Below are 72,089 nucleotides of genomic sequence, written 5' to 3'. Positions count from 1 at the left end.
TGGGCACCAAAAGACTCATCTATAATACTCAGGGAATAAAGAACAAAAAATAAACACATTTGTATTAGACCTATATTACATTCTGATTGAATTACTTGTCTTTGGTTTGGATGCATGACTCCAAATTGCAACTACAGAATTTCCCCAAATACCTATAGATACAATATTCCAAATTGTTTAAGACAACAACAACAACAACAACAACAACAACAACAACAACAACAACAACAACAACAACAACAATAATAATAATAATAATAATGTCAAAAAAATTGTTTTAAATTGTTGAAAAAAAAGTTTGCACATGTGTAAATCAAGTGAAATGGTTTCCAAATCAGCCTTTGTTATATAATATAATCTGTTATGCGAAAAACAACATTGTAAACAACAAGCCAGCATGTACGAACAACGTTACATATGCTGTTGAAGGGGTTCGCTAGTACACCTCAATGACTGGGCTCCATGGCACTGCCCAGCTCAGCTGTTATTTTACTTTAGAAATGTACAGAATACCCTCAGTGTTCCTGTAGGCACTTTGAATAAGAGTGTCCATCAGAAGGCTGACACTCGGAGGAGTAGTTAAGCTCACACATGTGGAGAGGAGTTGGACTGTGCTGTCTCTACTTGGCAAGATGTCACAGTTCTGTTCTGTACATTTGTCGTGACCCCAGTTTTGGCTGCTGCTGTCCTCTCCATGCATCCTCTGCTGCTGCCGCTCTCTCCAGCTGGCAGCTGGGCGGGACAGACACCAAGCTGAGGTCTGACCCCTGCTGACAGAAATGAGCTTTGTATTTAAGACCTGTTGCTGGGGTATTGTATTTAACATTAGCATCTGGGCTACCTCCAGACAGTTAGATACAGTTTGTCTGATCTGGCATGAAGTGCTAAATTGGTTATTGCTTTAAAAAAATGTTGCTACGACGTGAGGGATTAGAAAAATCACCCTGCTGAGACAGCAACTGTGAGCATGTTTGTATGAGTGTGTGTGTGGGCCAAGTTTGCTGCCATGTGCACACGGGTACCCAAGCTTATATCCACGTTCGTGGTCCTTTTTCTGGCATGCAAGTGTACATTTGCCAGTGTTCATGTTCACATTAGTTTGTGCACAAGCATGCAAATGTTGTTTTCAGTGCCTGTTGCCATGGTGTCAAACAGTTAAAGAAGCCTCCGCTGACTGACCGGCCACCTGCTGGAGAGAGAAGCCCCACAGAGACCGAGAGGAGGGGAAGAAATAACGTGGAGATGAGAAAAGAGAGGATAGAGGAAAGGATGCAGAGAAAAGAAGCACATCCACAAGTCAAAAGGTCCAGTAACGTATCAGACCCTGACATATCAGGTAAAATGTTGTAAATGGGACCAATAGGACTCACACTGTTTGCTCCACTTCTACATGTAGCCATCAAATGGTGGTGAGGGTCTTCTTGGTTAGTGTTAGGATCAGGAAAAAAGTCGAGTTTTGGCTTCAAGGTTCTTGGATTTGCTGCCACAAATGCATCCTGACTTTTGCTCAAAAAATGTCATACTTGCGGGATCGAGCTTTAATGAATGTCCCCTGCACTGTGGTGACATTTAAAGAGTGAAAACTACAAGATAACTAAACCAAACAGCATTTTAATGCCAGATAACTCTAAAACAATCCCTGTATTGCAAACTTGCATAAATCTGTGGCAGCCATCCATTCACGTTTGAGCCCTTCAGGCCGCTGACTTTGTTAGCCAGCCTCTCAATGGGGACTGCAGCAGGGCAACCCCTGTGATCAACACAAAAATCAACGTTACAGATTTTACAGCCTCCTCCTTAAAAACTTTCTCCAGGGTGTCTGTGCATCTCTAACTCACTGAGGAGGACAAGGCACCACAGCACAGCCGGCAACACACCGTACAGGGCCAGAAACAGGTTACCATACAAGTAAAAAGGAGAAAAGTTGTCATAAATCGGAAGATATTTGCGAGAACTGTGACCCTGGGAGGAAACCAGGAGGGTTGAAATGTACGGCCCCATTTTCCTTTAAAGTATGCCATGGTGTCACCTTTACAAATGTTAAACTCAGTTTTGAAATGCAGTCGCTTGTTGCCTACATCACCACCCTCCCTCCCGACATTCGGGTCATAAAAAAAGAGCGATGTGAACGTGATAGGACACGCTGTGTCGGTAATATGGTACGTACAACTACGCCACATACAAATGTGAATTTGTCAGCGTCAGAAAACATGTTAACCTGGCAACACGAACTGGTGCACTCCTGCACAGTGACTATTTCTCACCATCTCACAAGAAACGTTTTAATTCATTGCTCATTTCAAAAGTACATTCTGATAGAAAAATAATCAGATTCAGTCCCTGCTGTCACCGCTTCATCAGTATTATATGCACTAGCTAACACTTATCTTTAACTAATCACACATACGAGGTCCAGATGTTATGAACTGAACCATATTCAAAAGTGCTACTACAATTCAAATAATATAAATGTGCTGACAGCCAACCCTAACTCATCAAAGAGTATTTAAAATGGGCTCATTTATGAGGAAGATTCGGGTCAATATTTGCATTAGTTCTGGTGCCGGGATAATATTTCAGTTTTGCACCTGTGCACCTGAAGAATGAAACTATGTCACACTTGTCTTTACAAATAGACGTGAGCAGTGGCTGAAGAATGATTTGTCCTTTCAAGCTCTGCCAGTGTGAGAGCTATTAAATACACGTCCTTTTGATCTGTGTAGAACTATGACATGAATTACAACCATGCACACAACTACAGAATGAGCTTAGCAGAAAGCTCAGTCACATTTCACCATGTACCATGACTATGTTGTACTGCATAGTGGAATCAATTACAGTCATTGCATGAATATTTCAATCCTATTTTGTTACTTTTAAAAAGGACAGTTCACCCAAAAAGTCAGTAATACTTTTGGCTCTCACCTGTAGTGCTATTTATACATCTCGATTGTTTTGGTGTGAGTTGCAGAGTTTTAGGGATATCAGGTGTGAAGATGTCTGCTTTTCCTAAATATGATGAAAGTACTGCTGAAAGCACTTGAACAGATGCATTTAAAAAAAAAAAAAAAAACCTTACAGAAATCCTGAGCCAGTCACTTAGAATAATGCACAGCTCTTGTTGTCAGCATCAACATTTTCTTGCTGCCAACTCTGAAATATGGCAGCCTGGTCTGTGACCATCTTCTCCTCCAGCTTCAGGTTTGCCCGTGAAGTAATCAGACTGTCAAAATGAAACTTGGTCAAACATTTTGCATATGAGATGTCATGACTTTTGGATTAATATTATCAAACGGTCGTGATGGAGGGCTAGCTAACTTAGCTAATCAAGCTAGCTAATTTTAGAGCTCAGCGAGGAGGATGTCACGAATCCCATGCTACCAAGAGCGTGAGTCTCGTCTGAGTCTTGCGTCCCGCGTGGTGATAGGGTGTGGGTCAGTAGAAAGAAAATAGTTCCTACATGAAACTGTTCACAACAAGGTTGTGGATTATTCAGTAATGATTTGGGGTAAGACATGACTGTTCTCCATTCCAGTGCTGTTTACTTCCATGATCTTGAAGGAGGTGGACATCTCTACAGACGACACCTCCAAAACTAATTGGATAAAAAGCACCAAAGGAAAAAGGAAACATTTTTCTTCTGGGATGAATTGAAGTCTCTCAGTTTGTGAATATGAACATTAGATTTTTGTTCATCACACCTCTGTGGTCTCAGCCTTCAGCTGATAATTGGTTTCTGAAAGGTCTCAACATTTTCATGAAAATACTAACATGACAAACCAACATTCAAGCTTGAGATGTGCGTGAGGAAAAATGGCTGAAGCTAATTTTGTTACTGTGAGGCTCAGTTATGGTTTGATCCAATGCCATCTGTCGACAGCTTTCAGCAGAGGTTGGCATTAGTCCACAACCTGTCTTCCTTCGCGCCGGTGATGCTTACCGTCTATTTATACTGTGCGAGCAAATGGCTGCAGCAGCTTTTGTAGCATGGTATTAACAAGCAGAGATGGCTGAACAAAGGAACCAATGGATATGAAGTGTTACATGTTGTCGGTTAAGGCAGCTCAGAGGGATGTTTGAGATGACTTCCTCATTGTTGAAAAGCATCCACTTCCTCATATTCGAGGCAGGGGATCATTTTCTAAGGTGGGGTCATGTGCATGGCCACAACTGGGGCAGTCACCACACTCCATCTCCCCCTTGCCAGACTCACCCATTGTTGGCCCTCCCGGGGTTTAAACACAAGCCGGGCCACCTTCGGCCTTCGTCACGCATTGTTCACCACTGTATTGCGACAGACCCTGTTTTACCATGGCTGCACTGGGACATCTGGTCGTACAGCGGCTGCCACCTGTTTCCGAGGGGGGATCGTTCACAAAACTGGGATCCATGATATGCCCATTTGTTGGCCGCATTAGTTGCAGTGCATCATGTGATGTGACAGACTAAGCTCTGTATTCACTACTATCTCAAATTTCCCATTAAAGATGAACAGAAAGAGTGGACGAGGGGGAGAGTGATGATTAGGTTTTTCCATTTCTTTAAATATGTGTCACATACTAGGACTGCTATGGGAACATAGTGTCAGCTCTGTCCAGGTTTTCACTGAATGCTGCCAATCTGAGGTGTGCTCATATCTAACAAGGTCATCGTGAGCTGAATGAAAGAATGACAGGTGTTTCCCGACTCTACCATGGAATCAGCAACCTTGTCACCAGAATAAACGATATATTGAAAAGGAATGTGTCTTTTTGTTGCAACTTTCAAAACAGCTTGGTTAGGAAAACATCATGGTTTGTCTTAAAATATCTGTCTTGGTTGTCACCAGCATGGATGGAGAAAGTCCCACTTCCAATGAAAAATGGTTGCTGCAAAAACGGTAGGAAATGTCTGTGGGTCTCATTAAAAAAAAAAAAAAAAGAAAAAAAAAACAGTTGCAAATATCCCTAGTTCTCTTGAAAAACACGCCCAGTTTTGTCACATGCAAAATTTCTGGGAGTCCTCAAAGAAATCCAGAAGTGTGACTCGGACTTCAGGCGGCTATTTGGCTGCCTTGCTGATTTGAAAGAACATCTTCACCATCCGCTTCACCTCCGGATGTGAAAGGTGGCTCATAAGCATACACAGTGAATGTTTTTGGTAAGAAGGTCTGTGTCTTTTGTAGAAACATTAACTGCTAACATTATATCCCTGTGACCGGGCTGAGAATCAGACACAACAGCACCAATACAGCTGGTGCAGATTGGCTGTGGCTGAAGGACACCTGCTGTCATGGAGTCTTGCAATGGGACTTATTGTGCCACCATGCTGCCTTTAAAGCCAACCACTGGATCAAATATTTCTCATGAACCATAATGCTTTCCTTAAAACAAAAAAGAAAGTGGCCTGAACAGAGTTTATAATGCTGTAAAGAAGTTCACTATTACTGAGATATGGAAATTAAGAGCCTGTTTCATCCATATGGAAGGGAAAAAGGATAAATTCATAGATTAAAAAGAGGCATAAAATTCCAAAGAGGCATAAAAAGCAGTTCAAGAGGACAATTTATAGATCAAACCTACAGTGTTATTAATAGCCTTAAAAATACAAGGATTATATATGGAGCACTTAGCAAAAGTCATGGCTACCCGCCCACTGCTGCGAGAATCTCCGTCCAGATGTACTCCTTAAAAACAGCCGTGATGCTAATAAGGTGCCAAGAGAAACAGGAGGACAGCACATGAACAAAATAATATCTCACAGGAGAAGGGGAGAGGGAGACAGAGATGGAGGCAGGCTGAGGTGTGGGCCACTTTCACATTAACTCAGGAGAAGCTGAGTGAGAGGACGAGTCAGTGTTCATTCTTGGAAATGTTACATATTTAAGTTATTTGCAGGTGTAGTTTCAAAACAAAAGTCTTCTAGGAATAACCTGCAGGAGATGTGACTTATAAACTCTAGTGTTCTTTGACTTATCATTTAAATACCACAAGGAGGCCACAGTTGGACTCTTGCCTTAATGATAGCTCCTATACATCAACCTTAATGAATCACCAGGCACAGATCAGCGACTTCTTCCAGTAACGTTACCTGTTTGTCCCGCTTTCTACAAAGACGACACAGCTGGCTCACCAGCAGGCCGCCTGTCGTCGCTTTCACCTCCGACCGATGCAACCGTACTTGTGGGTGCAGTTACACGAGCTACGTTGCATCTGTAATAAAAGTGATGTCATAGTGCACTAACCCACCGTGGAGTGCAATTCGAAATCACCTCAGGGAGTTTAAATGTGAAACCACTGGAGGTCAGTATAAACCGGCATTCAGTCGGGCAGTTAAGGAAAACACATCCAACTTCCTTTCTGTAGGTAAAAAGCACAGTCTGAGGTAGAACGATTGACTGAGCGGTGTTTCCCATCAGGGGGTAAAAACAACCACGAGCAGGAGTTTCTTCACACCTGCCTTGTTAATTAGCTTCTCAGTGGTGCTTGGAAAGTTAGCGCCTCAACTCCCTCAGCAGGGAGGACGAGAGGAAATGTCTTTCAACTTCTCAGGAAGGAAGCACTGAACCAGGAAAGTTACTGCAGATGAGGGTTGTACCAACCATTGCACTGTAAACTATTGATATTCAAAACTAACACACACTTATTCACACATTCATTTTATCTTTTTTTTCCCCTCAGTAATTGACATATACATACACACCACAAGGAGGCCACTATCTATCTATGCATCTATCTCCCTCTCTCTCCCCTCTCTCTCTATATATATCTATCTCTCTATCTATCTCTCTCTATCTATATCTCTCTCTATCTATCTCTCTCCATCTATATCTCTCTCTATATCTCTATCTCTCTATCCATCTCTCTATCTATCTATATCTATATCTCTATCTATCTATCTCTCTATCTATCTATCTCTCTATCTCTATCTATATCTATCTCTATCTATATCTCTATCTATATCTATCTCTATCTATCTAAAAACAAAACAGTACAACAGAACTCTACAGAACAGTATGTGTTCAAGTCCCTGTCCTCCCCATGGGCCTTGTGAAAGTCTCTGGAGTGTCCCAACATGTCTCCGACTGCTCCTGATCCCCTTTCCTCTTGACTCTCCTCATTGTTTTTGGCACAGCAGCTGCTCTGAGATTTAGATATCATCATTCAGGCAGGCAGATAGGACATCAAGACATTTCCTCCGGGGAGTCTGGAGAGCACGGAGAGGCAGAATGTGAGATGTGTTTGTCGGACACAATTTGATAAAGAGTCTGTGTGTAAGTGACAGTGAAATGCCTCCCAAATGAATCCTCGTGCTGCTCTCTTTGGCTCCCCGGCCTCTGGAATACAGTTTGGGAGCCTGATACGCTCCAAGCAATTTTTTAAAATCAGTGGAAGACTTGGCTGGACGCGGTCACATGGCGACAAACTACGAAGTAGACCGACATATATGAATCATCATTTAAACTCCTTTTTGCATAATTCATGTATCACTGATTAGCACAATGCATATTTGTAATTTCAGAGTAATAAATGCAAAAACTAAAGAGAATATTTGCCCATAGTCATCTTAAGCAGCATTGTGTGTGTTTATACCGGCTGGGTGCTCGGTGGCTGTTTGCACAGTGATTACTGTGAGTACAGATGCATGTGTATGAATATCAGTATGAAGTGATTCATACAGCTGCAGTGTGTTTGTGCTGCACGCTCCCTCGAAGTTCAATCACATATTTATAAAATGTTTGTTTTTTTAACACTGCGGCAAAATTGGATCATCTGTCCCTTTGAATCAGACAGTTCACATTCAATTTTCTGTTCATTGTCTATTGATCAAAGGCTTGTCTGGAACATTATTGCATCTCTGCTTATTGCATTTCTTCATTTCATTTCTTTCCGTGACAACGTTTGGCTCCATGTACAGAGGGACTGTTTCATGGACGGACTCATCAGATGGGAATCCAAATCAATTTGTCAGGTCGTGTTTGACTGACTCATTACTGGCGGTTCGATTAAAAAACGCAGTGGGCTCAGGTGACTGACACGGCAGCTGAAGCCATTATGCAGAGATTTGGGATCACATCCCAGCGCTGGACGGCCGTTCCCATTCAGAGGCCTCCTAAAGTCATCCATCATGAGGAATTTCATTTTGCTCCTTAATGTGGGCTACGTGTTGTTTTGGAAGCCGCAGAAATGATCAGAATTTGGCCAGACTGGACCGTGGAGCGAGCGTGCTCAGTCATTGTTATCATCAACAATTATTGTCTTTCATTGATTTGGCAGGAAGAGAGTGACTGGCCATGTTTAAAATGGAGGCGTGTTCCACAGAACGGTGCCAACACTGGGCAAGATCAAATACTCAAGTATGTTTCCTTTGCCAAGGCCGGCAATTAAAGCACATTCCACTCCAGACTAGATCCTGGTTTTAAATGTCTCCAATATTTCCTTTTAAACAATTGTGGAAACAGTTTGGATTATTAACATGTGTGTCCACTCAGTCCAGCTCACAGAAGAAATGGATTGTTCAGCTTTGATGAGAGCTCTAATAAATTATGGTATTTGTCAAGAAACACATTCCTTTGAAAACCAGGATTCTGTTCCATTTTGGTTCAGTCCAGACAAAAACCGAAGCAGTCGTGTATTGTGCTTGGTTAAGTTATTTAGTATTTTTCATACAATCATGTATCACTGGCTTATTCCTCACCATTAAGTCACTGAGTGCAAAACTGTGAAACTGTCTTCACATGCACAGTTTCACACAGCGGGCCTGGATGTGAAGGAGGCAGCAGAGTCTTCGGCCTGATGTTATCTTCTCAGTGAAACATTACCAGGAAACCCCCAAGATTAATAACTGCCTGAATGATTAATTAAACTTACAGATGGTAACTCTCAAAAACAGATCTGCTCATTTCTAATGGAGCAGCTCCTCGGGCTTCACTGCAATGGCTGCCACGCACAGAGACGGCCTCAGTCAACACCTTCAAGACAGCTGAGTGTGTTACATAAGTGTGAGAGCCGATTCTGAATCTGAATCGTCTTGTTCAGACTTTATGGGTTTATATGTCTATTTACACACACAAACACACACACACACGTAGTAAAGTAAGTAAAAAGGACAATATTTGCCTCCAGTGGAAGTATAAAGTAACATAATAACAGAAATATTCAACTAAAGTAAACGTACTCCTTCCATCACTGTTAACAGCTCTGTTCAGGTCTAATGGGAGATTTTTTAAAATAGTTTTGTTGGAAAAACTCACTGAAATAAAAGTTTGACACCAGCGACATGAGTTGGGATCCGAGCCCAGGTCGTTCAGGCTCAAGCAGGATGAAAGTATTTCTCACTTGTCATGACGGAGGCACTTCTTTACCTCAGAATACATTCAAGTTATATTCACATACCTACATGTCTTCAGTTTTCTGTCATTTTTGGTCTCATTTCCTGATCGTTTACATTTTATCATTCAACTGCAAAATATTATTTGGCTTCTTCCAGTTTTGCATCAAGTCCACATTTTGTTTTACAATAATTTCAGTTACCTCCCTGTTAAAATGAGGTCGTTCTGACTTTATAGCTTTCCCTGCACTTCAGCTTTACTTTATGGTTTTAAGAGGCGTTTATTAAGATGACAAATGGAGCCTGGCCACAACCAGCTGTAATTATCACCATTACTATGTTTACATTTCTGCCAGCATTCTGGCCCTCTCCTCAGATCTTTGCCACGGCCCTTAAGTATTTGATACCCAACATCACGCTGTGTTTATGATGCCGCCAAAGCCTTTATAACTGTCTCGGCTATCATAACAGTTGGGGCACTTGCTGGGGGCAGAAAGGGCAGGCAGGCTTTTTAGATGGGAGCACATATGCATGGTGATGGATGTAATCCTCCTCTCCCCCTCTTGCCCTCTGTTTGCTATCCCCCCGCACAGCCCTTAATAGCGACGGATATCCCTTCAAGGCTGCGAACCCACGCGGAGCTCCAGTCTGCCGTCATGCTTGTTGACTTCAGAAGGTTCTGATGTCATAATGAAGGGGGCTGGTGCTTTGATATGGCTCCTCTGGAATTTCATGCTCCCTGTGTTTCGAACGGACTAAGACGCTCAGCTGGCAGGTACAGTAGAAATTGGAGTTTTATGGCCTCTGCCCGGGGGGATTACCAGCCACCCCAGAGCCAAGGATGGGGCAGCCGAGGCGGCAGACTCCATCACTCCCTTGAACCTTATAGATGCATTTCTCACGCCATCTAATCTAAAAGCACGACTGAAACCCTGCTAATCCCTTAAAATACAAAGGATCCCGGGTGGTATACCATTTACTCCTCCAGCAGCCCGGTCAAATAGCAAGCTAATTGGTTCATTGTGCCATGGATGAAGAAATATATTTTTCAAACAGTTTTCTGTTTGCTCCATTTGTTATGAATATCAAACGTTTATTTTCCTGTAGGCACAATAATATTTTCTGATTATGAAATACATCTTCTGATTGTAAAACAATGGCCTCTGTATTGTAAAATCAAGAAATGCAATGTAGGAAATTTAACAAAAAGAATAGATGTTTCCTAAATGCAAAAGCAGGCGATGCACAATGACAGATATGGTATCTGCACATGCCAGGAATCATTTGCAAGATGTTGAGGCTTAAGAGGAAAACAGAGCGAGGCAGGATAGGAGAGAGGATGAATGTGTGTTTGTTTTCAGTGGAGAGACACATGTTCAGTGTCTGTCTCTCAGCATACATCTTTATTACATCAAACGGGCTGTTCCATGTCAGAACAATAGCAGGAACAAAGCCTAAGTTATTTCCTCCGATACCTTTAATGATGTAATGTATTTTGCCATCAGCGAGCGGGGAGCAGCAATCAGCCGGGATATATGGCATTCCTACATGATTCCTCGAGCAAATCGTCAGCGCACAGCCGCACATGACAGGGGTACAAATTTATCATTTGCTTTACGATATCCCCCAAATCAGTTCAGAATGCCTTTAAAGGAGGCCGCAGGGAAGCAGTGCAAAGACACATGTGAGTCGTCTGCTCACCAGCGCACTCCCCGCGGAACATAAATTCTGGACTTCCACAGCAGGACGGGCCTGAAGAGGGGGCACACATACTTTATTAATAAAGAGCAGTTTTCCAGCTTTGTTAATGGCTTGAAGTGCAAAGGCTGACTTTCGTTACAGTTAAAGTAACAGTCAGACGTCATGAAAGAAAATTACCTTTTGTATTTTCCTTTAATTCAACACAAAAGTAAAAGGATTTTTGTGTGCATGCCGTTTTTCATAATGACTCTTTCCAGGGAAAAATTCTCTCATGCACAGGAAGTCAGGCATTTAACATTCTGGCAGCGTGAACAGCAGCTTGTTTGTAATAAACTGCTTACTCAGTATGAGCAGTGACTGAAAGAAACAAGAGACGGAGACAAAGAAAATGAGCAAAACAAATTAGAGAGATGAGATTAATACTGTGATAATTAACAAAGATTGGGGGAAAAGAGTTCACTGTGGGACACGTACACTTGTACAACCGCTATTGTACTTCAGTTCATGTTTGTGAACAATCAAAGTAATCAGATTAACAACACATGCAAACACTTGGGGATCGGATCCAAATTTCTTTTTAATCCTTCTATTATTAAACAACCGATCAGCACGGCGTTCTGCTTATTTACCTCCACACCAAGCTTCAACCGCAGCTGACAAGGGACATTTGCATGCTTGCCAAGACATATTTTGGAGAGAAAAGGACGATAGCTAAATGCGTTTCTCATCTTACAGGCAATAACAAGATTATGGGGCAGATAGGCCTCTGGGAAACCATTTCTATGCGGGCAATTACAGATCGTCTCCTCCCCGCACGCTGCTCAAGCAACACAGTGTCAGATGACAATTTGATTAGCCAGATTAGAGGCAGATTGTGGAAATTAAAGGACATTATTGCACTTTTATGCCTGCCGGATCAAATGTGTGGTGTTTGACAAGCTTTGGCAGATGTATCAAGAACTGGTAGACTTTGGGGAGAAGGCTAAAAGACAACAGTGTGTTTTATCTAACCATCTTGGTGGTGTTGCACATGACCTAATGAGATTTTACAGCCTTGGGAATGTTTAGTCTACAAAATACCTAATATACTGTTATAAGATACAAAGTTAACAGCATAATCTTCAGGATCCAGTTCAGTAAAGTATGCAATTTATTTATATATATATATGATATAATACCTGTGGGCTGCACCTATCTACAAAGCAAATACTGTATAACACATATTAGACAGTTCCACATAGTAACATATATGTCCAGCCCATACAGTTATGTCTGTGACATTTGAATCATGTTTGGGTGTGTCAGCACCGGCAGTAAAATGCTTGCAGACCAGCCCAACCTACAGAACAGTAGAAACAAAACACATGGAACTCTAGAGGGGAGGTCCAGTGTCAGCTACTTGGACAATAAACCAATAATCAAATGCATCTTCAGGGTATAATCAGAGTGAAAGGTGCTCCTACAAGCCCCAGTTAAATAAAATGTCAAACTGATGGTGTATAGGGGCTTCAGGTTTCAAGGGGTTCCAGAACAAACGCAGACACAAACACTAGAACCACGTGGAGCTGCCAAGAAAACAGAGCAGAGTCTCTGGCTGGCAGTCTCAGGGGCTGAGGTTCTCAGTGAGTCCAGGACAGGTTCAGACTGAGGGTGAGGGCCCCCTGGGGGCCGTCTCCCCACCTCTTTTAAGCCTTCACAGAAGAGCGTCCTCACACTGTGATTGGTTGAGAGGGGAACTTCCAAAAGCTGCTTCCACTCCCCAATCAGGAGTCAGTTTCCCCACCTGCACACAGGTGATCTGAATCACCTGCAATCAGTCCAGAGGGAATTTGAAAGTAAGCCCCAAACCAAAAAACATAGCAAGTCTCAAACAATGGGACTGCTTCATGGGTTTATATGACATGTATAATTATCAGTACACAAATATATTTGTAGAAATGAGTAACACATAAACTATGCATAGGATATTATATACATAAATATAAAACACTCATCATGTATATTATTTTGATATGTTTGTACATAATAAACCAAATGTACCCACTGGGCTCAGATGTGTTGTGAACCTATATTTCCATATATCCTGGTATGTATGTGAGTAATATTCACATATTGTCTTATAAAGCTGCATCACTCTTGATATCGGGGCATTCATGTCATATATTACATTTCTGGACCGGCCATCAAACCTCTGCTTGGTTCATTTCAGTTTGAATTTTGAAGAATTCATCAATTAAAGTGCATGTTTGCATTCCTATGTTTCTTCTCAGTGTTTCACATATGATTACAATTTATGACTGCATTTTTGAATGGTTTGCATTAATCTGCCACAGTAGATCCACTTCTTTCTCTTCTTCCTCGCTGGTTTCTTATTGCCTGGCGCAAACAGGATGGTCCAGGGTGAAAAGTCACCTGAGGTGCCGCTGCACTGTTTGATCTGCATGGCGAGGGAGAGCTAAGTAATTGATGAAAGCTTGATTGGAGTGATAACCGGTGTTGGCAGCCATCGTAGGGATGAGCTTCTTTGAAAAGAGTATCCTCATCTATGAATGAGGATCTAATGAGCGAAAATAAAAACAGATCCTACACAGATGCTCGTGGTAGGAAGGCACGGAACCACATCTATATACAATTCATTATTTTGTTCCTCTTAATACCAGGAAATGTGTATTTGACTCAGCTGTCACCAGGCGCGGAGCTGTTGATAAGGCATTTGCAGTGCGTTTAGGCTGTGTGTTTACTCAGACTCCACCAACTTTGGCGAAGGCTTGTTGTCTCATTGCAACCCCATCATTGGCTCAAAGTATTTGAAAAGCAATCATATTTTGATGTGGCTTGCTGCTTTAGATCTGAAACACTGACATCCAAAATGAAGGGTTCTGCTTGTGGTGTAATTCATCGGACCTTTTTCGCGGGGAGTGGACAGAAAATGTCTCGAGTCTGAAACCAATAGCCTCTAATCAGTGAGAGCAATGCATCAAAAGTGCAGAGGAACACGAGACCTGCAGTGCGGCGAGGAGGGAAGATGGAAAAAGAGTTAGCTCGGCTTTAAATATGAGACCAGGACATAAATTAGAAAGTGGATGAAACAGATTTCTTTTGGTAAAACATGGTTGTGATAATGTTGCTCAGTGGAAGAACTGCAGGGGGGGTGTTGGGTATCAATGCTCTGAAGCTTAAAGGACTTAGTCATTAGTCATTAGTCATTAGTTAGTCACCCTCAGGTAGATGAAAAGTCAAGTGAAGTCTACAAAATATTTTTGGAGCTTCACAGCAGAACAGTGTCAAATCATTCCCCTGGATTATTGGAGTAGATAGGGAATTATTTCAAAACTTAAAAAACAAATGAAAATAAAAATTAAATTATGTATACAGTTTGTACAGCGTAATCAAAGTCTCCAGGAGCCCTCAGATCCCACACTGATTTGAAAAACAAATGTTTTTTACACCCTCGACATGCAGCTGAAGACTTTCAGCTCAGCAGTGAACAGTAAGGATTTCATCTTAGAAAGGCTGCATATAATATCTTTTCAAATCACTTTGGGATCACAGTCCCTCCTTGGATTAGATTTAGACTTGAATTACACCAGAAGAGACACTTAATGCATTTTAGAAAATGTTTGTTACTTCTTCACATACTTCAGTTGTTTAGATGAATGTCGAAGGCTGTTTTGTTGCGACGCTTCAGAAAATGTTCTGTGAAATACGACACTTCACACAACTTTTAATTGGCCTCAGGGTGAGTCAGTGGCAGTTCTAGACCAGTTTTAATAGCGGGGCCAGGTTGGGGCCGGCTTTTTTGTTGGGGGGCAAATACAACCCAGAAAAAAAGACAAATCCCTCATTCAGATAAGGGATAAATGGGACTTAAAACAGTATTTACAATTTCATCATTTATGTTTGGGTAGTAAACTGCTGGGACACTTTATTTCCACCTTTCCCTTCAGTACAAAAACATTGCAGGAAATCTTTCATTGTATTATTGATGCAGACTCCCTGTAGGGCATATGTGTCAAACTGATCCAGTAAAGGACCATGTGGCTGCAGGTTTTCAAGCAAGAACACACCTGATTTGGATCAGTTTGACACCACTGCTGTAGGGGGACCCACAGGGGGTCCAGACTCAGAGTTACAGGGGCACTGGCCCCTGTTGGCCCCCCCTTAGAACCACCACTGGGGTGAGTAGATACTGACCTCATGTTTAGGATTAGGTGACCTTATCCTTTAAGTGTGTTTCCATCAGATACTGACGCTACAGTCAAACACCGTGCCAAGTGTTTCCCTCTGTGGGGTATACGACATGACTGACCCAATCACACTTAACATTCAGACTGCAAGCTTCACGTGTGTGTGTGGAAAGAAAAAGGGTAAATACATGTAAACCTTCATCTACTCAGAGAAGAGGTCTCAAAACACTTTAGATACAGTTAATGATGAATAGCCCTTAAAGCCTGTTTGAAAGTTTACTCCATGTAAGTTTATGATAATTTCTGTACTTTCAAATAAAATCTCTGAGGATTGCCAGAAGGTGGATGGACACGTGTAAAGAAATAAATGATCAATCAGCCAGCACACAGAACTGGCTCCTGCAAGGCCTTTTACATGTGACTGATCCCTGGCCAAATATGAAGTTCCTGATTGTGAAGCACAGGAACAACTGGGATTCATTAATATAGTGGAGAGGGAACCGTCCCTAGAAAGATAAATGAACAAGAGAGTGCTTTGCTCAGGGACCAAGTGGAGTTTGAGCGTGAGATGCGTCTTTCAGCACAGGATCTGGCTCTTTGCTGGGACACCTTGTTGGGAGTGCTCTCCATCGGACGGATGCTGCAGCTGGAAGCTGGAGAAACGACGAGCAGCAGAACGAGTGATGACGGACGGTTTGTCTTTGATCTGCTGATACATCTTTGGTCAGTCTTTCATCTGGACTGCCATATTAAGTTTAATTTAAAAAGCAATGTAAATTACCCAAACCACAGGACAAACACCATGTTGGTGTTGGATGATTATGAAAAAAAAGCTGGATTTGGTTCAACAAGTCTTCAAGCAATTTGTTTTTTTTAACTGTGAAATGCTTCACGTGTTTACCGCCACTGCTAGGAAATGATGTTGTGACGAACCCAGTCACCAGGATAAAATGTTTGCAGTTATTGTTCCTGCAAACTACAGATCTGTTCAACTTTGTGTCATGGGCTATAATCCATATTGACATGTCTACAAAACCTGCCACATCACAATCACAGTACATGTTTATTAGCTGACTTGATCTGTGATGTGATGCCAAGCCAGCGATTGCGGTTTGAGGTTCAGCCGCAGTCACTGGCTTGACTTCGAAGGTGCGATACTATTGGAGATTTTTAAGGAGAGCTCAGGATAATTTCAAATTTTGTTTGTGGCAACAAAACACTCATATTTTAATGGGAACTCAGGCGTGTTTGAGGCAAAGAAAACAGGTATTTTGAACCAAGCCGCGATATTTTCATAACCACTGGTTTGGGTACCAAAACCTGACCAGAGCATAAGCCCAGCATTGTGATAATAGAAGATAATAGAACTCAAAGTAAAGTTACAATATGAAGAAAGAAAGTTCAACATGTCTGTGTTCATTTGCAGAACAACATACTTTGCCAACAGTTATCCTAGCTTTGGGTTGTGCTGCTGATTCAAAGTATTCTGTGACAACAGACACCAAGCAGCCTAACAGAATAACGATGACCGAGTTCTGTTTAAAGATGGGCACAACACAACATATGACAACTGTACAAAAGTAAAACCAGACATCTCGATTCCCCCTGGTGGCTGGCTGCTCTCCCTCCAAATGAGCAGATGGCAGCACCATATCCTCGACATTTTGACGAACGGTTTGTACAAGTGCTGGTGGATCTATCTTCTCACAGGCTGCAAAGAAGGGAAAAAGAAGTGCCGCTCTCTCGTTTCCTTTCTAGAGAAAAAACTGAGGCATCAAATCTGGTTTGAATGTTATTAATTTCTCTTGTACCTGTGAGGAATTCTGTCTGCATGCAGACTGCACATTTTACTGAAACTGATCTCACCTTATAAAGGTGCAGGTTCTTCTGGACAAGGTTGGACTAAAAACATATTTGTAGGTGGGGTGCACCCAGATTCTGGCTTAACTGGCAGCTTGTATATATATAAAATGTAGGGATGAAGGCTTCTTGTTGAAGGGTTCCATGTTAGAGACTCCATCTGAGACGATGTTGGCAGGTGGAAGTGAACTCCCTTTCCTCGTGAGCTTCTGTTCAGAGGCCCTTGAGCAAGGTGCTTAGCTCCTATCCAGGAAGAACTGGAGAGCACAGGGCAGCTCCCAGAGTAATGTTAAAGTATGAAAGTTTAGCAGGGCATTCTTTAAAAATGATGTACATGCTCTGCAAATTCTGTCCTGCATAAATAAACCTTTAATAAATGTCTGTGTGGGAAAACTTTAGTACAGTAACAAGCAGAGTTGGAAATTTGCTGATTCGACAGTAATGGAGAGAAGGCCTGAAGTGTGGACATGCTTGAGAGAGGTTAAGTGGCCCTTCAGTCTGTGTCGTTTAGAAAGGCTTTAATGGCGAGCCCACAATAACAACAGTAACACTGTCACAGACACTCACCTCTTTTATAGTGCTCGCCTCGGCCCCGAGAAGGATTGATGCGTTGCCATAGCAACACTGACCCTTAAAGTCTCCTTGCAACCTGAGCCTGGGCCAGATTTATGGGTGTTTTCAGCTTGTTACAGCAGATTTATCTTCACAATAAAAAAGAACAACAATCTGCAGAAATCATTAAGGGGAGTCTGCTGGAAACTCTGACTTACAGGCAAAGGTGCGCCAGAAGAAAAATAATGTTGATATGATAAAGTGCAAACACTTGGAAGTTAATTTATTTTTACTTTTTAAATCCTCTTGAAAAGCACTGTTGGCTCTGTCTGTTGATGACTGAATATCCTGTGTAGTTTTAGTGTTTGCACAGAGAAAACAGGCTCAGGGGGAATGGAGGCCTCTGAACAACGTCTCTGATTGTTTTTATCACAGCATTTATGAATTACATGCTTGTTTTTCTGCAAACCCTTTGTGGACAGGACAGGACCGTTTATAGAATCTGCAAATTCAAAGGTCCAGGTTGTTAGACAAGTGGAATCTAGTGATGAGATTGTAGCTTGTTAGAAGAAAAGATCTAGATATTTGGTTTGTCCATTCTAGGCTTCTGTTGACTGTTCTGTAAGCATGGCAGTGCAAACTGGCGGATTCCATGAAAGGACTTGCTCACTTTGTTGATATTAAATGCTCATTCTAAGGGAGAGAGATCTAGTTATGCCACATTTTACACTCAGACTGTGACAGCCAATTTGGCTGCAAATTTTACAAAAAGAGAACACATATTGTTAATACCCATAAATACAGTACACTGAGACAGCCATTAAACTGAACACACACCAAGCATTTTGTCTGTTCTGTCCACCCATTAATATTGAGGCACTGTGTGTTGTGGAGCCATGAAGCTGGGCCAACTGTGCCACTGACGAGCAGAACGACTTTGCAACCAGCATTAAAAGTCTAGAAAAGGCAATGCACGCCTGAGAGAGGAGCGCACTGGACTACAGGAACATGTTTCTGACAATGTGTCTTGTCAAACATGAAAACATCTTTGGGTTTTTTGGCTGTCGTTGTCTGTGGTCTTGCTGGCCTCGGCTGCAGATTTATTATTTTTTTTTTTTTTATGTATTGTTTTTTTTTTTTAACTAAACTGGCCCAACATGTTGGACTCGTATTAACTGCTGTCAAGCCTAAGTGCAGTACTGTGTGGACTGCATGCAGCATTTGAATTTTGTGTCCATGTTTTTTTGCTTGTTTGCTTGGTTGTTTGTTTGTTTTTTTCTGGTAGAAGTCACTGGCAGAGTGCTGGGAGTGCTGGGAGTGCTGGGAGTGCTGGGAGTGCTGGGAGTGCTGGGAGTGCTGGGATGATGTGCGTGTGCAGTGAGAGAAAAAAAGGCTGCACATGATTAAATACTTCTCTCAATATCTCACCAATGGAGGCAAAACCAAACTTCACAGACACATATTTCATTTGTCATGGTAACATCTTATAGATGACACAATACTGGAATATTAAATATACTGTTACTGTATCTGGCACATTCCTCACCTGATGTCTCGGCTGTTGATATCATCATGTGTTCGACATTTGACAACTGTGCGACACCAGCAACACTTCTCAGGTGATGATACACAAATGCAAGCATAATTATCCTAATTTCAACATAATTATCAATACTATATATGTGTATGTATATATCTATATCTATATATCTATATCTATCTATCTATCTATCTATCTATCTATCTATCTATCTATCTATCTATCTATATATATATATATATGTATATATATATATATATACATATATACATATATATATATATATATATATATATATATATATATATATATATATATATATATATATATATATGGACCTTTATGTTCTATGCTGAGCAATTGATTGATTGTTTCTGTTTCATTTTGAGGGATTATTGACCACATTTTCTTTCCCTGAATCACTTTTCCAGGTCTCTTCAATGTGATGAGGTAAAAATATTCAAAACCCCAAGATGCCCTCTGGCACCTCATGATGTTACTCAAGTCTTCTCCTAGAATTTGTCAAGGAATGGTCTGTAGTCAGATGAAGTCATTAGCATGGCACACTGATAAAGACAGATGACACAAGGAGAGTGGTGACGAGGTGTTGGAAGGGTAGAAAACAGAGAGGAGCAGGACAGGCGGTGATGGCTGGACTCTGGTATTTTAAGCAGGACATCTTCATTCCTCCCTGCCGACGTGAGTGATTCCCTTCCATTGGCTACGGTAAGAGGCTGCGTGACCCTGCAGGGGCAGTCCGGCTGACTGGCCCTTCTCCAGGGCAGCCAGCAGTGCATCCCTTAAGCAGGCTTGACCGACCTGCAGTCACACACTCTGCGGTCAAGCCCTGGGCAGGGGGATTTGAGATGTGACAGCATAATCAATTTCCATGATTCATGATCACCCCAAAAGGAGGGCTGGCTGAGCGACTGGGCAGCTGAAGGAGGAGAGCAGGAGAGGAATGCTGACAACAGCAGTCTGCAGACGAGTACAGCAGTGGAGCAGTCTGCTTCTGGCTGTGCTTCTCCTGTTTGTTAGATCTTCCACAATACATAACATTCATGTGAGGCTTTATTGAACCCGATGGGAAAATTCTCCTCTCGCTGAACGATCTCCAGAGTGAAGTCAGAGCTCAGGGTCAGCCGCAGCACAGAGCAGCACCCTGCAGCTAGCAGTGATTCAGACCCAGATTCATGAGGATGATGGTGCGAGGAACCATCTGCGCCGTGTTGTACCACAGAGGTTTTCTATTAAATATGAATCAACAACTGCAGCCAGTGCCACAAAAATGGGATTATGTAACCAAACAGCAAATTCATTGCCAAGTACAAATTGAATGCTTCAGCCTGAAGGCCAAAACAAGAGAAAATACTGTTTGTGTCTTTGATTTTACATTTCTGATGTTTGTTTCCAGCAGCAGTAAGAATCTGAGGAGGCAAAATCGACTCAAGTACATTTACTTTAGTACTGTACAGAGCAATTTCTATGTATTTGTACTTTACTCGAGTATTTCCATTCTCGGCTATACTCTGAGGACAAATGTAATACCTGTCTACTCCAGTTTATCTGATAAGTGAAGTTAGCAGTAACTTTGCAGATGACACGCTGCATCAGCATCAGTGAAGCACATTTTTAAACTCACTTATTTTATCAGCAATTCGATAAAAAAAGCGAAAAACACTTATTCTAATAATCTAAAAAATGTGGAATATCAGATCCAATAAATAGATGAAAATATATTGATAATCTGCTTTTAATTGTACTTATTACATCAAACTACTTTGTGTTAATGTACAACATGGTGCTTCTGTGCTGATCCCTGTGTGCAAGATTTACAAGTATTTTGTGTTAAATTTGCAACTGATTTGACAACCAGATTTTTGCTGGCATGGATCTAACTCACAACTCTAATGGCCCAAAAACTGACGGGTTGCGGTCTGTGTTAGTGTCTGCCTCTGTGTCTGTACTTGTCAAAGCAGAGCAGACTGGTTGAATGAGTTAAGTGTCTTATGGAAGTTTAAACTCAAACAATGATTGAAGTTTTAATTTTCTTCTCTAGTGCATGTTATTTGTGAAACAGGACGGTGTAAAGCTAAAAAGGTTCAGCCAGCTTTGGCACTGAGTCAAGTCGCACCAGGTTTTTATTTCATGTGTGGTACAGAGCCAGACATCTGAGTAAAGGACATATTTGCCATGAACCGTGTTATCCTTGTAAAACCCGGGGTTTATGTTTTTCGCCTTGGGAAACTGTTAGATTTCTGTCAGGAGAAGTGAATTCTAGGAGGAGGAGGAGGAGGAGGAAAGGTCTGCTAAATCCTGATCCATCAATCCATCACGTCTCACAAGCGGGAGAAAACCTGAAGTTTACAAATCCTTCTCATTAATTTTTCCCGATGTTTTATTTCCAAAGGCCTTTCACTTATTTCTTACTGTGTTTTTTCTTTTCTTTAAATACGTGACTAAAGTTATTTACAGTTATTTGGCTGTTCTGTTGAGGTTTTGTTGCTTCAGTTGTCTGATAACTGGAGGTCGACACCGGCTCACGTCTGCAGCCTCTGTGAATGACTCTAACAGCTGAATGTGTGCAGATGTGAGACTTTGTCGCTGTGGATAATGTCACAGACTCGTAAACACCGACTTGACGCTGAGAAATTGAATCTATAGTCACTCCCTTTGCATTCTCAACAGGGTTCATCCTCTGACCTCCCCAAGCCCAAGAAATACTTCAGATATGCACCAAGCTGAAAATATGATGTCATACTACTCTCATTTCATTATTACACTTCTTTGATTGGTTTCACTTTTTGTTACTGTAAGAATGGTATTATTTGTTTCTTTCTTAAATTTCATTACAATTCAATATGTTCATGTTAAAGTTCTCATCTTGCTGTGAAATAACTGTAAAAATGCTAAACTCAAAAGAACTCTGAACAACAAAGAAATTACACTTTCCCAACAACAGTGATTTCATAACCTTTTATGAAATCACTCATTTAAAAAGCTCAACACTTACTGGCACAAAAGCACTTCTGCATACTATGTTGAGCCAACCATGTGTCCAATTTCAATATCTGACCTGCACTTTAACATCAACACTCCTCTCAGTCATAGTGCAGCCACAGAAACACAGTGGAGCTGTTACTCACAGCCACATACCAGCTTATTGAGAGCACCTTCAAAGTTTCATAAAAATCCAGTACAGCAGCCGTGCAGCACGCTGTGAAGCTGATGATCTGATGATCAGCTCTGAACAACATCAGAGACTTTGCTGATTCAGGTGTTGATTGAAAGGTCAGTGTTCATGCTCTAAATGGGGCCAACATCAAACATTAGAAAGCTCGGACAGCATGTGGTCACAGCAGCCGCGTAAGTTGTTCAGGGCAGCTATTAGCAAAAAGTAGCTGTATTATAATAAGCAGGTGCAGTTAGCAAATACTTGTGTGTACTACAGTGCTATTTTGAGATGTTAAGAAAATAGATCTCGGCTGCAGGAGCCAAGCTTCTTCTTCTGTGTCGGACTATTTTGAAAATACAGTTTGATAGAGTATTTGCTTCAAATTCCAACTGGAGGTCTAAAAAAGTCAAAAAGTAAAAACAAAGTCGTAAATAAGAGGCTGGTTAGTCGGCTACGTGTCGTGTCAAGCTCCCTCCTCGTTTGTTTGTGCAGCTCTCAAGGTCATGGTCTCTGGCCCGTTAGCACCGCGGCTGCCCCGAGTGCTATACATGGAAACGGCTGATAGTGGTGTGTGGGAGGCGGGGGGAGGTGGGGGGAGGTGGGGGGAGTTACGACTCAAGAGTTGATATGTCTGTCTTTCAAAGGCCAGCAGGAGTTTGGCCTCTCCTGCCCAGACGGCCGCTGACCCCTGTGGAGACAGTCCCGCTTCATGTTGCTGCCGGGTCCCTTTGAAAAACACCTCGGCCCTGCTTGAGTGATTGGCCATATGGGCGACACTGCCATCCAGGAGCCCCCTGCTGTGCCAGGCATGGGTGTGGGAGGCATGAGAGAGAAGCATGGCAGCTTCCCCCAACTCCTATATTCCAGTTATCTTGTTTCTCGTATCTCCTCAATGTGTCCTAACACAACTACATGCTGTAATGCCCAGTATACTGAGCCGGTGCTTCCCCTTCTCATTCACACATTCAGACACACATTCAATGTACTCACACATCAGAAACATGCGCCAAACACACATTCAGCTCATTTGTTATTTTCCTGGTCACCAATTTGTGCAATTATGTTTTATTTTTCTTAATGAACACAAAGATTGGATCTTGCAATTAATTAGCAGAGAAAATATGAGAACTGGTGAAATGCTTCAGTGGCTTCTGGTGAAGGCAGCCAAACATCCAGAGTGCAAAGTGGAGACAGATGTAAGAGGCGAGCACACACAAAGACATACACACAGCATGCATCCACATTTACAAGACTGGAGAAACACACAAACACGTGATTACATTCATCTCACCTGCTGCTCAGTATCAAATGTGGCAATGCAAGAAAAGTGAAGCTGGTTTTTCTACACGTGTGTTGGTGTTGTATCACACGACCCTGGCGGAGGCTGTCCTTGTCTATCTCTCTTGTTGTGAAATTCCACAATAAACACTTCCTTCTTTTGAATAGATGAGCGGATGATTTCAAAAAAGTTCAGCCTGTCCAAACATTTCTGCTCATTAAACCAGGAAGAGATAAAAAGATCTGGGAGCGACTGACACATTGTCGGCTCTGTGCAACACGTGGAGTCAACAGACCGTTTTTACACCATGAAATCCTTTCAACACACGTGTAACAGACAACAAGTTGAAACACTGAGCCTAACTTTGAGCACATTCACCTGTTGTTCTGACCAATAACGTGCTAAAGTCAGGGTGGAATATAAAGCACATGTCATCACTTTTCTCTCAGAATAAATGTTAGCTAAGTATGTTTCTGCACAACCGCAAGCTTTTACGTTGCTTTAGTTTCAATTTTGTATGTATCTCTCATCTCAGCGCTGCGCCTCTGCTCTGGTTAGGTGTGGGCACAAAAACCACCTGGCCATGGATCAGAAAACGTCATGGTTTGTCTGAAGATACTTGTTTTGGATCGCCACAAACACAGCTGGAAAGGCGCCGACTTCCATGAAAAAAATCTGTGTTTTTTGTCACCACAAACAAGCCTGGATATCTCCAGGTATCCTTAGAAACACCTGGTTCTGTCACCACCCACACAGCTGGAAATGAAGTGACGTTCCATGACAATGATCCAGTTTTGATGGGCACAGATCGGGCTGAGTGATATCCACTCTCCATGAAAAATATCTGGTTGTGTTGGTGATGTCATGCTTAAAGCTACGTCACCTGTCTGCCACCTTCTTGCCACCTCCAGGTGTCAAAGGCAGCTCATAAACATGTAGTATGAATGTGAAATGACACGTTTTGTACAAATGCAATACGGTACACAGTTTATGACAAGAACAGACTTGGACGTGTCTCTGGTTTACGGAAATCTTAACTGCTAACATTAAATCCTGTAAACTGGGCTAACTGGAAACATATTCAACAGTGTTGCTTAATCTGATTAGATTATTAGATTTAATTATGATGAAGCAACAGTCCAAGTAACCTGCCATTACCACAGGGGGCTGTGGAGTTATCAGTGCGCTTTATTCTCCTCAAACATCAAAACCCCACATCTGCAGCACATCAAGCTGCATATCTATACAAACCGAAGCATCGTGACTTTAAAATATGAAGCTCCAGGTGGGCCAAATGGGCTGGCATTATCAGTAACAGCTGGAGAATGAAATATGTGAGCCTCCCTTCAGTGGGCTTTTTATTGATTTATTTAGAGCTGATAACAAGAGTCGTAAAGCCATTTTGAGGCGTCCCGCCTTCCCTCGACTTGCCACCCTTCCTGTGCTGTCAGACCTTCAGTTTCAAACACTTGCTGCTGCTGCTGCTGCTGCTTCTGCTCGAGCAGCAGTGGAAACATTTCACCAGAGCTGTAAATCTCCTCGCCAGATATTTTCTTTGATTTCTTTTTCTCCTCTTCCACCTCCCTCTCTGTACGCATCAGTCTGCGTCTTCTGCGCGCGACTATGCAAAGCCTCCAAGACTTTTTTGGCAGTGTTGGAGAGACATGGGGATTAAAATGAGCAGAAATAATTTCACGTTTACGGGTACAAATTTGCTCACATTTTGTTTCAGTTAAATGCTGCGTCACGCACTTGTCTCAGTGAGAGGCGGGGGAATCCCCTCCATATGCTTTGTTTCACATGGCTTTGCTTTTTTTATTAATTTACCAGGCCATCTGGTCTCGGCCTGAGTCACTCCCAGGTCAAACAGTACTTTCACTTAACATCAACAGAGAGGGGATTTTTTTTTTCTACTTGAGGCGTGGAGTGCAGGGAACACTTCAAAATATAAAATGGTGTGATAACAGATATGTGTAAGCTAATAATCCCATATGTTATCACATTTCCAACTGGGTTAAGCCTCCTTTTCAGGCTTTTAAATGATGCAGGGATACAATTTTTAAATAATGTATGCCCCTGTTGTAAATCGTACTGTATGTTAATAGACATAACATCACATTATTCTGTAATAGATTAAGAGACACCTCCACCACAGCAGCAGTCATCCTGTACCATGCTAACTATACTGTTAACTGCAAGCGTCGTTTTGGCTCTCACTCTATACTATGAGTGATTCTGATGCTGTTTATTAGGAGGAGAGAAAAAAAAGAGGTCCATCGGGCCTCAAGTCACATGCAGCCCTTGTTTGCTCAGCCAGCTGCACCCCTACGAAGGCAACAGTGACGTGGAACACTTAACAGCAGACTGACAAAGGTCAGAAATGAAGTCAAGGTGTTAAACAGGTGCAGGAGAAGAAGAAGAGAGAGGGAGGAATAAAACTGAGCAACGGGAGGCACTGAGAAAAAGAGGGGATGAAGAGACGTTTCACCGGACAAACTTCGACCTCTCGCTCCGAGCCGGACGGTGTTGTAATAAATTGCAGGTCGTTAAGGATCTTGACACGTCTTGGCACCCACTTCAAAAGAAGCCGAGGTTTTGCCTGTTAGTTTTAGATTTGGCACGGAGGACGGGCAGGTCGTGCTGCTCCATTCTTCCACATCTGGCTGGCAGCACCTTGGCTGAAATTGAGACTTTGTGTCTCCTGAAGTTTTCTTGTGACATCTTTATGATCACTCGCCATTACCAATCGCAGCACCCACCGGCGTCCTGACCGTATCTCTTGCAGTAAACCCCCGACCGCCCCCCTCTCACCCCTGGTTCCCAAATCCAGAGCTCCAGCGATGGTGAAACCTTAATGCGAAACACTTGGAGTGTCTTCCGATTCCAGGTCTCTGTGAAAGGTGCTGCTAAGTGGAACCTTGCAAACGTTCTCGCCAGCAGAGGAGGGAACCTGCACACACTGTTTACATTACTTCAATGGACGCCTTTTATGTTGCTCTCCTATCGATGAATCTATCTCGCCTACACTGATTTATTGGCTGGCCTGGAAGTGCCCTGCAAAGTCTCCAAAACCCCTTGAATTTCTTCCTTTCTTGTACAAGTCCAAAGGAGAATAAAATAAGAGAATGGTGTGCACTTTTTTAAGCTCTGACCTGTGTTCCCACCTCCACTGTCACCATCTCTCCACAGCGGCCCTGGCCTGGAAACAGTGCTTATTGTAGGCTCTGAACAGGTGCAGAGTGGAAACCGTGAGCCAGAGAAGGTACATAAATTACATGGCAGGCCGAATCACACAGCACTGTTGCTGTGTTAATCTGTCAAGAGCTTTGAAGGCCAGGACAAGTGAATTCACCCTGGGAGGAAAAAACTTAAACCATAGCGGCTGTAACTCTGTCTGTGCTGCAAAGCTAAGACAAAACGTTGACCATAGCCATAAGCTCAGTCTCGCTTGAGACATTTGGCTGGATCTTTAGAGAATAAATCTCCAGAACCAGTTCAAGTTGGACTAAAAGTTTGACTGCTGATGACATATGAGAGAGTAGAGAGTCCCACTTAACTATCACTGGATTACTTTGTTATAATAACAGTAATACAACAGCTTCTATGTTGTTACAGTACGTGCAACATAACAGATATTCAATAAAAATACCCATAACCCTGATGTTTATATCAGCCATCTAATGTACAGTATGCAGATGTGTCAGGCTGAACATTGTGGAAAATATCTTCACTACAACAGACTGACATTCATTTGATTCATTCATTCATTCAAAACCACATGACTGAAACATTCCTCTTTCTAAATCATACACACCAGTTTATGGTCTCAGTGAGACGCTAAAACCTGGATTCTTTCTGTATCATTTCTAAAGGATTATAATGGAAATGAAAAAAACAAGGTATTCTTTTGTCCATGTTTACAAATGTCAAGGTGTGACTGGACCACTCAGAAACCGCCTCATTTTAATGTCACATTATATGACTTGAACTCTATACTCTACACTGGGTTATCCAAAGGGCACCTCCCACCACATCTGCTTGGTTGAACTATGCCTTTATGACATTAACAGCTACCACCATATCTAACAAATAAGTGAAAAGGTTGTGGATTTCCTTTCAGGATTATTATTTAAAACAAACAGTGTGATTCAGACATTTACCTCCATCATCAGACTGAATTCTTGTTTGACAAAGATTGAGCTGCTGAGCTCAGGCTTCTGTGTCCTGGAGCTCTACTGTCATCTTCAAACTGTCAGAAACAAATCAAAGAGCCTCATCTTTGATGAGCATGTCCATTGTAAGTTCCTTCTTGTCTGTTGGGAACAACATACAAATATTCCTCTGTTAACTAATTCCGACTTTTGTATTTGCAGGCTAGCATGTGAGCAACATGCTGAAAATGTATTGTACTTGCTGATTTGCAGCTTTGGCAAACCACATTTGAACTGATGTCTCTGCCCGCATGCAGCAGTATGTTTTATTGATCTGTTTTTATGATAACAGAGATTTAAGGCATGGAAGGTTATATCAGGCTGAGGCTCCTCAGACATAACTTGTTAGTAGTAGGCGGTCCTCTGGCCTTTTTCATCGCCATTTCATGGGATCCACTGATGATAATGAAGATATTCTAAGATGACATTGTTATGCATAATGAGACATGAGCAGAATTGTTTCCTTTCCCCAATATGAGGAGGTCGATACGACTGTTATGTCTGTGGAACAACAGCCAGAAATCCATTTGTTTATCTAGGCCTAGAGAGAAACAGGTAGAAACACCTGGCTCCGTCCAAAATCTGCATCAGACTACTTAGGAAGATGATGTAATTGTTTGTTTAATTCTTAATTTACAGAAATGTAAAGATGACAATACTGTGGTTTTAAAAAGGAGTTATGGGCAGTGATCATGAAACAACTTCAGGCAGCCAGCACAGACACAGCACAGGTACATCCTGTAACATCCATCATGAAGGTCAGATTGAGAACATTTTCAAGCAGACAAATCCATTTTTAGAATTAATACATGTACAAGAGTTTGTAGAGAGGTGCATGAAGCCCTTTCTTTACAAACAATATCATGATTGTGACTTCAGAGTTTACAGAATGTGTGTTTTGTTTATGTGCATGTTGGAATTCTGAGGATTAGTTCCAGCTTCTAACAAGCTCTGTGAGCCAACAGTATAACAGTATCTGTGTTTTGTCAACATCAACAGTCTTGGTAGTTGCCAGTTTGTAAGAAAAATAAAAATGTTAGAAGTTCTACAGTATGCACCCAGCACATTAGCAATGTTGACATTAGCTGGTTAGCATTAGCAGCATTAGCTATTTGCAACAAATTGTCAACCCTAATAAGGTGCAGATGATTCGAACAACAGCCGTGTTTTGACATAAATGCAATGACTGGGCAAAATGGATCGCCACATGTAGCAGCTTAACTTTATCAATAACACCTCAAAATAACAGATTAACCAGCCGTCTCTAAACTAAACTAAACTAAACTAAACTAAACTAAACTAACTGACTCCACCTCCAAACTCATCTGATGGAAAGAGAACACGACACTCTAGTCTAGACTTGTCATGCTAATATGACATTTAGCAGGGGTAGCAATAGTTAGCTAATCTATTCATTCTATCACCTTAGCACAGGAAATCAATATGCCAGTATGCAATTAGCTCTTTCTATAAAAAACAAACTTGTTTATATTGGAAATTTGCAAAGACAATCAGCCAGCTATCAGCTATAGCCAGCTTCTCAGATATCGTTACCTGCGGGCAAGGATGTCCAACATGGCTGCCAGAGGGTAAAGCTACTTGAAAGCCTTCTGCAGAACTTCTATCTATTTGTGGCCTCAACCGCAGACAGGAAGTGTCAGTAATATTAGGGGGTGGGTTGTTCTTGTCTGTAGTGTGTGGCAGGACAGCCGGAGGGAGGCGACGTGTGACAGACAGGTTCATTGTGGAGCTACGAGAGCCGGGCTTAGCTGCGCTCCCGTTGGCGTCCCTCGTGGCTCCGTCCACAGGGCCTGTCACCGAGAGACAATAGACTTTTCCCCAGCACAAGACTGATCCTCTTCCAGTGGTCTGTGAGAGTCCTTGGTGTGGTGCCATCGCCGGGGGCATGCAGCATCTGACAGACCAACACACGCCGTGTTGATAGGTTGTTGAGGCCAGAAGCTCACATGCAGGCACACTGGAGCATTTACAAGCATGCACACTCAGAGAAATGCATATCAAATGCAATTACAAAGCCACACCCTCAGATTGCAGACGGAAAGTGTCAGAGAGGAAAAAGGGGTGAAAACGGAGAGGCTGAATGCAGATGTGTGGCTGGGGGCATTCCCTTTGGCTTTGACAGGAGAAATAAATCATCACAATTATGGGCTGGCCCAAGTGAATTGGGACAGGTCATCCTTATCATTCCCAAGTTCAAGGTGTTTCCTGCTCATCGGAGCCAGCGAGGCCTTGGTGCCAACAGACCCATGGCCAATGAGGTCTAAATGTGCCCTGGATGCCTGTGAAACACTTGGCACAGGCAGGGAGCTGGTTCCTCACATCCCAGCAGGCATTTTGATGTTGACTAGTGATACATCAGCAACAAGATTCTACTTCAGATTAATTTCCAAAGCTGGTTTAATACACATTCCAAATGTATTTGTTCTCTTGATAAATGACAAATCTACCTGCAGCACCTGGCTGGATATTTAAAGATAGCTGGGTTGCTCTGATAAAAGGTAGGAATCACAGTTAAATTCAGTAATCATTAGAATACTGTAGTATTCTTTTACAATTGAGTATGTGAGTAGTATCTGAATGAGTATGTGCAACGTCAGTGTGTGTACATGTACTTAAGTGTTTTAGTGTATTTATAAGTGTGTGTGAATGTGAGCCGGTGCCTTGCCAGCCCTGTAACTGCTCCAGTGGTCAACATAGACTGAAACTTAAACAGACGACGTTCAGCTCTGAAAAAAAGAGAAAAAAAACCATCAGCTCTTTCTTTTTTCTGCCAGACTGTGTGCGACCTCAGAAACACCACTAACGTGCAGCCATCTCTTTAATCCTTTGTTTCTTCACCTCTTTCTTTCTTTCTTTCTTTCACCACCACCATCTGACTGTGTTGCTTTTATCCCCTTTCCTTCTTGTTTTTCCCCCTTTCTTCCCTCTCTTGTGGGTGCGAGTAGGGGAGCGCAGGACAGGGGGAAATTGGTGTAATGAATTTAGGGCGCTCATGCTTGCTGAGGCGAGCCTCCCTTGGCTGCTCGTAGCCATTAATCTTCCGCACTCTGTCAGAGCAAAATGTGACCACAATAGGCAAAGGGGGAGCTCAAATTGACTACCAATTACGCGCCTGTGAATAAAGGATATGGAGAGAGGAGGGAGGGCACAATATGGTTCAGCAGTAACGTTTATTTTAACCCTGCGAGCGTTGCAGGAGCGTTAAGACCTGGAGATAGAGAATGTGTGTGTGTGTGTGTGTGTGTGTGTGTGTGTGTGTGTGTGTGTGTGTGCGTGCGTGTGTGTGGACACTCTCTACAAAGTCCTCGATTATCTGAAGATGCAGTGGGTCACGCCACAATGGAGTGCAATGGGTTGCAAAGGCTTTTGCGTTATAATTCTCCATGATCATGTTAATAATCATGCTAATATTGTTATAGAAATATAGAACATAGAAAGTAGATGAAAGGGGATGAAACTTTTCTTTCATGATGAATTGCATGGGACACAGTCTGTCAGTCTTTTCTGAATGATTTTTTAATGAATCAAAGATTTGCAATGATACAAAACAGCACCTCACGTAAACATCAGTCGTAAACTAACTTCAAATGTTTGTGAATCACATGGGGAAATACTTCACTTCTTTACATTTCTGCCTGCTACAGTTAACAGAGAAATATACTTTTGACTTCGTTATACTTTTTTTTTATATTTTTTAAATTGATACATGTATTTCTATTTTGTTCTTTAACAAACTGACTGGACATGTACAGTGTATAACAGTTACTTTGCACATTAGGGCTGTGTTAACAAAACACGTGATTATTTATCAAACTGTATTTCTATGGATAAAAAACAAAAAATTTACAGAGTATGATGCAACGCTTGCTGCCTTCAGTTCATAATGCTGAGAAACTGCCACTTTTTTCTTGTTTTATATATGTTATATATTTTCATTAGATATTGTAAATTCAATATACTTTTGTGTTTTTTATTATTTTATTAGTAACATTGATCGAACAAAAATAGGTCCTTTCGTCGCAGCTTTTGACATTTTAAAGAATAGACTAAATTGCTGATGGAGGAAAATGTTGCTTAAACACTTATTGATTCTAATCCAATAATATAGTATACATATGTATGTATACTGATAGACTCTGAAAAGGTTAATCTGCATATTATTTGTTATTCTTGCCCTGATGTGAGAGAAACAATCTGACTTTGGCGACTCCTAGTGCTGCTTTGACTAAAGACGCTGATGCCAGCTGGTACAGTCAGTGGTTCTTTTAACTTGAAGGCTTCTTTCATCACTACAATATAACATGCATTACCAAACCTTAAACACTTTAATACAATTGTGATAAAGTAGTTCATAATTAAAGCTTAGCCTTTTGTTCACTGGTGACATGGTGTTTACATGTAGCAATACATTTCTACTGAGGCTATGAAAATGTTTGCACAGTGCTGAACACCTCTGGAGCCGGCTGCGTGCTGTACAGACGCAGATACTAACTCTGAATGAAGCTGAGCCAGGACACTGTGCTGTGGGCAAGCTTGTTCAGGGGAATTCAGTTGTTAGTATGATTACAGCCCTGATGGTTGTGATTATTTGAGGGCCGTGTTTATTGTATTACCCACAAGAACATGACAAGAACTAATAAGTTCCTTAATCGTATCTGATTCCATTCAAGCCTAATTTTGCTATCGGAGACACGGGCCAGTTTGCTTGGAAACCCACTCCCTCTTAATAAGACCATTACACGAAGGGTGTGCTCAACATGTGGCTGAGAGAGAGAAGTTGACTGAAAGTTGGAAGATAAATCAAATGTGCTAATGAAGTTTGACTTCCAGGATTAGGGAATCTAGGCCCGAGTTGCTCTGAAGCTATGCACAGTTTGTGATTCCAAGAAAAACTTTCACAGCTAAAATAATAGGTCTGAAAGCTGCTGGCTGGTGGAGCGTCAGCCTGCGCTGCTCTGTGAATTTCAACAGGACAAGCTGTTGGCGGAAGAAATGGCTGGAATGAAGCTCAGAGTCTGAAAAGCATGTTTGGAATGTACGTTTTTCTGTCGATATCCACCGAACACGAAGGTAGTTTTATAATATATAGATCCAGAAGACTATTGAGTTTAGCTGCCTGCACTGAAGTAGCTGCTGTCGATGTATTAAAATATATTATTTTATAGAAGTAGCTGCTGTCGATGTATTAAAATATATTATTTTATAAAAGTAACTGCTGTTAATGTATTGAAATATATTATTTTATAGAAGTAACAGCTGTTGATGTATTAAAATATATTATTTTATAGAAGTAGCTACTGTTGATGTATTAAAATATATTATTTTATAGAAGTAGCTACTGTTGATGTATTAAAATATATTATTTTATAGAAGTAGCTACTGTTGATGTATTAAAATATATTATTTTATAGAAGTAACTGCTGTCAATGTATTGAAATATGTTATTTTATAGAAGTAACTGCTGTTAATGTATTGAAATATATTATTTTATAGAAGTAACTGCTGTTAATGTATTAAAATATATTATTTTATAAAAAAGTAGCTGCTGTTAATGTATTAAGATATATTATTTTATAAAAAAAAAAGTAGCTACTGTTAATATATTATAATATATTATTTTATGAAAAGTAGCTACTGTTAATATATTAGCATTTATTATTTTATATAAGTGGTTGGTGTTAATGTATTAAAATATATTATTTTATAGAAGTAACTGCTGTTAATGTATTAAAATATATTATTTTATAAAAAAAGTAGCTGCTGTTAATGTATTAAAATATATTATTTTATAAAAAAAGTAGCTGCTGTTAATGTATTAAAATATATTATTTTATAAAAAAAGTAGCTGCTGTTAATGTATTAAAATATATTATTTTATAAAAAAAAAGTAACTGCTGTTAATGTATCATAATATATTATTTCATAAAAAGTAGCTACTGTTAATATATTATAATATATTATTTTATGAAAAGTAGCTACTGTTAATATATTAGCATTTATTATTTTATAGAAGTGGTTGGTGTTAATGTATGAAATATATTATTTTGTAGAAGTAGCTGCTCTTCATGTATTAAAATATATTCTTTTATAGAAATAGTTGTTATTATTCTATGAAAATATATTTTATAGATGTTAAAGGTGTTAATGTATGAAGATGTGTTATTGTATAAATGCAGCTGGTACTTTCTCAACATGTTTTGAATGTTTTTTTAACAGTAAGCAGAAGTACAGAAGCGTGAGGTAAAGACACGCTGGTGACGGACAGGACAGGTACATGTGAGGTAACGAGGAGGAGTTCATGAATACTTGACAATCCCTCCAATCTTCTCGGGGGACTGCAGTTTTTTTTTTTTTTTATCTCACTCTCCGGTTTCCTCCTGAGGCCACGATTCTCCCTGTTCTCCTGATTTCTTCTAACTTAGTTCTAATAAGCTGTTTGTGGCCCGTTCAGTGTGTCTGCTGCACTCACTGAGGAGGACTGAATATGGAAACACATTCAGAAAGTAATTCATGTTTTTTTACATAAAGCTTCAAAGAAAAGTGGAAAATGCTAAATATGATTTTAATACTCATCACAGATTCATACTACAAGATGAGTTATTGTGCATTGTTTCTGAGAACTAAAGGGAAAATTAAAGTTGTTTCACATAAACATTCATGTAACTAATCATGTGTTATTTTTATTTTTTCACCATAATGTAGGAAACACAATCCTTGAATCTCAAATGTTTCATGGTTGGACAACGTAACCACTGCAGGTCTGCAGGTTGACAGGTCTGAACACATGTCACAGAGTCTGGACAAAGCAATCTATATTTGGTTGTTTGGCTTTTTACACATTCCTGAACAGTGGATTCATACTTTTCCATTCACTGTCCTGCAGTTTGATTAGAACTGCAGTGTTGTTTTGTCTCTGGACTTTGCTGTTAATGTAACTTTGAGTTCTCCTGCAGACACAAGAAGACGGACAGTTTAAAAAGATTTCATGAACTCGCTTTAGGTGAAATCATATTTTGTGTCATGTCAGCATAGATGAGTTTTAGGACTTCGGGCAGATAAAAATGTTGTAACCTCCCCAGATTCTCCTCAGAAACCTTCAGGACACAGAGCCTGTGTCTCTGTGTCCCGGGCTATCTGGGGTGGGTGGAGTGGACGGGTGGGTGGGGCCAGATGGACGATGTTGTTCTGGGTGGGATGAAAGAGGCGTGAAGGAGGCGCAGCCAGCCAACTGCTCAGGGTCATGTGAGGGTTGAAAGAGAGAGAGGCAGGGCGACTGACGGCATCAACAACACACACACACACACACACACACACACACACACACACAGTCCCTAACACCAACATTATTAACTAAACAAACACTGTGAAGACACGTCGAGTGTCACTGACAAAGTGTCCTCGTTGTGTGACTGTTCGGAGGAGTTCTTTACGTTTATCTGTTGAGCACAGTGGAGCTCGTCCGTCAGTCACACTGAGGCCACTTCTGTGTCATCGTTGCTCCAGTTTAGATGTGAAAGGTGAGAACAGTTACTGTCCCACAGTGATGAACGACCGTCACGACTTTCGATTATTTTCATAATCCATTAACTGCAGTGTGTCTTCTCTAAACCAGCAGATTAATCACATTTTTGATATTCTAAGTGAAGGTGCTGATGGAAGACGTTGGGCCATTTGTTGATTTGTACCTTTTGGAATTCAAACTGTTCAAACTTGCAGCACTGAACATGTCTGACAGGTTGAATACTCACAACATTTTATCTCAGCCACGATCTGCAGACACACACCAGTTTGTGTTGATGTTTGTTGTTCAGAGCTTTGAGACATCTACGTGGATTTAAAGAAGAACGCGTACGAGAGATGGATTGACAATGAAGTCCAGGCCTTGTTGAGTGTTTAAGGCCTGCTAAAATGTCCATGTGAAATAGCCATCACTTTTTCATATGTCAGTGGAAGGCAGACCACAATAAGCTGAAGGCGCCCTTGAGTTTCTTGAAAAGTAGTTCCTGGGACTGGTTCCCAGTCATTTAGGAGTTCTGATACCAGAGCTTCGGTTCAGAAAGATGTCTGATGTATCCCTGAGTGTCTTTTAATGTTTGAGAGCACCAGATGAGCTGTGATGAGATGTCTATATTACAGTTTTTTCCAATTGCTAAAACACAATTTTGCAAACTAGGCTGGTTTTATCAAAATACTGAATACAATTAACCCCTAACCCCTAAACCAAACACCAAACTGCAAAACACCTCATATATCCTGCAAAATGATGCACTGCAACCAAAACTACATAAAGCATTATCAAAATCAAACTTTTGCACCAAATGTCACACACTGCATTCATTTTACCAGATGTGTGTCTAACCAGCTACACACTGTTGGACATAATGAAAAGCACTCTCATCTTCAGAATGCTTTGCCATAATATTAAAATAGTTCAAATTGTAGAGAATTCTTCAGATTGTTCACATGCACAGAAATATTTGCAGATACACACACATGCTGCTGAAACATTTAGTTTTTTATTCTTCACCAAACAAGTCAGTCCAACATGTGCACAGCAGATAAATTTACATTGGAGTGAACACAAAAATGCTCACAGAACCGTAAACATACGAAAAATAAAACTGCAGAAACAGAATGTGACCCTGAGAGGAAGCTCTCTCTGTCAGCCTATCAGGGTCAGCTCATGGCTGATGACATCATCAACTCAGGTCGCTCTGATTTCATCTGAAAGTTGTTCTTCTTTGGCCATGAGCTCCTCTACCAGCTCCACCTCTCACTCTTCCTCCCCCTCTCATTCTAACCCACTCTTCCTCTTCCTCTTCCTCTCTCTGCAACATCTTCCATTGTTGTAAAAAAAGGTGTTCACCTGTGGTCTGTTAGTGCTGACTTCCTGATTGAAGTGGCAACAATTACAGTAATAATTGTTTGGCCAGGTGGCACACATAGTGGCCAGTGAGCTCATGTAGTGTCATTTTTACTGACAGTGTCTGTTTTGAAATGGCAAACATGCCTGATTGTTGTGTCTGATGCAGAGAATCTTGTTCAGGGCATTTCAAAAGTGGCATGTTGAATTGCAAAATGTGTGTAAATCAGAAAATGTGTTTAAAGTGTTGGAGACTTGAGAAGAGGTTTAATCTCTGTGTGTCAGGTTAAATATTTGTGCTATGCATGTTGTGTTAGTCTGTTAGCAACTGGAAGTGATAATAGCCAAAGAACATCTCATCAGATCTGATCTGGGTGCAGTGCGACCAAATAAAATGTTGCACTGTATCTTTCTGCAGTCCACAGATACCTTAAATGTGTGCATGTCAGATTTACCATACCAACATTTCTACATGACGCGTCCTATCACTTTCACATTACATGTGTATGAGCAGACTTTCATGTCAGGAGGTGGATGATGAGTGGCTGCTGGGAGAGTTTGGCTGCCAAGCAGGTGACCACAGATCCTAAAGACACTTCAACATTTGTGAGTGTGAAACCACTGAAGAGCTTGAGGCAAAAAATAAATAAATAAAAACAACAACACAGGCTTTTTTAGCCAAGACAGAATGTTTTCTTAAATGTAACAAAAATTGTTTTAACATATCCATCATTGCAGAGACATACATTTGATTGGTTTGGTATAGATGCTTACATGTTTTCATATTATAGACAGTTAATTATTACATTGTCTGCATCCGAATCTGTATGTATGTCTGAGTACAGAGACTAATTCAGCTTGGGGCTGGAGATGGAGCCTCTTCAAATAAAGATTCTAGAGCAGCTATTTGGTCAAGTCAATCTACTAGATCGTGTTACAGATGTAGATCTACTTTTGTCAGAAAGAATCAACACTCAGAGCGTCTTTATCTGCACCTAAGTACATTTTCAACCACACCTCACACACAGATGGGCAGATGTGATAAAGACCTTCTACTTTTGGACTATTTCACCACCAAGCCTCTCAAATCTACAGCTCCTAACCTCTCCGAATGATATCACATCTGCCTGCTGAAACCTGCAGTCCTGCAGTCTGGATGGGGAACACAATACAACGGCTGCTGGGAGAAAGTCTCACCACTGTGTCGCTACGCCCTCTCACACTGACAGAGGGAGAGGGAGACATCAATCTTTCACTAATTCCTTCAAGTGTGAAAGGGTCCTTGTTGTCTCAGCCAAAGGGGGAAGATGGTCCGGGCCAGAGGCATTGAGTGAGGGGAGGGCATGGAGGAGGATGGGAGGAAAGGGCCTACCCACCACAGAGATTCTTCCTTTTGGGTCCCCCACCTCAACCCTGTGGCCGACACCCCCGGACAGCCGACCAGATGGCAGCAGCTTTACCCAACAAAGACTATCTAATTAGGGGTACAATAGAGAGAAAGGGGGGCTGGCTGTGTCCTGATGGACGGCACGCAAGACGGAGAACAGCCAGGCAGGCCGCCTGAGACCAAAGCGAGTCAATACGTACCTACAACCCCCATCCACACACACACACACACACACACACACACACACACCCTTAACACACACTCACTTACGCCCCCCTGGCAGTAATATAGGGGGCTATGACTTTATTACCCCTCATTAACACAAATTAGACCACTTGAGCCTCCCTGAATGGCGATGACAAATTGAATTAAGTGTTTGGAAACAAGTCAATCCCCACCCCTGGCCAGGCTGCGACCATATTGCATTAACATTCATTGAAGGGTGGGTGTGTGAGAGTGTGAGTGAGTGGGGCAATAAAAAAAAAAAAAAAAAAAAGCTGAGCTATTATTTAGAGGTAGGTGGAGTTTTTTATAGGACTGAATGGTTCAGTTCCTTTGTAAATGTTCTGGATCCTCCTGGCTGTGTTGAGTTAACTGAGGAGGATTCAGACTTCCAACATTTCACAATGAGATTATCCATATTTGTTAATATGATAAGTCCAGCATAATTCCTCAACTTAAGAAGTAACATGCACTTTGACATGACCACATTTAATGTTTACTGGTGGAAAATATCCTCTCACCGAGATGCTTCTGCATGGAAAGAGATATTCTGAATATGTTTTCACAGAACGTAAATTAAAACAATATTCTGATAAGAGATGTAAGGTTAGAGTTTCAGCTGAAGTAGGTTTAGATATGATGCAGTAATATCTTGTGTCCTCTCTGTGATAAGGTGTGTAAACAGTACACTTTAGTCAGTCATCTCACCAAAGATTAAAAGGAAATGAAAAGTTTCACACACATCCAGACATATCTTTGACTGCGGGAGCTGGACTTTACAATGTGAGCATGTAGAAAACATGTGTTATCTTTGGTTTCCATCTGAAGGTTGTGTGTGTGGTGTGAGCCCCAGCTCCTGGTGTCATTAACCTCTTCATCTGGCTGCTGTGGACACAAGTGAAACTAAGATACAACATATGTTTAATACTCTTTCTCTTTAGCTTCTCATTACAGGATGCATGTCTGTCATGTGATGATGGTGACATGTTTCTCTGTGGAATATTTAAATACATCAAACCTCTCCTATTTTCTACTTATTTGGTTGCAGTTATATAGTTACTGTATACTTAGTTACTGTATACAAATATACTTACTTTATACTTAGTTACTGTATACAAATATACTTACTGTATACTTAGTTACTGTATACTCAAGCTTTTGGTTGAGTCCGATGAAAACAAATGTTAAGATGTTCACATCATTTCTTTTTACAGATAGACTGAAGCAAAGGTAAGACAGCTGATCTGTGTGCAGGTCTTGCTTCAGTGCTGCAGTGATAGTTCAACACTGATCTCTGTCCTGATGTCCACAGTGTCAGTGTCAGTGTGAACACATCCACACAGTGACGCTCCCCTCTCAGCTTGTTCCTGGACTCTATTGTCTCCACTTGGACAAAGCGTTCGCTTGAGTTTCTCTCTTGAAGGTGAGAGAAGACTGACATCTAGTGGCAGCTGGTGAGATTACACTTTGCTGCTCGGTAGAAGAACAAAATCAACCTGAGAAGTCAGCAGGGAAGGACAGGAAGTGATTATCGGAGTGAACTAAAGATGGAAAAATGCTGATGAGGAGTTATCAGTGACACAGATGTGTCATTATGTGCTGCAGTCTGTAACATCTGTGTGGCTGCTTTGAGAATCTTTACAGTCCAGCAGCAGACTGAGTTTGTGACTACATCATTTACCATCATTCAGTAGCTTAATGAGCTACACACGATCTTGTTCATGGTCTTTGGCTTTGTGTTCTTTTTGTGAACATAGACCTACAGAGCGTATACACTCATGCTCTCAAACACACATCATGAATGCTGCTAAAGTTTGCATCCTGCTCCAGATCTCAGATGTTAGAAGTTGGCTGTGAAACAAAAGAAAGGCTGATTTCCTCCCTCGCTTTTATTCCCAACAGCTGGTTTATTTCAAACACTCTCTGACGTCTCTCAGAGCACAATCACACCAAATTCAGATCAGACGTGGTAATAAAGTTACTTATGTTCAGAGCGAGCCTCTTCTCCTCCAACTACACTCAGTTTACATGCTGACAGCTGGTGACATCACTTTTTTGCTCTTTTGATGGAAGAGGATGGAAATTATCACTTTATCCGTCTACATCTTTCATACACTATAACCAGCATCATCATGAGTTGACTGATATTAAAGACAAAGACATCTGTCTCTAATCCCATCAGCTGAGGTTTTATCATCTTACCTGACATGACACTGCAAAGACTGAATCAGGATTCATTCATGATTCAGCTGAAGCCACAGAGCTTGACTGGATGTAGATGCTGGAGGAGATGCAATCCAAAGAGAGATTCCTGATTCTCTGCTGGCTGAGCTAAAGGGGCTGTAGGCAGAAAACGAGCCATTACAAACCCTGGAATGGCACTAAGTAGAGTGCATACCTCCACCAAGACTTAGACTTAGACAACTTTATTAATCCTTTGGGGAGGTTCCCCGCTATGTTACACACATAGAGGATCAAGAAAGAATAAACACCAAGTACCCGGCACATATATAAAGATATAAAATGAATATATACACATAAACTGTATGTTGTGCCCAACAGTCCCCTTTAATTCAACCTAATCTAGTATTAAACTCATTGGACCTGTATCACATTTTAACCTCCCACCGAGACACCAACAACAATATGAAAGAGCACCTTATCTCACAATGTTGAAGGTACTATTTGTAAGAAAGACTGATTTGTGAGTCAGCCACCATCATCAAGTGCCAGTTTTTGATGAGTTGGGAATGAGACTAAAAATACACTTTTCTTACAAATCACCTTTAAAGAAAGTGTGAAAAAAAAATCCTGGATTCATCTTGATCCACGCTAAAAGTTATTGGGGTCTATCCCGGGCCAAGATCCATCTTCCATCCAAGTTTCCTAGAAATGTGTTTCGTAGTTTTTGAGTAATCCGGCTGACAAACCAACAAACAGACAGACCTGAGGTCATACACAGGAGGGTGGAGCAGCTGGTGGAAAAGTTAACATGTGATTATAATGTCATGAGACGATTCAAATAGATTTTGAAAAAGGTTGTGAATCCAAAATTGAGTAATTAACTCCAACAAATCATTAACTACAATTGCAACTGATAGAGTGCATACCTCCACCTAGGCCAGTGACTGATTGGGACAACAAGCTGCCCCAGTGTTTGTGGCAGACTGGCCCTATTTTCAAACCCGTCAATACAGACTCCATCCAGATGTTAACACAAAGAGGAGAAGATACAATCATAGGTGATTTTAGGCTCTTTGTAGTAGCGCTCAAGCACCTAAACACCTGCATGTACAGCTGACAAGTTCTCCAGAAAGATCTGCCCACAAGAAACCATCTCTTTATCCAGATCTGCACCAAAAGTTACTGGACTCTATCCAGGGCTGAGACACATCCTCCAAGTTTCATAGACACCCGTCAGCCTGATCTGTCCAACAGACAGACAGACAGACAGACAGACAGACAGACAGACAAACAGACAAACAGACAGAGCCTCCTTGGCAGAGGTAACAAACACAAAGGTGTAGCTGTTACTGGAAATGTTACATTTGATCAGTACCTAAAGACGTGATTGAATTGATTGAACTACAGCTGAATTATGAGGTCACACTGATAGATAGATAGATAGATAGATAGATAGATAGATAGATAGATAGATAGATAGATAGATAGATAGATAGATAGATAGATAGATAGATAGATAGATAGATAGATAGATAGATAGATAGTTAGTTCAGGTAAGTGTCTTCCTTGAGAAGTGGTATCAACAATCAAACACTAGATGGTGCTATTGGTAATAGATACACAACACTGTTCATCACAGATCATATGAATCATTGTCATGAGCTCAACTGACTGTACTGTCAGTCACATCAGTGTCTGACCTACAGTATGTTTGTATTGTTTTGAGTGAAGTTTAGCAGCATTAACATCCACACGTGAGGAACTATTCATATATTTGAAGCTGGAACTGTTTTAAAGTCACTTGCTGAAAGTTTAAATTAGGTTCCAAAGCTGGCAGCTCACTCACATCGAACACTGTGTCATCAAATCAAACATGTAAGTCAAACTTCACATCACAATGTTATGAACTGCAAATGATGTGCAAAGAAAACATCCTGTAATGTGAGTAGAGAGGTGGCTTTAAAATGCTAACTCTTGTTTCTGATCATTATCCTGATCAAAACATGAACTCACAAATCTTATCTTAACTTATCTTCATCCTGAGCCTGTTAGGTAATTTATTAGGTGACGGAAAAGGAAACAGAATCCACAAGAAGCGGTGCTGAAGAACTGGATGCTGCTGTGGCTACAGGACACATCCCACAGATCATGCTCCTGATCAGTCACAGAAACTAAAGGGAGAGCAGAGTGAACCAAGAAAAGCACAATAAAAAGATAGGGTAGATTTATATTCATTTCACAGAAGTTCAGTATTTTGTAATGAGGCTCATTTACAGCTTCATCAGCAGTGTTACACCCGCAAACGTAATAACTGCCCACAAACGTAATAAACCACAAACGTAATACAAATCTGCAGCTTTGAATGTAATAATCCCGCAAATGTAATAAATTTCCCACAAACGTAACAAAATTTGCCTACTGCAAACGTAATACTGAATTTCCTGCAAATGTAATAACTATTACATTTGCAGGAAATTATTACATATGTGGGAAAGTGAAAATCTGTAAATGTAATAACTTCCCACAAATGTAATATGAGACAAAATAATGATCTTTGTGGTTGTTGTTGTTTATTTGTTTACTTATAAACCTGCCAATAGTGACTGAATGTTGACAAGCAACCCGCAGGTCAGGTGGGGCAGGTCAGAAAGTGACAGAGCAGTGTTCTAAGTTATTAATAACACACACACACACACACACACACACACACACACACACACACAGGTCATGCTCATAATTTTAAGGGCTATGGCTACAAGCCTATGCTGGTGGCTTATGAGAGCCAATGTTTGAACCATTTAATGTCTGCATATCAAAGGCCGGGGCTGCACAGTGGCCCAGTGGTTAGCACTGCTGCCTCACAGCTAGAAGATCCGCGGTTTGCGTCCCGGTTGGGACGCCTGGGATCTTTCTGTGTGGAGTTTGCATGTTCTCCCTGTGCAGCGTAGGTTTTCACCGGGTACTCCGGCTTCCTCCCACAGTCCAAAAACATACTGAGGTTAATTGATTATTCTAAATTGTCCGTAGGTGTGAATGAGAGTGTGCCTGGTTGTTTGTCTCTATGTGTAGCCCTGTGATAGACTGGCGACCTGTCCAGGGTGTCCCTGCCTTCGCCCTAAGTCAGCTGGGATAGGCTCCAGCGCCCCCGCGACCCTGCAGAGGATTAAGCGGCGTACACATAATGTACAGATAATGGATGGATGGATGGATATCAAAAGCCAAAAACTTGAATAGATAGTCCATTCTTTGAAGTAGGCCTAATGAAAACATTTGTCAAGATTTAAGACTGGTCCATGTTCTTTTTGATAGTAACATGGACCAAGACTGTCTGAACACTGACAATTAAAGACTTGCAAATAAATAATGACTGTAACTTAAATTAATCTACCATTGTGAATGCAGGAAAGTGAGCAGGCTCTAGGGGTGATTGCACTGTTCTTTTAAGGAGAAGTACTTTTGGTCAAGCAACTTTTTCCTATCGAGCGGCAAATTCTTGGAACTCCACACCAAGTGCCTGATCTACCCACTATTGCTTCATTTTCCAAGCATCTTAAACTCAGGTTTATAAGTAAACAAATAAACAACAACAACCACAAAGATCATTATTTTGTCTCATATTACATTTGTGGGAAGTTATTACATTTACAGATTTTCACTTTCCCACATATGTAATAATTTCCTGCAAATGTAATAGTTATTACATTTGCAGGAAATTCAGTATTACGTTTGCAGTAGGCAAATTTTATTACGTTTGTGGGAAATTTATTACATTTGCGGGATTATTACATTCAAAGCTGCAGATTTGTATTACGTTTGTGGTTTATTACGTTTGTGGGCAGTTATTACGTTTGCGGGTGTAACAAGCAGCACTCAGTTGTCCAGTGTCACCTAACCTAAACTCTAAAACCCACCGGATCTCACTCAGAATCATTCTGCTGCTGCACCACTGAGGCTCTTTGTGTGTGTCACATCTGGGAGTGTAGTTGCATGAATTCCTGTCTACAGGGAAGCTGAAGGGTTTCGTCCTCCCAGATGAAGTTGCTCTTGCAGCCTTTGGGTTGTGCTGTTGCACCACCACCCTGCACCTCTGTACAGTACAAGCTGTCGAGGTCTTGTTTGTGTTCTGACTGGCCCGGTATCCACCTGGAAGTGGTACAAAAGCACAGTTGTGCAGGAAGCTTTTGCAATTTCCTCCCTCTTGCGTCACAAACGCATTACTGTGCCTCTCACCCAAACCACAACCACATGAGACCCGGTGCAGCGCTGGAATTTTCCCACTGACAAAAACACATTAACTGTGCCGAGCTTCCAACTGACTGGATGGTTGGGCCGAGCTGTGGCTGTGATCCTTCAGTGAATGAGCCTCTTCTTAGCAGCACCTGTCGTGTTTATTGGAACAGATTGAGAACAGTGTGTGTCTCTTATACTTTTTTACCTGAATCACATTTGGGTGTCTGTAAAGCATTTTTTATTTCCAGGGATGTTCTGGACTTTGTCCTCCACTCACCTCTCAGATATTCAGTGTCAGCCTGCCGTGTTGTGCATCGTTCCATCTCTTCTATGTTTCTTCTGTTCGTTCATGCTCTATTCCTACGTTTTTAATACTACGATTGCTTGTTGGCTTATTTTTGTGGATTATATGAGTTTTGTAAGACCATAGAGGTTTTCTTAATCTCACCTGAACCATTTGCTTCTTTTCTTTTGTGCTAAATAAATGAAATGATATAAAAAGAATGATGTACTGTGGTAGTGATTGTTCAAATTCAAAGAAAGAAACATTCAAGAAAATGTAAAAAATTAAAAAGTGACAGACTATTAATGGAATATGTCTTATTTCTCCTCACAATCAAGATTAGTCAGCTTTAACCTCAACCGCTGAGAAAATACTGCAAAAATTGGGTGATGAAAAATGTCAGAAGCATGAACATCATTTCCCTCACTGTCCCCTGCAATCACATGTAAATAAAATAAAAGCTCTGGCAGTGACTCACAACAGGTTTCATGAATCCTGATACTTCAGTAGTGCTGATACACTGCAGAGCTCTGCCTCTGAGCATTAGAGAACAACAGTGTATGTCATTTAAATAAAGCAGCTGGTATTGCAGGATAGCGTTCACTGAACAGTTTGGTTGAACCGTGAGCAGAGACGCTATCGATTTACTCGCACCTACAGAGAAATAAATCTTGTAAGCTCCTCTGACACCTATAGCAGTGCTTTCATTGGTCTCCCCCAGAAACAATCTGGAGTGAATGGGAAAAGACCACCCTCTGGCACTTTTAATCCTCTGCATTATTAAATAAGAAAAGATAGAAAACAGATCAATTTACCACTTGGACATTGATCAATGCAGCAACATGCTCACAAAAAGAAAAGAAACAACCCTGGGCCATTTTACTGAACATTTTGTCTACTAGAATTAACAAATTGTGGCTCATGAACAAGTCAGTAGGTGAAAAGAAACTGAGTGGTGACGAACACCTGTCGCTGATCTACACCCATCGGAAACTGACACAGGTGTCACAGGTGGAGTTATTCTGTGCTCAGGTGTTTGCTGGAGGCATTCTGGGAAGTCAAGGAGCTCGAGAGACTCCAAACAATCAAGTGTGTCCTTCTCCCACTTACAGTCATGTACTAATGAACAGTATGCCTCTGGAACACATACTCTTTTATAGAGCATAGCAATACAGCATTGTAATACAGCATAGTAATACAGTATAATAATACAGTATAGTAATACAATATTATAATACAGCATTGTAATACAGCATGGTAATACAGTATAATAATACAGTATAATAATACAGCATAGTAATACAGTATAGTAATACAGTATAATAATATAGTATAGTAATACAGTATAATAATACTGCATAGTAATACAGTATAGTAATACAGTATAGTAATACAGCATAATAATACAGTATAATAATACAGCATAGTAATACAGTATAATAATACAGTATAGTAATACAGCATAATAATACAGCATAGTAATACAGTATAATAATACAGTATAGTAATACAGTATTATAATACAGCATGGTAATACAGTATACTAATACAGTATAGTAATACAGTATAGTAATACAGTATTATAATACAGCATGGTAATACAGTATACTAATACAGTATAGTAATACAGTATTATAATACAGTATTATAGTACAGCATAGTAATACAGTATAGTAATACAGTATAATAATACAGCATAGTAATACAGTATAATAATACAGCATAGTAATACACCATAGTAATACAGTATAATAATACAGCATAGTAATACAGTATAATAATACAGTATAGTAATACAGTATAATAATACAGCATAGTAATACAGTATAATAATACAGTATAGTAATACAGTATAGTAATACAGCATAATAATACAGCATAGTAATACAGTATAATGATACAGTATAGTAATACAGCATAGTAATACAGCATAATAATACAGTATAATAATACAGTATAGTAATACAGTATTATAATACAGCATGGTAATACAGTATACTAATACAGTATAGTAATACAGTATTATAGTACAGCATTATAATACACCATAGTAATACAGTATAATAATACAGCATAGTAATACAGTATAGTAATACAGTATAGTAATACAGTATAATAATACAGTATAATAATACAGTATAGTAATACAGTATAATAATACAGTATAGTAATACAGTATAATAATACAGCATAGTAATACAGTATAGTAATACAGTATAATAATACAGCATAGTAATACAGTATAGTAATACAGTATAGTAATACAGTATAATAATACAGTATAATAATACAGTATAGTAATACAGTATAATAATACAGTATAGTAATACAGTATAATAATACAGCATAGTAATACAGTATAGTAATACAGTATAATAATACAGTATAGCAATACAGCATAGTAATACAGTATAGTAATACAGTATAGTAATACAGTATAATAATACAGTATAGTAATACAGTATTATAATACAGTATAATAATACAGTATAGTAATACAGCATAGTAATACAGCATAGTAATACAGTATAATAATACAGTATAGTAATACAGTATAGTAATACAGTATAATAATACAGTATAGTAATACAGTATTATAATACAGTATAATAATACAGTATAATAATACAGCATAGTAATACAGCATAATAATACAGTATAATAATACAGTATAATAATACAGTATAGTAATACAGTATAGTAATACAGTGTAATAATACAGTTTAATAATACAGTATAGTAATACAGTATAATAATACAGTATAGTAATACAGTATAGTAATACAGTATAATAATACAGTATAGTAATACAGTATAATAATACAGTATAGTAATACAGTATAATAATACAGTATAATAATACAGTATAGTAATACAGTATAGTATGAAGAAATCATTCATGACAGGAAATGATCTACTTACCTGTGATCAGTGTCTGCAGCCATCAGTTGCTCCTCTGTCTCTGTAGTGCACTTTATCTTCAGACAGCTCACAGATTCATCACGTTGATTTCATGAGCTGCATTCTGACATATTAAAGTAATCTTTTCCCATCTGACTAAACTACATACTTACAAACTGCTCAGAATGAGTTTGCTGTGCAGAATTCAGACACAGTCCCCGTCTTTACAGTTAGTCAGAGAAGAAAGCGTATTGTAGTAGTGTACTTTCATTTTGTAATAGGAAATGACAAAGCTACAGAAACATCCTGCTGCTGCACCAGGAACTGAAGCATCATCAGGATCATATCATTGTGTGGAATGTTTATGTGATGTTTGTGTGTTATTACACCATACAAACATACGTGATATAATAAGAAGCAGCACGTGGCTGGGTGGTTAGCACAGCTTCCTCACAGCAGGTCTGGTGGGTTGAGTAACACTGGGGCAGGCCTTTCTGTGCACATGGGTTTAAGTACCATGTATTCTCATATGTGATCTTCTTCCTTTTGTCTTGTTTTGAATAACTATCTTATCAAATCAAATATCAAATACACCTGATATCATAATGTGATAATATAACATGAGTATATTTTGTTATAACATGAGAAACATCTTATTATAACAATAAGCTTTTCACAGTGTAAAGTGATTCTGAGGATGTTTTCTGCAGGAGAAGACTTCTGTACAAACACTCGGTTGTTTTAATGTGCAGATGGACCTTTTTTACACTCAAAATCCAACCAGACCTGCTTTAACTGGCAGCAGACAGCTGAAGAGCATTGGCACAGTCTTAAGGCTATAGAATAATGACAACGTCTGCCTTTAGATCAGCTCCCAATAAACCTCACTTCATAAGGTGTAATAAGTAAAACTAAAACAGGTATATAGACACCAGTAGTGAAGTATGGAAGCAACTTCAATGCAGCTCAAGCATTGAACTGAGGCTGAACTCCTGCACACCTTGTTCTAGTTAAATCAATTTATATCACAGAGGTAACCCATCTCTCACACTGGGCTCCTTCATCTAACCCTGCTGCAGCACAATGTCCACATCAGTCCTTTAGTCATGTCTTCATGATGTCTAAATAAAATGTACATGTACATTAAGTTTTCTTTTCAAAATGTGATTCAAATAAATGGCTTGAAATGGGCACTTGGCCACCATGCGAGGGTTAAAGATGGTTTCCTCTTTACCTCGCTCCACACAGTGACTTTCACGCTTGGCTGCTGTCCAATTTTATCTCCAGGAGTTGCTAGGCGACAGGAACATTGCAAGTGTACTCTGGGAAATGTTGGGACCAATACAATAATCCTGCAGATCTGTAACTTATCATGTGTTTTCAACATTATTATCACATGGGTCAGTGAAAAAGCAGCATGCTATGAAAATGTGCTGTTTCAGTGTGGCAGCAGTTTATGGCGGCCGACGGTAACGCTGCAGAGAGGACGCCATCTTAAACTGACACTGAGGTCACTTAAAGTTCAGAGAAAATCACAGCCAACACTGTAAGGCTCAAAAAATCATCTTGTAAACTGCAGAAGTTTAACTCTTTCATGTAGCAGCACTGATGTTGAATTAATGATTCTCATTCTCTCAAGTCAATTTAACAGCAACGACTCACGACTGCTGCAGAGCACTAACTTACACTTTATCACCTGCCAGAGGGGATCCTGTGATAACTACTCAGCACCTGACTGATAACGCTGCCCTTTAATTAAAATGTTTTTTTTTCTCAATAATCTTTTTATTAAAAGAGAAACTTGCGAGAGGAGTGATGAATGTCTACAAATGTTTTTTCTTACTTCTCCTGTGAATGCTGCAGAGCAGCAGTAGAGGAGAACAACATGATGTTCCTTAGAGTGTGAAGTCTAAGTGGCACGAAGAGGTAAGGCTGAAACCAACTGAACACACCTCGTCTCACCCTCCTCTATGGTGGAACATCTCTAGAGTCTGTGTTTGTTCGCTCTGGGCTACTGTAGAAACATGGAGGTGGAACATGAACCCGCTCACTCTGTAGCCTCAGCACAATGTAAAGAAACCACAACACTTCTTATTTTCAGGTGATTATATAGAAATGTCTTTAAATGGGACTGTATTAAATATTAATACATTGTATTTTATTATGTTAGATCAGCATTAGATTATTATGACTGACTGTTTTGTAGGAATGCATCTAATGATTATTGTCATTACGGATTTATTTGCTGTTTTTTTTATTATTATTATTAATCAACTGATTGTTTGGTTTGTAAAAATGATTTGTGAAAATAATTTGTCCAAATGTTGATTTGTTTGTCCCACCAATAGTTCAAAACTGATGATTAAATATAAATTAAAACTGATGAAAGTAAAAGCAGCAGAGCCGAGTGTGTGTGTGTGTGTGTGTGTGTGTGTGTGTGTGCGTGTGTGTGTGTGTGTGCGTGTGTGTGTGTGTGTGTGTGTGTGTGTGTGTGTGTGTGTGCGTACGTGCGTACGTGCGTGTGTGCGTGCGGGCGTGCGTGCGTGCGTGTGTGTGTGTTGGAAGCGGCTGCAGTACATCTACTACAAACGTTCAGTCATCCCACTGGCACTTGGTCCGGCCTGTGTAATATGACACTGGGATGGTTCGGTGTCAGCCCTGAGCTTCAGCCGTTGGCAAACAACAAAACACTAAGTGTAAGTGTAACACTAAGTACTCCTCTGCGACCCTCTGTGTGGATGAAGAAGCTAAGTTTAGTTAGTTCTCGATAGAGATTTGATAGCTGTTATTCATTCAGGCTGTCTCACTATCATGCATATTCCTCAGCTGTGAGCAGTCGCCACCATCAGCAGACTGAAGAATCGGACAGATTAAAGATGCTTCAGACTCGATGCTTGTGGGGCCACGCAGGGCTGGACTCTCCTCCTGCATCTTTAACATTGTGGAATTGGGGAGAGAAGAGTCCGACTACATGTGCAACTTTTCCAAGTAATCATATTTCGACCAGCACAGCTGTTTCCTCCAGTGAGCGGTTTGAGCTCGTCTCTCACCTGTCTTTCTTTCTGTTTGTATAGCGAGTGCAGCATCATGACTAATAAATCCCTCCAAAAGAATAAACAGGAAATTATATTTTTGTTGACTTTGTAGTTGTAGCTGACTGGCACACTTGGGGTTGTATGTCCTGTTATGTTACGTGGCCTCGATTATCTCTGCAGACAGAGAGTGTGGTGGTCGCATGCAACCCTGGAGCAGGATGAAGGGTAGCACATAGAAACACTGCGTCACTGCTGCAGTTCAGGACGTAGCAACAAAGAGCATCTAGTATATGAGAAGTAAATATAAGACATAATTCCATTCTTCCTGTTCCTTTCAGCAGAAATCTTCATCAGAGCCTGCAGAGACCTCTTATCCACATAAGACACCATCGTTTGGAAGGCAACTGGAGGAAACTGAATTCCTGAAAACTATAAATACCAAGAGGCAAAGATATGAACAGAAAACAACTCCCCTGCTGCTTTGTATTATTTCTGTGACTGCCTAAGGATGTGCCAATAACAGCCAGGCTGTGATTGAACAGACAGACAAGTGTTTGTCCTGAATGCAGAAAACATGTTAAGAAGAAGGGACCTGGTACTCATTGACTAAACACTGAGATTATTTGCAGCGCAGATCTTCTATGGATTCACACCTGTGACTTGGAAGATTATTTCAGCTGACAGTGTGTCTGCAGCAGTGAAACAGCCACTGAGAAATAAGCTGATCATGATGTGAAAGAAACGTAATAACCTGTCTCCCTAACTTAAACAGCAACCAGTTTTGGGTTCAAATGAATCTTTTGTGAAATTTTGATTACAGCATCAAAGCTGAAATCTGCCCTGGGAGGGACGGAGCTGTTATCACACCGGACAGTCAGGCATGTCGACAGAGAGTTCAATAACACCACACTGGTCATTACGATTCCTTCCACATCAGCAACTTCGAATAACACTCAACACAGGAAGTGTCACAGAACAGGTAGGAATGTTTTTTATAGTACCTGTAATCACCACAGGGGGCGCCACCATGTTGAAAATGCATCTCTTTAAGGGCTTTCCTTCCAATTTTAAAATCCAACCTGCACCAGATCAACAATAAGCCACCGGATGTGAGGGCTGAAGATGCTCTCCTCTCCTCTCACTCTGTGGATGACTTTCATGCTCAGCTGCTGGCCAGTTTTATCCCCAGGTGGATGTTGCTAGGCGACAGGAGCATCCTCACTACGAGAGTCTTCTGGGGAAATGATGAGGCCCGTAAATGAAATCTGCCAATCTGTAACCTATTATCAGCCCTCCACACTGTTACCATGTGGGTCAATGAAAGAGAGGGATGTTATGCAAATGTGTCATCAGGTCATTTAGCCGAGTCATTTCAGTATTTGCTTGGTCCTGCCTGGAGGAGCAGCACAGGTCTGAACTTCGACTCGATGATACCCACCACTGAGACCAGTGGTGCAGTTTTTTTTTGTTTTGTTTTGTTTTTTATATTTTTCAGTCATCTTTATTTGAGAGCAACTGATCTAAGAATATTTTAAAACCTGGCAGCACAGAGGCTATGCTTGCTGCAACAATACAGACGACTGTACATCATTGTTCTAAATGTTTTCTGGGAACTGAGGAACTGACAAATGAAATGTCCAGATCTCTAAACTATTATCATTTTAATAAGCCTTACTGCTATTATATGGATCCATGGAGAAGGAGAATGCTTTTGAAATGGCCCGTTGTTTGATTTAGTCAGTTTGCATGACTGTAGTGCTTTAAAAGAAGGCATTCAGCAAACTTATAGCATAGTTGCATAGCATGAGAGACAACACGTCCATCTAAAATCTGAGACCCGAGTTTTATAACAGGTCACAGCCGTCATCCTCAGACTGAAAACTCCTCTGGTGATCTGTGGCAGTGATTCCTAGGGGCACCAGGTGAGAGATGGAAAGACTTTGGGGTGGCTCAGCTATCAATAATCATTTATTTTTTTACATTCTTAAATATCATTTTTATGTATCTAATTTTTGATTGTAATTCAGAGATATACTGTACATCCAGAATTTGTGTTGAAGATGAAAATGAAAATGATTTTTATCATCAAAAAACTCTCCAAACTGTCTCCAGTGTTGTGCTGAGACAACAGGAAACAGTTCATCAAGTCAAGAACCTCATTAGAGTCAAAGTTTCAGACTTTCAAAGAACCTGTATTGGAAATTGACAAAAAAAAAAAAAAAAAACTATGATTTCAACAACCAGAAAAATGCTGAACATTGAATCTGATAATTAGTCGGGCTGATAATGGGTCTACAGATAGTACACAGCATATTCCAACACAAAACATGATTTACTTTTACTTTTGCTACTTGAGTATATTTCTTACCAGAAGATTTCTCTTGATATTTCAGTGCAGTTAATATCAGTCATGTACAGATACATACAGATGACTTGCACTGTTACCAAGGTAATATTTCATATCTTTACTTTAGGTTCTCTGCCTTTTGCAACACTGCGTAAAAGTAATAAATAATTGGTTGAAACGTCCAAATTCATCTACTCCAAATGATCAGCAGGTGAGACGATCAGTCGGATGCAAATGTAAAAATATAAACTGGCTCAATACATTTTTGACGCTCTGGGCGAACCTCACCTGGAGTCAACACCTGAGCATCAGTGCTGCCCTTTGATTAAAACACCTTCCTCACTCATCTCTTCTTTTTGTAAACTTACACTATATGGCAGAAGGTTTTGCTGATATTGCCCATGTTGACCACCGATTTTAAAAAGAGAGTCTTTCATGTGCCGTTGTTAGTGTCTGTTCAGTATTTTTGCTGTCGTGTTGTTTCTCTGGTCTTCAGTATATAATACACACAGTATATAAAAGAATGCAGAGCGGTTAGTTACTAAATGATGGACTGTATTTACAGACTCTTCCATGGATCAACCACAGACGCTGTTTTTTCTCTGCGCCGATCTTTTATTGAGCCGACTCATAAAGACTAATGGTAGAGTAAAGAAGAGAACCTGAGCCTGAGCCCATCTGATGGGGCTCCACTGGCACATCGGACTAAAAGGCTGGGAACCACTGATCTACTGTAACTATGTGGCACTTTAATGAGGAAATATCCAGCATAGCCACTGATATGTTGAGAATTAATGAATCCTCTAAATCACATTAACAGCAAAGACTAACTAATGCTGCAGAGCACAAGCTAAATGTTAACCAGCTGCCAGAGGGAATCCTGGAGCTTCAGTCTTGGTGATAACTACCTGGAGTCAACACCTGAGCGTCAGCGCTGCCCTTCGATTAAAACAGTTACACGTCGTGGCAGAAGATCTTTCCCCACATCTCATCTTGAAACAAACTTTGCTCTTCTGTCAAGCTCTGTAGAGACTTGTTGTGTACACATAATGTATACTGCATCACAAACAGCCAGCTAAGACAGAGTACATGATCATGAAAGACACATATCTCATAAATGGTGCAACTAAATAGATTATATGGGCCCTGTCTGCAGAGTGGCTAATGGAGGCTGTGGCGTAGAGGGAATAAGACCTGTTAGCTGACTGTGTTTGCATGAAATACTAGCCCGCCAGGCTTTTTCACCACTGTTCTAACTGAGATAAATCCCTGTTGCACTTAGTAGTCATCCATTTTTAATGCTGCTGCCTCAGCTGGAGAGATGCATGAAGACAGAGGAGGGGGGATGGAGAGGAGGGAGGAACAGCCTAGGTGTGGATGACACCAGGCGGATGCCTCGGGCTTAAGTACGTACATACAGTCGACTTGATGTGCTCTTGTACTGTACGCTCAGCATCAGCCACAATTATGAATGTCTGGGGTTGTTTTGCTGCTGAGACAGTAAAGTCATTCATGAACTCGTCCTGGTTTATCTCTATTTATTGTTCCTTCATTGCTGCAGTAAGCTCTCACAGCTGCACAACTGCGCATTGCTCTGACTTTTTCCCCAAAAATAAGATGCAGCAGCAAAGCTTGCTGCCTGTTTCGAGCCCCTTTAATATGTCCTCAGCAGCCATTCCACAGATGGCAGGTGGAGAAGGCCGGGAGGGCCTGCTATTCAATCCACTTCAGTGCAAACATGATCCATTTCAATGGCGAGGCATAAGCCAAGACATTCTTGTGTGGGCAGACCTCCCTAAACAACCATGGCACTGTGTTTGTCCTTCAGAAACAAATCTTTGAGATGCCAGAGCAGCAGATCAGTTTGAGTTTGTCCAAAAGCAAAAGGTTAAAGGGACGTTTTTTCTCTGTTCAGTGTGTTGTGGTGTGTACGAGAGCTCAACTGTGTGTGAGTCAGTCAGTTAGCAGGGACGTTCCCGTCAATGTGTTTAATTTAATCAGCCCACTTTCAAATCACTAAATCGCATCATTTTAGACTCCTGCGAATGTTTCTGCTTAAAGAGGCACCATGTAGTTTTGGAGAAGTAATTCAAACTCTGATCTTTAATATTTCCAGTAATAATGAGGTAATAAAACAAACTCAGACATATTAATTTTTTCTGTAAGTGAATAAACCAGCTGCTCTCAGAGGAGAAGTAAGTCCAAGAACACTGTTTGAAGCTAGAAAGGTGGCAGGGTCCGCCACACATAAACAAAGCAAAACAGTGTGAAGTTGTGTTGTCCTTTGAGTCAGTGGAGCTGAACTCTTCACAGAGCGCCTTTAAAACGGGTTCATGAACCAGCTGAAGAACACGACCACGTAGATCCACGTATTTGATAAGTTTTTATTTCTCTAGTGGAATCATATGTTGTTATTCTGCACAGCAGCATACAGGAAAATTGTGGTAAAATATAAATAACAAAGTTCAACAGTGTTTCTTTTTCTATTATTCATTTAATCAAAAACCTCTGTTAAAAGTGGCACATTTCTGTCCGCCGCGTGTAATCTGCACTCTGTGGCACACTCTCCAGGATGTCACATCAACAAAGTATGGGAATAATCATTATGTACAGACAATCACCTTTTGGTGAGCATTGCTTATAGCTTCTTGGAAATTCACTTCCGTCATGTTAAATGCAACAAAATGAAAATACAATTATGTTATACAAAGATCAAAAATACTATCAAAACCCTTATTATAAATGGCAGCACTATATCAATAAACTGCTGTTGACATTTTACATGTAAGTACAAAATCCTGTTGAGGTAGCGCCCTCTGAAGTCACTTGTAATGTTAAAATACTGAATAAACATCACGTTATATACAATACAGCAAATCTCTCTTCTTTCTTCAATGCAATGAATTCCTTTGGTAAACAAAACTGTCAGACATGTGCAGTCCTGCAAGTGACACTTTTAGCATACATTCACCACATTTTTGCATCTTTTTTTTGGGATTCTTCAGAAAAAGAAATTACGGGATACCGGGATGTTGTTGCTGACTAACATTCATTCTGCTATTTTTCAGCCCCACACTGGGAGCGACAGGATGTCACAGAGCAGACTGCCCATGAAGAGGCTCTCTGGTGAAAACACTGTCAGGCAGAACCGAAACAAACACCAGAGACCGAGAGAGAGAGAGAGAGAGAGACCTGACAGAGAAAGAAATCCAGTGTGTCGCCCTTATTTGGGAATGTAAACATAAGAAAATGTCGGCTATCTCTCATTTCTGACCGCTGGAGTCAGATCTCATCACATAGGATTGGAGAAAGAGGTTTGGCTTGGCAACAATTGATTATAATGTTCCCCGGAGAACACGAGCTCCAAACAGAGGCCACATTGTCTGTGTTTTCTTTTTTTTCTTCCCGCCTGCAGATTGAATGTCAACTTTAGGAGCAAGTCGGAAAATATGTTGTGGAGATTTTTGGGCAGGCAGATGGATGAAGAGTTGCTCCTCCAGTCAGACACAAGTACTCATCAATGACACATTCTTCAGCTTCTTTAATGGCAAACATAACTTTGGTTTTCTAAGACGAGAAAAGAAAAAAATCATGGCGAGCTTAGCTCACCGTACAAAAATACTTGGTAGAAATATGACATTCATCCCCTTTAGCCAATGTCAGTGTGTTTCCCTACATGACCAAAATACTTTATCTTAACACCTATTCACACTTTGTTGTGATTATTGATACAGGTCTTTATATGCACACGCTCAAATGACTACAAACTAGCAAGAAAAATAAATCCGATGTATAAAGCATAAAATTATTCTATGTGGATAAAAGAACTATAAAAATATAAGAGATCTTAGAGAGAAAAGAAAAGATCAAATCAATGTGTTTATGAAACTGGATAAAGGCTCGAGCCGAAATCAAAACAGTCATCTGGAAATTGTTCAGTGCAATTCATTTTACTTTACAGTCATGTCTGCTCAGAATATCTTCATCCTCTTACCCCCCACAGCCCTCCCTCCCTTCAGTGGTCGCTGGGATGGCTGGTCTTTTGACAGTGGACAGTATTTTATCGTGTGGGCATTGTCCCCGTTGGCACTGCACAGGGGACAAGTGTAAGCCCTCAGGATCGGGCACACGACCCTCCCATCCGGAGTCTTCAGGACGTGAGAGCCGTACACCTCCTCAGGAGCTCCGTTATTTCGGCAGAAGACGCAGATTTTGGGCTCCTGCTTGCTCCTTGAAGCGGGTTTGCGCATCTTCCTCTCCATACCGAACAGATCGAACCCCGCGAAGCTCCCCCCGAAGCCCACCTCTCGCTCCGGCTGGACGCCGAGCTGGTTGTGGAAGGGGCTCAGTATGGAGAAACGCTCCTTCAAGTCCAGTATGGAGGCCGGCGGGGGGCTCCCGGACGGGCAGCAGCAGTCCATGTGCCCGCTCTCTCCAACGCCGCCCGCGATTACGCACGGACACGCCGGGGAATCGTCCAAGCCCAGGGTCGCTTTCAGGGACTCGGTGATGGAGTTGGGGTTCTGGGGAATGCTGAGCTTATTATTCTTCGTAACCAACGTCGTCAGCCCGAGATAGTCGTTCCAGAAATTAAAAGTATAGTCATATGGGCTGCGCGCGTTCAAATAGTTGTGATTCAGAAATTCCATGGCCACTTCTGGTCGTTCTGCTTGCGATCAAAAAGGTGAAACAACCAGCGTAATCCGTAAAGTCTTTGTAGCCAGAGCTCGTCTCCAGGACTGGTTCATGCACGTCGATGTGGTCTCCAGTGTTCCTGTTATGTTTGAGCGTCCTGCAAACAGGCTTTCTGGTTATAAGGACCAGGAGGGCGGGGCGCTCTCCCTTCAAAACCAAGTTTGTGATCAGGTTGAAAGCGGACCCCCCTTTCTTCACAGCCACATTTGGACAGACTTGTTTTCTTGCGGGCAGGCGCTTTGTCGACCTCAATCATCATTCAGGCGCTTGTGGATTCAGGCAATTTTTTCAAACAAGTACCGGTAGTTAGTAGTTAATGATTCGGGCAAGTGCGCAGAGGAGTCGTTCCGCGCACAAAGCCTTTACTGTAGTTAATGACATTATTTCAGCGTGACTGCTGATCAATTAGAGGAGGGGAGCGCGGCTCTTTGTTCCCTTCTTGGTAGTAAAACATTACAATTCCGCATGTTTCGTGAGTCAACATCGTTGATCACTGGCGTGAAATACCTCCAACGCCAACTCGCACACTCGCTGCGCACATTAACCCCTTGTGTGCCAAGAGAGCAGAGGCCTTTGTTCCAGACAGCAGCCATCATATCACTGCGCAGGGAGGAATTATCTGTGCTCATGCGTCCGACCATGTTCACATTTAATCAAGATGAGACAAACGTCTTAAACAGTCCCTCACGTGTCCATGTTTAGTGGACAGGGCCTTATCAATTAAAAACACACAATATCATGTGTAGATCATTTTCTTACTTTTTTGCAAAATAAAGAATGTTTTTCCTCATAAATGCACATTCCCTCAGCTGGGACACCAGCCTGTAAACATACTGAACATGTATCTCCACTGTCTGCATGGACTGTTAGAGAGCTGGATTTACATGCAGATTATTATTATTATTATTATTATTATTATTATTATTATTATTGTCCTAGTTAGAATCAAAGGTTTGTTTACTTCCAGAGACCTAAACTTAGTAAACAAACCATGTGTTCAGCTGTCACGTGCTTTCATAAGGTCCAGTCAGAACAGCAGCTCAGTGCTGACGTCAACACAGCAGCCTTGCCTTCAACAGGGGGCAGCACAGTGCAAACTGCCTGTCTCTCCTCCTCCTCCTCCTCCCCCACCCCTCCTCCTCTTCTCCTCCTCTCTGTGAAGGAGGCTGCAGACACAGCCTGCTGTCATGAAGGCCACAGGCTGGAAGATAGAAGTCACCATGATGTTCACAGGCCACATGTCATCAGTCGTTTGGAGAGAGGAGCACACAAACAAGCCGTGCAGACAGAATCACTGGAATTAGGACTTGAATAATGTACATAATATAAAATATACATCTGGAGTCTGCACCACTAATGTAAAGCTATAGAACAAACAAGCATTTTATGGCATATGTGTAGGGTTGTTAAAGGGTAAGTTCACCCAAATTACAAAACTTCCTTCTGACCGAGAGCAGCAATGGAAGAAGTTCTCGGATCTTCACTTGAGTAGCAATACCACGGTGCAGAAGTACTCTATCACAACAGCAAGTTCCTGCAGTCCGTCAGCAGGACGGCCCATCTCAGATTTAATTTTAGTTATTGTATTAATATTAATATTACTTTGGTGTCTGCAAAGTAACCAGTAACTAAATATGTAAAATAAAGGCCATGCAGTAAAATACAATTTGTCCTTGGAATTTAACAGTGTGAAAAGTAACTTCCACCACTGACTCAGCAGTGAGAACTGTGGTAGACTTCTTCTCCAGTGACAACGTCCACATTCGTCTGGTTGCGTCTCCAGAGGGACTTCCTGAGAGAGGTGTCGGTCTGTGGACTCTTCTCAGGAGTCACAACGTAAATTGGAAGTTGCTAATCATTACAGCAAGAAAATCTAATTCTACTTCATTGTTTCTGGGTGGAGGCAGAATGTTCTGTGCTTTGGTTCAACCATAACTGATCAGACCAAGTGAGTCTCATTAATTGGTTGGGCATTCACACAAGTCTGATTTTGTTTTGACTGCTCAGGGTTACAAATTTTACATGTAATATGTATGATGAGGATAATAAGAGCAGGACAGCAAAAGAAAAGGTAAGACTCACTCACTTTCACATTACATCCAAAATTGCAACAGTTCCAAAAATTGATGTAGTTCCAAACTCTAATAATTTATCTTTATTTCTCTTCTCAGAATTGTATAAAGGCTGTGAGATTTAATTTCTTCCACTCACATACATATTTTGATTTCCGATCTTGTATGACAGCCACATGTTGAGAGACGGCTTCTCAGCATTGTCTCAGACGAATCTGTAGGCTGTAGAGTTCCTCAGAGACATTACAAACATCTCCTGCTGTTTGTTGCTTTGATAACAAGGACCACGCTGCCTTTAGCTGTACCTTTACTTGAAAGCAGTGAGTTATAGCTTGAGGTATGAAATCAGTTCCCCATCTGAAACATCAACAACAACATAGAAAACCTCTGACAGTCACTCAGGCTGTTTTTCAGCACAGTTACAGGAAGTGTTTTCTAGTCTATTTCTACACGTACGTACGTGGAGAGCTCATGAACACTGAGGGATCTGTATCATGTGCTGCTCTGGCATAATTTTCTTTTCATTATCAGGGATCTGTTCTGAGTCTTTAAATGCACAATATGTCCCTGCAATAATCCTGCCAATTATATTTGAGCACTCTGGCTCTCCATCAGTAACAGAAGTTGATCCTGATCCGGACTCTTGAGGTAAGATCCAGCAGGGGATACGAGGCAGTAGTCTTAAACAGTACACTCACTGCGGGCCTCTGATCCTGTGATGAAGTGGGCAGCTCAGGAATGTGGAAGCGGCCCTCTTGAAACAACGATAACACGAGTGACTGGTGCTCTAATTAAAACTTCCAGGGGGAGACTGCACAAACTCACTGACTTGGAAGGTTCACATCTATTTTTAAGGGATCTAATAAGAATGTACAACCTTTGGAAACGGAGTGATGAAAGCACGCTCCGACGAGCTGCAATGTTTCAGAGTCCATTTCTCTCTGTTCTGTTTGTTCAGCAAGTTAGTTTGAAATAGTATTGACTGCTCATTGGATTCCCACTCTGAGCTCCCATTCAGCTGGTGCAAAATATATGAAGTCGAATATGAATTTTATGATGAAGCATTAATAATGTATGTGATCGCCAATTCCTTTTTTTGCAAGCCAGGGCAGATTGTGCAAGCAGATTCCTGTGTTGCTGCAGCATAGCTGAAATATTCATGGCCGCATTATTCCTTAATTTTGTTGTGACTAAGAGGGATTAATACTCGTCCATTAACTAAAGCTAATTCTGCGGCCGCCTCGAGGTTGCATGAGTATATTGGACAAGGAAGTGAGATTAGCAGAGGAATGATGCATAACATCAGCAGGGAGGCTACGGCTGTAAATCGATTAAGGAATCACACTGACTAAGTGATTGTTGTGTGAGTGTTTTGGTTTTGGCCTGACCATTGAAAAACACAGATCATCAGGAAAAGTGGAGGCTGGCTGAGGAAGATGTTTGTTTTTTAATGATCAGATCATATTTCCTGCTGGGCTGATTAGCAACACGAGGCTCACAACTCAATTTGTTCTGCTGTTGTGCTTTAGATGTATTATGCAATGCAAATCAGCTCAAATGCACGTTTTGCTGAAGTTAGCGCTATGATAATGAGTGATTTAAACCATCTCGTCGAGCTAATCTGCTTCATGCATTATGATTAGAATCATCAACACATTCTGTGCTGTGATCCAGCAGTGATACTTTCTGTTTTTGGCAAACAGAAATGAGATTTGTCTCATTCCAGGTGGAAAGTCTGCTGGATTCATATTTGACGCGATAAATGAATGATTGACATATGAAGAAACCTCATCCTGCTCATATGCTCATAGTAATAATTTAAATGCATCATTTGGGCATGTTTTGAATGATTAACATCAGATGTGGTGTCTCTAACCTCTTAAAATAAATCAGAATGTGTTTTTGTGTGAAGCAGCAGGATGTTCTGTGGCTGTCTGTTCATCCTTTTGTTCTCTGCTGCTTATTTCATGAGGCAAGTTTCAGCAGTGGCCTTGGAGAGGCGAGTGCATGAGGAAGGATTACACACAGCACACACACAGGGAGGCTGTCTGCATATTCCTACACTGCTGCTAGAGGCAGCTGCCATAGATAAATCATTGCAATGCCTTGCTCAAAGATACTTCAGACGTGGATATACCCTCCAACTCTGTTTAAGCTGATAATCCAGGCCTCAGCACGACCAGAAGGCTCAGTAATACTCTTTTCATATTACAACCACTCCTCCATCTCCGTGTTTACAGAGCCACATATTGATCAGTGAAACAATACATAATGGGTTTGCAGGAATCGCTGAAAAATCCATTTTGCCATATTGATTGCTGTAATGAAGATGAATGCTGAATCACTCAGTATGAAAATGGCTCATGTGCATTTTTCATACCTTTTTTTTCTTATCACACTAGAAAGACGGCTCTTTGTTTTGTGAGGCTCAGACCCAAAGATTACCACGTGTTTTCATTCACAGCCATTAGAGCTCTGTTTGTGATTATGCAAATGAGGAAACATGCAGGAAATTTAATCAGAGCACAAATTTGATTTCACGTGAAAGACCGCTGGAGGGGTGGGGGCTTGATCACACAATATCGAGCAACCAAATTATGTTCAATATTTGTTTTCACAGTGGGCCTTCACTCGGACACGCCACAGCTTTATGGGCTTAAGGTTCGCCTTGGTTTGGAGGCTTGAAGTTTCCAGTGCCGCAGAAGGTTTGATTATCCTTTGTTCTCCCCAGAGATGCTGAATGGAAACTGCAGTTAATAGGAAGCATTTCCATATCAGCAGCAAAGCATAGCAGCTTGTGTTTATGCATTTTTATTATTGTTGTGTCCCCTGAACCAAATATCCAAGTGCTCAGTTTTCTTTTGTTCCCCAGCTCAACAGCAAGAAAATGGGCTCTTTGTAATTGCACATAAACTCAGAGGATGGCTGTGTGCTTTGTGTGTGTCACTGTAGATAACTGGTGATTACACTGAATGTTGCTCCAGAAGCATAACAGAATTGAAACTAATAAAGCTTGTCAGTCAATAAAAGAGGGGGGTCTCTTTATCGAGCTCAGAGATGTAGAACAAACAAAAGTCATTTGGCTTTTGAAAGAAACCGGCTTTGTTCAGTCTTGCTGTGACCTGAGTCCCAACGTCATGACAGCAGGATTGTTGTATGCCTCCACTGTATTGCATTTAAACCCTCCGACAACCTGACCTTGTATCATACATGCACATCTAGGCAAAAGCTAATTCGGCTCCAGAGTTTGTAGAAAGAAAGAAATATTTGTGAAGTACCTCTATAGCAATGTTGCTCCCCAGAGATCTGAAGTTAATTTCACAACTTTTTTAAAAAAGAAACTGAGTGCTTCTCAGTGTGCACAGGGCAGTAACCTGAAACATGCAGGTTTGTGGGGCATGTGGTTTCAGGTGAACGAATCCTTAAGGAATGGTTCACCCAACATGTAGTCAGTGATGAACCCCCCCAAATTCAGATCATATTGCTACAAACACTGGGCCATTGCTACAATGCTGTCTTATGCTTCCTCTCTCCTCCCCCTTCCAATCCTGGAGGGATGGGGGGAGGAGGCAGGTGTGTCATTGCTTTACTCACTTGCATCTTTCTCACATCCTTGCTGGGAGTAGCTTAGATGCAAGGAGACCTATCGGCATCATATAAAGCATCCATTCATATGCCACGATCCAGACAACTGGGAACTCGAACATTTCTGACCTGTTAGAAAAACTACAGTTGAAGACCACTCGACCTTTGAGCTCCTACTTGTTAACTTGACGCAAATCTGCGCCCCATGGGGAGGGGGTAAGATGTATTGCTAGACTACAGTATTCGTATCCAGCTGCAGTCACACATATACAAAGCAGGCAAATGAATATCCTGCTGGTGCTGAATGTGGACCACGCCGGATGTGAGGTGCCAACAACTCAGTTTGCTGGTTTGTAGGAAGTTCAAGGGGTCTTTCCCACATGTTTTTGCTATTGGCAGAGTGGCATACCTAGCTCTCCAAGCTGCATGTTGAGGTGTTCTTGAGCAAGACACTGAACCCCCAAGTTGCTCCTGCTGAGCAGTGATCACCGTCTTGCATGGCAGCCTCAGCCATCAGTGCATGAGTGATGGGGGTTTAAGTGCTGTAGAGGTGAAAGTCTATTTTACCATTGGATAAAGTCACATTGCAAGTCAAAGTGCAGTAAAGTTGAAGTTTACATGAGACCAAAATGTGAATTTACATCTGGTGGTGATTCCAAGGTCCCCTCACCCCCCATAGAATGAAGTTTGTGTTTTAAGTGTTCATCTTCGCTCCTTTACTTTTGTGACCATTGATATTTCTCAAAAGTTAGCGAATTTCAGATATTTTGTCCCTGAAATGACTGCTTCATTGTATTACAGATGAACATGATGCACTGAGCACACTCTTTAGATTCATGGGGAGGCAAAGTCTCAATACATACTGCAGTAAGGACACAAGGAGGCTTCCCACCTGCTTCTGCAGTCCAGAGGAAGTGATCAAAGTCAAGTGACTCCATTTCAGAGACTCTGCTGCCCCATCAGACGCAAACAAAATCTTGGATGCAGTTGATCAAAAGCAGTTTATTTTTCTGTTTTGAGCAGTTTGAGCATGACAAATCAGTTTGATGGAGCAAATCTGGCCACTAGTCCAACATGAGGGTTGAGCAGAGTCATTACTACCAGGAGGCCCAAAGACAAAGCCTTGACCTCTATTGATAGGTTGCAGGTACGATCACATCTCCATACATGCAGTCTTCCTCCAGAGCCAGATTGTACTTGCTTCCACTTCCTCCTTTGTAGGCGCTTGTTACAATCCTGAGCCAGCCCTTCTCACCCTAAAAAAAAAAAAATAAATTTTTATAAATAAATCAAGTTCACTGGGATCATAAATCAAGCACACCCACTGCATTTCATTCCAAACATCCACTTTTTAAATGCCAAGTTTAAAAGCTATTGAACCATGCAGGGACTCACCCACGGCTCTCCCCACGAGTTACGCACAATCCAGTATTCAGTGCCATTTTCTACTCCCCAGCCAGCGACCGACACAATGTGGTTGATGTCAGGACTGTCGGTGTACTCCGAGTACAGGCCCCCGCTGTAGGCGTCTAGTTTCTCCGTGGCCATGATTCCACAGCTGAAGGGAGAGCCAGCCAGTCAATTTGTGAATTGAGGACAGGAAAGTGATTTGGCATCTATAGTGGTTGCAGTAGACTTATTGGTGCGATTAACCATCGTCAAACTCCACTGTGGGGAAATTGTGGAAAACAATGTCATTTGTACAACTCTGCAAAAGGTCAATTTAGAAACCTGATTGGCCCGCCAGTGTAGATTTCTGCCATCATATCATCCCGTCCACTAATGGCTCCAAAGTCACCCACTTTCCACAAAGTGTAGTTCTGCACAATGTTGCACGTCCCGAAAGTTGAACAAGTTCCACATGAATTGAACGGTTTGCATTCTGAGAAAAGAAAAAAGTTTGTTTAATAAGTAGTGTCTTGAATGAGCTGAAAGGGCAAATGTCTGAGTTCTTACTCTGGTCGATGGCCTGGTAGTTGTTGCAGGTCTCGTCGGGGATGCCATGTTTGTGAGCGTACTCCCACACTCCTCCGTGGTCTCCTCCATGACAGGTGCCGGACTCAGCACAGTCGACCACGTGTTGGACAGAAATGTAAGCAGATGGCCATGCTCCTTTCCGCTTTATGTTGATGCGATCTATGAAGCAGGAAAGTTCCCCAAAAATGCAAATTTTGCCTTGGAAAAGCTAAGCACAAGACAGAGGATTTTATATCAGGAGGTTCCCTTCTGTTATTCACTCACAAAATTTAATCTGCATGCCATTCTTGGAAAATGTTCAGATTCCTCCCAATAGTGTCCAAACTACAAAAATTCAGGAGAATTACCTGTGCACATACTTAAGCCAACTTAAAATCTTTGGTTACACCTGAAATTCTTAACCTTGAAAATGCAACAGATCCAAATTGTCTACAACCAGCTGACAACTCAACAGGAAGACTAGAATCAGGGGACCACAGGACTGGCTGTGTTTACTTATTCAAAAGTATTAAAAAAAAAAATAAAATGATGAGCATTGCTGGAGATTTTACAAGAGGTACTTTTAAACAAAATGTAGCACCAATCACTTGCCACGTCAAGCTTCACATTTAGCACAACCACAGGTGATGGTACCAGTTGTCAGAAGTTACTGTTGAGTATTTGCCAGTAATGCTACTGTTCATACTGAGTCATTTGGTCAAAGGGAAAGAGAGAGAAAAAAAAAAAAGTTTTCCCTGAAATTTTAATGAAGCTGAGCAGAATTCATGTGGAGTTCTTTAGCCTCCAGACTTTCCTAGAAGCTTCTGAGAGAAGTTTGAGTTCAGACTACACTGTATTAACATACTTCCTTTGAAAAGTATCAGAAGTTTCTCACACACATGGCTGTAGATTTCACATGCGATTTTTAAAAACACATTTCAACAATTCTTCAACAAGCTCAGCAGGAGAAATCTAACCTGCCATTGCACTGGTGCTGCCATGAGCCCAGCAGGAGCCGCAGTACTGAGGGATGTGCTGGTTACGAGTTGTACTGGCATAGTTGATGCCGTCGACGCTCCTCCAGTCCCAGGACTTTGGCAGCTCAGCGAGGTTCACAGATTCATGAGGACGAGGTGCAGTTCTGAGCGAAAGGATTTTAGGTCCAAGTCATTTTACTATCATGATGAGATCTTTAAGGGGAGCACGTTCATAGCAACACCATCATTCACTGGAATACACATCATGCATATGGGGACAATGAGGCAGAAGCAAAAGTACATGTTCTCACGTAAAGTTAGAGGCTGAGGCATTTGATCACATAGACATAGGAGCCTGGTGATAAGATGGGAACAGTCGATCAACATGCAGGAAGCACCAAAAAAAAAAAAAAAAAGCACCAAAAAGTCAAACAGGCAACTCACTTTACTCCAAAATTGCTGTTCCTGGGCACTGGCTGGTAACAAGATGGTCTCTCACTGAAAAAGTGTCTCGCTGAAACCGCAGCAGACAGAAGCATAAAAATAAATATGACAGAGTGAGCCATGTTATGCCCTCAGAGACTCTAACGTCACACCACTAACCACTCTGGTTTGGTTTAAATATCCCACTGACCAACAAACAGAGAGAGAGAGCAGGCCTGCTGCTGTCATCAGGCTGATCAGGCTTTATTGATCTCACCTGGGATCAGCTCTGCTTCAGTGCAGGTTGTCGTGGAGAAGAGGAGTGAACACACTCTATCGGATTAGAAACTTAGCCCAAAGTCTTGATCCAACTGTTTTCAACATGATGCATTTACATCAAGACAGAAGACATGTGCAGGAGGAGCGCAGCCAAAAAATAATCAGGTTATATTGTTTATATGGGACGGTATTTATTTTGATCTCTGAACATCAGGCTCCACTAGAACACAGCGACTGTCATCTGGAATACAACAAGTGCAACACAAAGCTCATTAACTGACAGATAGATACTTTATTCACCCCGAGGGAAATTTTGGACATCCAGTAGCTTATACATACACACACATAACTCACAGAAATATCATAGTAAAAGTAAAAAGAATGTGAAGAAGACAGTGCAGGAATATAATCGGTGCAACTGACAGTCTGAACTATTTAGTAACAGTCGAGCTGCAGTGTGAGTAAGCAGCTGATACAAAGCCTTCTTAGTCTCATGCTGTTTTAATATGACTCAGTCCCGATGCTTTGTATTTTATATTCAGGTACGCATGTTCTGCATGTCTGTTGCTGTATTTCAGTTGCTGCTGCAAAGTAAGTTTCCCTTGAAAAGGTAAGTAAAGTGAGGCAAAGTGAAAACATTTGGGCTGCTGATATTCTTTATGAAAAGCAGTCTGAGGAGTTTTATTGGCTTCACAGCTTTGTTTTCATAAATTTCCATTCTGATTATCAGCAGAACAACCAAAGTCCAGAGTACAACAGATGCATCCAGTTCAGTATCTGTGTGAGGACTGATATTCTGGAGGAGCTGTGATTGCAGAATGATCTTCAGACGTCACGTTATCGTGCATTGGAGAAAATAAACAATCCATAACATCAGTCTTTGGTTCTATTAATTCAAATATTTCTTTTCCAGAGATGTTTTAAAGTCATTTTGATGCATTAATCCTTGACAGAAGCTTGTCAGTATGTTGCTTCATTCCCACGTGTCACTTTCTGGTTTTTGTTAATGCTTTGGCAGCCTTGGTGATAACAGAGACTTTATCAGGCTTCGCTGTGAGACCGCAAACAGAGCAGGATGCTAATTGACTGCCTGCCATCCTCTCCCATCTGCAGGAATAGAAAGTCATATTTAATGCGTTGATTAAAATCTAATCCCTCCGTGTGAGTCGGAGATGAAAGTAATTTTCGTGCAATGGAGACTATTAATATTTAGATATAGAAAGGAAACCAGAGCCCAGATTTGCAATCAGCTGGAGGATGGTAAATGATATTTAAGGCTGCCAGTGAGCTGCAAACCAAAGCATGTAATGCAAATAAGTTTCACTCTGTTCCAAGTAACATTTTTCTTTCTGTCTTATTGAATATGAATGTATGTTTTGTTTTTACAAAGAAAGACTCCGTCAATTTTAATGAATCAGGTCATTTATCATTTAGTGACCGGCTGATGCTCAAAATCTTCCTCTCTCCTGCAGTGGAGCACATTACACCACTGCTCTGGCTGCCTGTGTTTCAAAGGACATATTATTAAATACTTGTCTATAAAGCACTGAATGCTGCCAGGACATCTGTTACTTACCACCCAGGCCGGGGTCGGGTAACTCAGTGCTCTCAGGATCAAAACCAAACAAAGTGAAGCTTTCAGTTTTTGGAAAACGAGGTTTCCTGACACTGCGAGCTCATTTAAATCAGGGCATGTTTACAATACATTCAAATATCTTCTTTTTAATCTTTAACTATTTGTTTGTTATTGCCATTTGAATACAATTTATTTGTTTTTATTGTTGTTGTTTTCTTATTTCCATGTGCTTCTTTGCTCCCGTACAGCACTTTGACTTGCATTAAGTCTGAGCAGGGCTTCATTTATAAACTTACCTTCCCATCATGATGCAGGCCAGATTTATCTGCCAACATCAGTGTTGGACCTCACTCATGTTCCTGAGACTGAGTGGGAGCAGATCCCTGCAGCCAGGAGAGCTGCGACCTTTACAGCAGCAGATTAAAACCCATGGATTTGAAATGAGATGTTCAACCATCACATCAAGTATTTACCAGGTGGTGAGTGTGGTTCGTTGGTCGGTTAGTTGGTTGGTTTGTCAGCTGGATTACACAAAACCTACAGAACAGATTTCCATAAAACTTGAATAGCGGTTGGGTCTCAGCCCAGAACAGACCCAGTTAGCTTTTGGTGTGGATTGGTTCAAAGAGACAGATCCAGGAACGTTTTTTCACTTTCTCTAAAACTGTGAGTGTGTTTCTTAACATTTATTTTCACCATAATGCTGGGATCTCAATTAAAAAAGGGAATATTTAGGTGGCTGGTATTTGAGGGAGTACATGAGAGGACTGTTAGGCCTTAGTGGAGGTATGCACTCTACTGATGTTTCATGTTTAAAGTTTCAGTTGCCTCTGGGGAAAAAAAAAACGAATATGTGAGTCCACTGAGAAATAGATGGAAAAAAATCTCATCAACTTGTGATGCATTTAACATGATCAGGGTGTGAATAACCTTAGAAAACCCTGAACCAGTTGTACTCCACACGCCTAACGACACACATTCAAGTTAATCGATGACTCATCCACTGACATGAAGGCTTGTTACCAGGTATCAGTGTGATATCTCTATGATTAGCATCGTTAGCTGCCTTCAAGAGTGCGTCCCCTTCCTCATTAATGTCAACAACATCATTAGCGCACTCCGAGTCGAGTGATTGATTTGATGATGAGAGTGTGTTGAGTGTGTGGCCCATGAACACATGAGCGTTTACATGTCTGTGTGTATGTGGAGGAGATAATATCAGTGTTCTCTGATCCGTGTCAAGCTCAGAGGTCAGATGAATTTCTCTGGTATTTCCTCAGGATGATCCCTCGCCCCCACATATTCTCCACTCACCTGTCAGCTGCAATGAAGGAGTGGACAGTTCAGTCGAAGGAGCAGGTTCAGAAGGACAGCTCAAATCCATTTAGTATATATACACTGTACTGACGGGAAGAGAAGAGAAACACGTGCAACCCTTTGTTCAAGGTCAGATTTAAAGCAAAAAAAGGAATTAAACTCGTACGAAACGTATTTAAACTCCATGTTTACAGTGGTAAACGTTCATATCTCATGATATGAAATGACGAGTTGGGGAAGTCACTTTTAAAAAGTAGTTGTAAAAGTAAGTTTTTGCTCGTTACTCCTTACCTCTTAAAAAAGTAATCCTTTACTTAGTTACTTTACTTTTGTTAACATGATTTGTATGACACACAATATTTGAACTTCAGAAGAAGAGAAAAAATGCCACTGCTGTCCGACCATAATTCAAATCATCCATCCCTTCATTCAGTTTGACTGCAGAAGACGTATTACTAGCTCAATGCCTGGAGACTTCAGCCATATCAGCTGCAACAAGTGAGATGCTGCAGCACAGCTGTAAAGGTCGGGGTGCTGGATGAGCTTGCAGCACATCCAAGATTCATGAAGAAGACTGAGGGTTTGTATTCTATCAGAGCTGCGTATTCAAGATATTTCTTTGCCATAACCCTGATCTTTTGCTACCATGGTTGTCATGCAGAGATATTGTAGAAAGTGAACTTAGAGGCAGAAAAGAGTTTATTTATTCTCTTTCCAGGACACTGTGGCTGTGTCAAGTATTCTTTAAATTCCCTTTTTATGTTAAATCCCTGTTCAGACTGGAAACACTTTGGATCATAAGACAGAAGGAAGACAGAGTTCCACTGTCATGTGTTTGTGTGAATCAGCACAAAATAGTATTTGATGTAACATGTTGCACACGAGCGTAAACCCACAGTGACGTCATCCATTGTGGACTACTGCTGGATTTGGCATTACAGCTGTCGCCATCTTGTTTTTTTGGAGAAGTGACCATGTTTATATGAGAGGGGGGAGCTGAGAGGATATCTTGATTGGAAGTGAATGACATCTCAAGGACACACCACTGCAGCCACTCGTTTTAATAAGTTCTATTGATGAGTGTGTTCTGCCATCATAAAACTGAATAAGCAACATTAAGTCAAACTTACATGTTTATTTCACAGGTTTGGGATATATATATATATTTTTTTTGTTTGTTTCATCAGTTGAAAGTCAAATGCAGGAAGTGATTGAGAGCAAACAGAAGAAGTGCACTGCAACATGTATGCAACTTTGCAATTGATGTCATCATTCAATTAAAAAAAACAAGCATTAAATCTATTATTTGACTTTCCTCAGGCATATTTAACCTACTTTAAGGGGACATGCTCTTAAAAAAGACATCAAGTGTAATTGAATTGAATAATACCCTTGACCTGTCTGATTCTTTTAGAAACACAGGGGCTGATTTCATCATGTTGCACAACGTTTCATTCCTCACATACTTTTATCTCACATGATGTATTTGTTATCCTGTGTTCTTTTGAGTTTTATTTGTTTGCACATCCAAATGTGGGTTTAAAAAGGTCCTATTACTCTAAAAACGAGGGAAGACTTTGAGCGTGCACTAGATTAAATGAGTTATTTGTAGAGTGGACCTCTGTCGTCTCAAAAGCGGCCACATTTTCCAGATGAAAAGATTTCAAAGGCTCTGTCCTGAGCTCCTGCCTCTCCACTGGAACCACCTGTCCACCCGGACCAAATCCCTGAGCCTCAGAGTTCACCGTCGGGGGTTTCGTCACCCAGCAAGCCATTTCACATTCGATTGGCTCAACTGATGCTAACAAAGCTGCAGCGATGACAGACTTGGTAAGCACATTTCAGCCATTGCAGTCATAAATGGTTGTTAATAGGGAAAGCATTAGAATATGGTGAGAGGACTTAAACCTGAGGAATGGAGG

At 41.0% G+C, this 72,089-nt stretch overlaps 2 protein-coding genes and 2 long non-coding RNA genes across 4 annotated transcripts; 1 reads left to right on the top strand and 3 right to left on the bottom strand.

The window, feature by feature from the left end:
* Positions 1 to 16,802: 16,802 nt before the first annotated feature.
* On the bottom strand, positions 16,803 to 17,735 carry LOC119007940. The gene is made up of 3 exons (XR_005071282.1): positions 17,625 to 17,735; positions 17,064 to 17,332; positions 16,803 to 16,951 (listed from the first exon to the last, which is right to left on the bottom strand). It is a non-coding gene; the product is annotated as an uncharacterized LOC119007940 (long non-coding RNA).
* A 37,922-nt stretch (positions 17,736 to 55,657) lies between these two features.
* nanos1 (nanos homolog 1) lies at positions 55,658 to 58,583 on the bottom strand. Its single transcript, XM_037078236.1, has one exon. It carries the CDS (start codon positions 57,934 to 57,936, stop codon positions 57,259 to 57,261), a length of 678 nt encoding a protein of 225 aa, XP_036934131.1. The 5' UTR covers positions 57,937 to 58,583; the 3' UTR covers positions 55,658 to 57,258.
* Positions 58,584 to 64,621: 6,038 nt separating this feature from the next.
* On the bottom strand, positions 64,622 to 67,206 carry LOC119006897 (cathepsin Z-like). Its single transcript, XM_037076036.1, has 6 exons — positions 67,017 to 67,206; positions 66,573 to 66,736; positions 65,596 to 65,775; positions 65,371 to 65,521; positions 65,035 to 65,197; positions 64,622 to 64,895 (listed from the first exon to the last, which is right to left on the bottom strand). Exons 1-6 carry the CDS (start codon positions 67,136 to 67,138, stop codon positions 64,770 to 64,772), a joined length of 906 nt encoding a protein of 301 aa, XP_036931931.1. The 5' UTR covers positions 67,139 to 67,206; the 3' UTR covers positions 64,622 to 64,769.
* A 61-nt stretch (positions 67,207 to 67,267) lies between these two features.
* LOC119006898 lies at positions 67,268 to 68,150 on the top strand. Its single transcript, XR_005070923.1, has 3 exons — positions 67,268 to 67,439; positions 67,817 to 67,884; positions 68,005 to 68,150. It is a non-coding gene; the product is annotated as an uncharacterized LOC119006898 (long non-coding RNA).
* The last annotated feature ends 3,939 nt before the right edge of the window (positions 68,151 to 72,089 follow it).

Source organism: Acanthopagrus latus, chromosome 18 (assembly GCF_904848185.1).
Source record: "Acanthopagrus latus isolate v.2019 chromosome 18, fAcaLat1.1, whole genome shotgun sequence".
Taxonomy (NCBI): Eukaryota; Metazoa; Chordata; class Actinopteri; order Spariformes; family Sparidae; genus Acanthopagrus; species Acanthopagrus latus.
This window is presented reverse-complemented; position numbering and strand designations above follow the sequence as displayed.

Bases quoted from the DNA above. Each gene is read 5' to 3' on its own strand.
- nanos1 (XM_037078236.1), bottom strand. From the start codon at position 57,936: ATGGAATTTCTGAATCACAACTATTTGAACGCGCGCAGCCCATATGAC.
- LOC119006897 (XM_037076036.1), bottom strand. From the start codon at position 67,138: ATGGCTCACTCTGTCATATTTATTTTTATGCTTCTGTCTGCTGCGGTT. The intron at 65,776-66,572 runs GTTAGATTTCTC...CCTGCTTCATAG, and splicing joins CAGCACCAGTGCAATGGCAG to ATCGCATCAACATAAAGCGG. The intron at 65,522-65,595 runs GTAAGAACTCAG...TTCTTTTCTCAG, and splicing joins CTACCAGGCCATCGACCAGA to AATGCAAACCGTTCAATTCA.